At 41.9% G+C, this 67,658-nt stretch overlaps 3 protein-coding genes, 1 non-coding gene and 1 pseudogene across 4 annotated transcripts; 2 read left to right on the top strand and 3 right to left on the bottom strand.

The window, feature by feature from the left end:
• LOC103111761 (small ribosomal subunit protein eS26-like) overlaps positions 1-1,322 on the bottom strand; it is a 10,497-nt pseudogene extending 9,175 nt beyond the window's left edge.
• A 6,006-nt stretch (positions 1,323-7,328) lies between these two features.
• Positions 7,329-41,143, top strand: LOC103111743 (vomeronasal type-2 receptor 1-like). The gene is made up of 6 exons (XM_007521080.2): positions 7,329-7,567; positions 12,012-12,303; positions 17,600-18,472; positions 25,903-26,130; positions 27,920-28,043; positions 40,141-41,143. The coding sequence occupies exons 1-6, from the start codon at positions 7,329-7,331 to the stop codon at positions 41,121-41,123; spliced, it is 2,739 nt and encodes a 912-aa protein (XP_007521142.2). The 3' UTR covers positions 41,124-41,143.
• LOC132540629 (small nucleolar RNA SNORA19) lies at positions 32,219-32,348 on the bottom strand. Its single transcript, XR_009551819.1, has one exon. It is a non-coding gene; the product is annotated as a small nucleolar RNA SNORA19 (small nucleolar RNA).
• Positions 41,144-46,114: 4,971 nt separating the features above from the next.
• DAZAP2 (DAZ associated protein 2) lies at positions 46,115-46,697 on the bottom strand. Its single transcript, XM_060197615.1, is given in 2 exon segments — positions 46,115-46,419; positions 46,422-46,697. Coding segments are annotated over 2 exon segments (501 nt in total). The 5' UTR covers positions 46,618-46,697.
• Positions 46,698-54,027: 7,330 nt separating this feature from the next.
• LOC103111741 (vomeronasal type-2 receptor 1-like) lies at positions 54,028-66,965 on the top strand. The gene is made up of 4 exons (XM_060197086.1): positions 54,028-54,266; positions 61,306-61,597; positions 64,723-65,595; positions 66,909-66,965. The coding sequence occupies exons 1-4, from the start codon at positions 54,028-54,030 to the stop codon at positions 66,963-66,965; spliced, it is 1,461 nt and encodes a 486-aa protein (XP_060053069.1).
• The last annotated feature ends 693 nt before the right edge of the window (positions 66,966-67,658 follow it).

Genomic DNA, 67,658 nt, shown 5'->3' with positions numbered 1-67,658 from the left:
ACAGCAAATGACATCAACAACAACAATAATAACCACAACAAGGTTACAACCACAAGGACAACAAAAGGGGGAAATAAATAAATATAAAAAAATAAAAAATAAATAAATACAGAAGTAACTTTTACCAGCTGGAGACGTACATTAGCAAACAACATATATGCACAAAGTGAAAATAGTTTGCACACATATAACTAGGATCTGTGTTCATTTTTTTCTTTCTTTTTTCTGTTCTTCTCCTCATCCCTCCTCTTGCTCTTCCTCCTCCCTTTCCTCCTCCCCCCCCTCTCCCTCCTTCTCCTCCTCCTTCCTTCTTTCTGTTGCTAGGGCTTCACCACTCCAAGACAACTTTTTCAGAGACAGAGGGAAACAGAGAAAGAGACCATAGCACTGAAACTTCCTCCAATGTGGTGGGGTCCTTCCTGGGCTTGTACTGGGTTGTACTTACGGTAAAGCAGGAACACTATCTAGGTGAGCTATTGTTGGCTCTCATTTCATGACTATTTAAAAGGACATGGAAAAATAGGAAAACAAAAGTTAATTGACTACTTACTGTACACCCATTTTTGGATTGGTCACTTGGGTTTTCTATTAAAAAATGCATCATAGGGCCAAGTGATGGTGCATCTGGTTGAATGCACACATTATAATGCACAAGGACCTGGGTTCAAGCCCCCAGTCCTCACCTGCAGGGGGAAAGCTTTGCAGTGATGAAGCAGTACTGCAGGTGTCTGTCTCTCTTCCTCTCTCTCTCTCCACCTTCTCTCTCATTTTTTGACTGTCTCTGTCCAATAAATATATTTAAAAAATATATCATGACTTTTTGGCAACCCAATATGTTTAACTATATGGTACAATTTTTGACCTTTTGTTTTTATTTACATTTAATTTTTTAAAAAAAAAATTAAAAAAGGATAGAGGGTAGTGTACCCATTCTTTTGATACAATGAAGGACTGGAAAGGAGAGGACACAGAGAAATGTGAAAACTTAGTAATGTCTGGCAGCCTGTCATTCTTGAATCTCCTATGATCCTGCAATGCTGGAACATTCTGGATGCACTAAGAAATGTTCACCTGCCAATGGATATGAACTCTAGATGTTTCCTAGAAACCACATAACAGCCTTTAACCCTTCTTTTAACCATGTCCCATCACTGTTTCCATCACACTTAGGGGTGCAGGTGTTTTCCTTGGCTTTCAGGCACATACAAGTCTGGGCAGAAGGTGTTATTATCTGTGGAGAATATCTGACTACAACAACAGCAGTTCACAGGCTCATACCTTGGAGTCTGGGAGCAAACAGCCCCAATCACATGCACCGTCATTCACTTAGAGGGGGGTGTTCTTGAAGTCAGAGTCCTGCAGTAATGATAATTAGGTTCAGAGTATTGAAGGAAAATCTTTTCTTGCCTTGAAAGCTTTTTTTCTGCTGCTTTCTCTGACAGCATGGAATGAAACCATCAGTGAGCTCAAGTCTGAACAGCTTGCCCCCAAACTAGAACTTGCCGACTTGTTAGGGGCATAGACTCTACATACCCCTGTTGGCACTGAAAGGTTGGCAGTGCAGAGGTGGACAGTGCTGGCAATATGCTTGTGGTCTAGGACATTCCCCAAGACTTGCTCCATGTCCTTTCTCTCTGCAACTAGTGCCTGAGAGAAAACCTGGGTGTTGGGTATTGGCATCTGCCTTCAGCCCTCTCCAGCCATGTGAATGCATCTTCCCTCCTCCCCACCCCCCATTTTTTACAAGAACACTGCTCAGTTCTGGTTTATGATGATGTGGGCATTGAACCTGGGACTTTGGAACCTCAGGCATGATAGCCTATTTGCATAACCATTATGCTATCTATCCTTACCCTGAATGCATGTTTCTCATGTGTCTACTGACCAAAGAGAACCAGCCCTGGAAGATGCTATGAAGGCAAGAGGATGGCTTGAGACTCCATCCAGTGCACCCACTCTGCTTAAGAGCATTGACACTGGCTTTTTTTTTTTTTTTTTTTTGGTTTGTTTTTGTTCTTTTTTTTCTCTGCTTCATCTCTGATGAATTCTACTACATTTGGTTGATGTTACTATTATAGTCCTGGTAAAATATGTGACATATTGGAAATTACAGAAATGTTAGACACCAGATATTCCATCAGCACTGAATTTAGTCCCTGACCTAGATAACTCACATATGAATCAATTTAAAAATGGAAGTTTGTTATTATTAATGTAACATACAAATAATCAATTGTAAGGATTTTCTGTAGTCCCTAGCACAACTTTTACTTGTAGGATTGAGACAAATCAGTTTTTAAAAAATTCTATTAGTGGTGGTCTGGGAGGTGGCACAGTGGATAAAGCATTGGATTCTCAACCATGACATTCTGAGTTCAATCCCTGGCAGCACATGCACCAGAGTGATGGCTGGTTCTTTCTCTCCTCCTATCTTTCTCATGAATAAATAAATAAATAAATAAATAAATTCTAAAAAAATTCTGTTAGTGACAGTGATATGATTCTGCACCATTCCCACCACCAGAGTTCTGTCTGTGTCCCTATTCCCTCCACTGGAAACTTCAGTTCTCCCAGGGTTACAGATGTAGGTTAACTATTATTTCTGTAAAACACACATACACCAACTTAAAAAAAAATCTTTTTATTATATTTTTATTTTTCCCTTTTGTTGCCCTTGTTTTTATTGTTGTTATTGATGTCATTGTTGGATAGGACAGAGAGAAATGGAGAGAGGAGGGGAAGACAGAGAGGGGGAGAGAAAGATAGACACCTGCAGACTTGCTTCACTGCTTGTGAAGTGACTTCCCTGCAGGTGGAGATCCAGGGGCTCAAACCAGGATCCCTTGCGCTGGTCCTTGTGCTTTGTGCCACATGAGCTTAACCGTAGCGCTACCGCTCGACTCCTCCAACTTTTTTTGTTGTTGTTGTTGTAGTAGTTATTATTGTTGTTGCTACTGATGTCATCGTTGTTGCATAGGACAGAGAGAAATGGAGAGAGGAGAGGTAGACAGAGAAGGGGAGAGAAAGATAGACACCTGCAGACCTGCTTCACTACTTGAGAAGTGATTCCCCTGCAGGTGGGGATCCGGGGACTTGAACTGGGATCCTTGAGCCTGTCGTTGCACTTCTGTGCCATGTGCACTTAACCAACTGTGCTACCGCCCAACTCCCACACACCAACTTTTTTCTATGGTCCTGCTTTCTTTTCTTTTTTTAAAATTTAATTTATTTATAAAATAAAAATATCAACAAGGCCATAGGATAAGAGGCGTATAATTCCAAACAATTTCCACTACCTCCCTTGAAAGCTTTCCTATTCTTTATCCCTCTGGGAGCATGGACCCAATCACTATGGGGTGCAGAAGGTGGAAGGTCTGGCTTTTGTAAATGTTTCTCCATTGTACATGGGCATTGGCAGGTCGATCCATACTCCCGTCCTGTCTCTCTCTTTCCCTAGTGCGGCAGGGATCTGGAAAGGTGAGGTTCCAAGACACATTGGTGAGGTTGTCTGCCCAGGGAAGTCGGGTTGGTGTAATGATAACATCTGCTCTAAAAACATTAAGATAAAACAGCAGAACAAATTGTTAAATAATAAGGAACCTAAATGCAAGAATATAGCAGATGAGATTTGGGATCTGCATTTTGGAAAAAGCTAGTAGGTATATTTTAGGTATATTCTTTTTTAAAAAAATTATTTATTCCCTTTTGTTGCCCTTGTTGTTTTATTGTTGTAGTTGTTATTGATGTCGTCGTTGTTGGATAGGACAGAGAGAAATAGAGAAAGGAGGGGAAAACAGAGAGGGGGAGAGAAAGATAGAGACCTGCAGACCTACTTCACCACTTGTGAAGCGACTCCCCTGCATGTGGGGAGCTGGGGGCTCAAACCGGGATTCTTACACCAGTCCTTGCACTTTGTGCCACATGCGCTTAACCTGCTGTGCTACCGCCCGACTCCCTTTTAGGTATATTCTAAGGAGTTCATGGATTTACCAGTTTTTACCTGACCCTGACAGCTAACATGCAGGTGGTCCAAAGGTATTGTCTGGGGAGATGGTGTCAGAGTTGAAAACAGGACTAGAAAGCTGGATCAGGGAAGAGAATAGCTCTAAATCCTGGAATTTCCACACAGACATGATGGACTTAGACCTCTAACAAATCCCTCTTTCCACTGCCACTGGTCATCTCCATCAGGAACAATATAGTGGAGCTCTTTGTGGGCCCCTACAGGACCTTGCCCTCAAGGTGTATCAACAATGGTAAGGATAGCACCATTCTCTGAAGGGAGGTAGGGCCAACATACTCTACCACTCTAGGAAGATGGGTCTGGTGATGGATGCAGCCTAGAATATTCCTAGTTATGATCACAGAATGTGAGCTGAGACCTACAGGGATGCAGAGGTTACACAAGCTCCTGCGCTGAATATAGGCCCCCGATCAAATCGATGGGGTTTACAGTCAACAATATTTCTATACTTATCTTCCTTTCTAAGTCACACCTACACCTTACTACTTCTGAATGTCCTTCCTTTTCCCCCTCTTCTTTATCTTGGTCCTGATGGAATTGGAGTTCAGAGCCTTATGGTCATCTTTACCGTTTCTTCCCCTCTGGGAGTATGGGCCAAAATTCTTTATGGGATGCAGAAGGTGGGAGTTCTGGCTTTTGAAATTGTTTCTCTACTGGACATGGGCATTGGCAGGGTTGATCCATATCCCAACCCGGTTTCTATTTTTCCCTGCTGGGATAGGGATCTAGAGAGGTGGGGCTCTAGGATTCACTGGTGAAGTCGTCTGCCCAGGGAAGTCAGGGTGGAATCAGTAGCATCTGCAACATGGTGGCTGAAGGATGGTAAGATATAAACCAGGACCAAATGTCTAATAAACAGGAACCAAGGAGTAGGAATAGAACAGACGAGATTAGGGGTCTTAGGGTGGAGAGAAGCTAGGAAGTCTATTTTAGGTATGATCCTAGGACCCATGACTTTAGTAATTTTTGCTTGAGCTTGATAGCTAACATAGAAGTGGACTGAAAGTATTGTCGGGGAAGATGGTGTCAGAGTTGAGACTTCCTAGGGCTAGGAAGCTGGATTAGGGCAGAGAATAGTTACCAACCTCAAAAAAATACATAAACACAATTAACTGTTAACCCCATCTATCTGACCTAGGGCCAATATATATATGCATATTTAGCGCAGAAGCTTATGTAACTTCTGAGTCCCTGTCAGTCTGAGCTCACAGTTTGTGGCCACAGCTGGGAGCATTCTAGGCTGCAGTCATTTCACAACCAGTTACCAATGAGTGAGACAATTCAGTTTTGTGATAAACATCTTTGAGTAGGGTAGCTGTTAGCAACAAGAGAGGTAATTATCTAGATACTACTGCCTCCTGATGAGTGAGAAATAAGTTACAGAGAGTTCTAGGAGAAGCCAGGATTAAACCTGTGCAGCTCCTGAGGGGGCCTTAATGGTGGGGTGAGGAGACAAGGGAGAGGTGAACAAGGGGTCTTTTACCCAGAGTGCCAGTGTGTTTGGATGAAGTCAAATCCAGAGAATACCTGGGGAGAGGGTATCTTGGGAATGATAATCTTGAAAGTCTGAGATGGAGCTTCCACACTGTGGAGAACTGACTAGACATTGAAGAGCTTGAGATGGAAGCATGGGGGTCAGTGTCCCCTGTGAGGTGGTGATGGGAGACTCTTTTTGGGATTTCTCAATGATTAGATGCAGACTGACCATTAGTGTGTACGGAAATCCTTTAGTGGGAGTGAGGGCAAGTAGGTCATTTATGTGGAAGGGTGGTAGGACCTGGTGAATGGCAGTGCCATGGGCATCAGTGTGGTCAGTATCTGTGTTGGGGGTGTCCGAGCTGATTGTGCGTGTGTTGGGGTGAGTTGTAAAAAAGGGGAGACTTTAATAGTAGTTTTTTTCTATTTAAATATTGTAGATATGGTGAAGAAGACTGACAAGTTGTTGGACATGTGGTGTGCTGACCCTATTAGGGGGAGATAAGGAATTATACACAGATGACAACAACATTTTTATAAACCATCCTTTCATCCAATAAAGTGAATCTAAAAAGGAGTATTGTAGAACATGTGGGGAAATATAGAAATGTATACAGTAGAAAACAATCACCCATAAGCTACCACCAAGAATCAAAATACTGCTATATCTTTCTGAGTTGGAAACAAACACAAAAGTTTTACTCTGTTGTTAAAATAGTGGGATGAGCCAGACACATATCTCAGGATCAGAGCACAGGGCTTGTATGCCTAAGCCCCAGAGGTCCCAGGTTCAATTGTCATAAAGGACAATTGCTCAGTGTTCTGAACCTCTCTCTCTGGAGTAGGTATGATCTCTCTTTCTCGATCTCTTCGGTCATATAAGTAGTTAACAAATAGTGGGAAAAGAGTGTTTTCCCACTGAGAAATGTTATGCATGTACAAACTATTGTATTTACTGTTGAATGTAAAACATTAATCCCCCCAATAAAGAAATTTTTAAAAAAGAGTGTTTTCCATCTTCTTTTTTGTTTAGTTTCATCTGGTCCTTTTTACTTTCCTCCTCCTCCTCTCTCTCCTCTTCCTTTTCTAAACCCAGAACACTGCCTTTAGGGTACTATGAGCTGTTTCCTTGTGAGTAAACTCAATTTTCTTTTCTTTTCTTTTTTTTTTTTTTTTGCTACCAGGCTTATCACTGGGGCTAGGTGCCTACTCTATGATTCTACCACTAGTTCTGGTGGCTGTTTTCCCCTCCTCTTTTATTTGAAAGAGACAGAAAATGAAAGAGAAGGGAAGCAAGAGAAAGACAGAGAGCACCCATAGCACTGCTCTACTGCTCCTCCTAAAGTGTCCCACCTATAGGTGAGGGACCAGGGGCCTTGTCCCAGGTCCTTGAGTATGGTACATGCCTTTTTTTTTTTTTTTTTTTTTTTTTTTTAAGAAGAAGCAGGAAGTCCTTCCTTATCAGGACAGAAGCACCTTCCATAAGGGAAACTTTAGTGAGAATGAACATCTCTACTTAATGAAATAATTCTATTTGAGATGCACCACATCCACTGTTATGTCATTAGATTTTGTTGTTGAGCATAGAAGAGAGTTTATGAGGCTCTTTAAAAATATTCAGCACTTAGATCCACAAATTACAAGTGAGGCTGTGTGACTGACTGAGGCGTGACAATTATGTAGCAAGTAGTGGCAGGCCCAGTCCACTGGGGTGGGGCCTGCAGGCCTCAAGATAGCATTCTAGCTAGGAGCATCATCACAACCTTCACCAGTGTTCATATTCTCCCCCAACTCCCCCCCCCCCCCAAGAAAAAAACACCTTATTAAAATGGCCGGCAGAAAGAAAGTCTTGTTTCTAGGATTGCTTGCCTTTTTATGGGTTGGACTGGACACTGAAAGCAAAGAAGAGGAAGAAGAGACTTGTAGGTTGCTGGGCAAGTTTGATTTGAATGGGTATGTAGATGCCAAGAACCATACACTTGTTATTGGAGGGATGTTTCCTGTTCACTCCAGGATCATCCCAGCAAACAAGTCTATTTTGGAACCAGTTTCAGCAAAATGTGAAGGGTAAGTCTTTATCTCCTTCTCCTCCTTCCCAAAGCCCTCCTCCTTCCCCTACTGTTTCTTCTTATTTCATCATTTGTAGGTGGGGGAAGTGAAGGAGTATTGGGCATGTGGTCAAAGTCTGAAACTAGAACCAGAGACTAACACTAGATACTTACTTGACTCAGGAAAAGTACTGTATCTGAGTTTCAGTTTTTCCAAGTTCGACATCCTGGATTACTCAGAAACAAGAGAAGCTGGGTCTCAAGAGTATCTTTTCCCCATTCTGTACCTTAGAAAGAAAAAGGACAGGCTCCGTATGATATAGAACAGGGTTCCTTGGGTGGGAACCATGCTGACCTGCAGCAAAATCAGACTTATTCAATGTTGAAGTTCTGTGTATTGTTACTAAACCAAATATTTAGTGTGTTGGAACAGCACCACTGGTGTAGTGATATCATGCAAGGTCCCAAATTCATAATGTATTTGGGGTACGGGAGGTTGAGGGTAGAATGCATACCTCCATTGCTTGAGATCTTGGTTCCAACCCCAGAACACTCCAAAAATACAGCGTAGAAACACTGACTTATTACTTAGTTGAGATTCATGGCAGTTTCCTTCATCTTTTGACCCTATCCCGCCTCAACCCAAAATGTCATACCAAGAATGAAATCTGTGAGTAATAAAGAAATTTAGATTGATGAATCAATATTTGTATGAATGGAAACACTCACTAGATTATTTCTGGGTATGAAACACACACACACACACACACACACACACACACACACATTTTGTTTATACAGAGAAGATAGGAAAGTAACTATTAACTACTCTACTACCATCACATCACATTTTGGTCATTTTACATTATATTGTGAGCACTCTCATGGTACTATATGATATATAAGATTATAAATGCCTACTATAAAAATTCAGTAATTTCTATATCATGCAATCTTTACTTACTACAACTTTCCTCCCTTTGATTGTGTTTCATTTGGTTAACTATCAGTTAAAGTGTACAGAGAAGGAATACTCACCTATTGATTTGAAAATGTTATACAGAGCAGAGAAAGTCAGTGACATGGAGGAGGAAGAGAGTGTCTAAATTCTTATTTTTGATTGGTTTAAAAGTGAGGATTCAGAGGCATTTTCTGGCAGGGGTGGGGGGAGAGAATGTACATTGTACCACAATGCTATGATGATCATAATGCAAACCAAATAAAAGAACAATCACTCCAGATTCCCAGTCTTTTATAATTGTCTTGTGAAAATAACCAATTTCTCTGCTGACACCTACCCACCCAATGTTCATATAATTTATGTGAAGTTTTAGATATATTATGGAAATAGCTTTACATATGATAACATATGTAAATATGTGTATAATACACATATTATAGTGAATATTATTGGGCTGTTGGAAAAGTCATAATGCATCTTTGTATAGAAAAACATTTATGGAAATGTGGGAAATTTACTTGCAATAAGAAGATAAAAGGTGTTTTGTAGTGATGTATGGTTGTATAAAACACTTTCATTACCTAAACTATGTTAAAAAATACAAAAGAAAAAACATGTCATGGCTTTTCTGACAACCCAATATATACAAGCTACTATGTACTTTCTCTAATTAGAGTTTCTCAGTGATAGGAGTTGTTCCCCTGAAGTCAATGTACCATAATTTATTATCCCTGAGCAGGTAAGCCTTTTGTAGATTATCAGCATGACAAATAATTTTGTAATGAACATCCTTTTCCTTTGGGAAGAACAGTTCTTAAGATAAATTCTCAGGGGTAGAATTATTGCATAACCATTATGTTATCTCCTCATCCTAGGAGTAGAATTATTGATTCACAACAAATAGACATTTTTCTAGTTCTTGAAATGTACTGCTAGCTTCCTTTAAAAATATACTGCTATATTTATTTCAGGAATGGGTATGTTGATTGATATTGCCAGCAGTGCAAATTTGGATACCAACTATTTTACGATGATAAAGTCCTTCACGTTCTAGAACTTTCTGGTTGTTCTACCTCCTCTTCCCAGCAACACACCCATTCTCACTCTCTCCTCCAAATTTGCTGAACTTTTCATGTCTGGAATGTTAACTGTCCTCTTATCAGCACGCCTTCACACATGCTCTTTCTCTTCCTGAGGCATGTGTCCTTGTTTCCTTGTCCTCCTGGAAGCCCCAGGCTGGTTGAGTTCCTCTGCATTGTGTCTCTGGCCCCTATGTCTACTCCTACCACTCATCCATCAGTTTGTGCTTGGATTCCTTGGATGTTTTTCTGTTTCCTCACCTAGATGCTGCAGTGCCAAACTCGGTCCCTGTTGTACTGATAGTGTCCAGTTCAGTACTGACATGCCAAATAGGAGACAAAGTTAAACTAGACAAAATATGAGTTGGAGAAACGTGGAAAGAAAAATCTCATCTGCCAACAGTGTCAGACAGCTAATTTAAATTTTTGAAATTGAATATACTTAAATACTCTAGTCACAACCCCCCCCCCCAAAAAAAAAAAAACCCAAAAAAACCCCGAAGAGAAGACTAGGGAGACAGTAAATGGTTATTCAGAAAGACTTTCTTTTCTGTTTTCTCTTTTCTTTTCTGTCTTTCTTTCTTTTTTTATTTTTATTTTTTTTTGCCTCTGTGGTAATCATGGGCCTTGGTGTCTGCACCAGGAATCCACTGCTCCTGGAGGCCATTTTTCCCATTTTGTTGCCCTTGTTGTTGTGCTTATTGTAGTTGTTATTGTTGTCATAGCTGTTGTTGGAAAGGACAGAGAGAAATTGAGAGAAGAGGGAAAGACAGAGAGGAGGAGAGAAAGATAGACACCTGAAGATCTGCTTCACTGCTTGTGAAGCTATTCCCCTGCAGGTGGGGAGCTGAGAGCTCGAACTGGGATTTTTACACCCATCTTTGCGCTTTGCACCAAGTGCGTTTAACCAGCTGTGCAACCGCCCAGCTCCCCTTCAGAAAGACTTTCATGCCTGATGCACCAAAGGTTCCAGGTCCAATGCCCAGCACCACCACAAGCCAGAGCTGAGCAATGCTCTGGTAAAACAAAACAAAACAAACAAGCAAGCAAACAAACAAAAACCAAACTCACAAAAACAAAACCTGAAGAGAAAAAAAATAGGTCTTTGCTTTCAAATAAGTTATGGTTAAAACTGTGAAGGAAGAGACAGGATTGGAAATAGTTTTTTTTTTTTTTTTTTTTTTTTAAGAAACACTTTAGAAATATGACAAGAAGCAGAGATGAACTACAAAGGAATATCTTCCCTTTTCAAGGACAGGAAATGGAAAGAACAAGATCTCTTGATTAGGATTTTATGTGAGAATGATAGGAATAGAACATTTTCTGTTAAAACAACTCTCAACTCCATCAAATCCTGGCAGAAAAATTATCTACCTACAATCAGTGGATTGTACTGATTGTAGGCATCAGTCTTATGTACTGATTTCATGTAGTTCTATCATACATATTTTATTTAAAGGTTTATTTTAATTTAATATTTATTTGATAGGACAGATAGAAATGGAGAGGGGAATGGGAAATAGAGAGGGAGAGAGAAACAGAGACGCCTGTGGCACTGCCCTATCAATTGTGAAGTTTCCGCTTTGCAGGTGTTGGGGGCTTGAATCTGGGTTCTTGCACATGGTAACGTGTGCACTCAACAAGGTGCACAACCACTCACCCCCCTCTACCATACATACATTCATAATAATTATTACTATAGTTGATGTTTTTAGGAAAATAAAAGGAACCTATAGAAAGATGAAAATGAAGAAAGGTGACTCACTTAGCACAGGGAATTCCAAAGTCTAGGGAAAATGTCCTGAGGGTTATTAGGTTCTCTAAGTGATGAGAGGACTTGAGAAAATGAGGGTTTTTTTTTTTTGGGGGGGGAGTCATATCCTCTGAAAGATACACAGTACAGACAAATGTTTAAAAGAGGCCCCGCATCCCAAATAATTGAGCCATGAGTGTGACTCATACTTGAAAACTTCAAGTTTGTAATGTTATTTGTGAAACTTTATTTATTTATCCATCTATTTCAACCAGGGTTATTGCTGGGATTCGGAACCTACAGGACAACTTCACCATTCATGACTACCATTTTTCTTCTTCTTATAATTTTTTTTGATAGAGGTGACAGACAGAAAGAGGGAGAAGAGAGAAATCTTCATCACTATTCTACTGATTTTGAAGTATTCACACTGCAGATGGGGATAAAGGCTTGCACCAGGGTCCTTGGGCATGATAATGTGTGGACTTTACTGGGTGAGCTACCATCAGGCTCCTTATGAAATATTAATGTGTCCATACAAGTGAGGTGCCTGCTGCTGATTTTGGAAAAAACACTCTCAGCACCTAACTCCACAGTCCCCCCTCCTCCCCCGACCAAGATGCATCTACTGACAGAAACAATTTCCTTACAGAAACAATTTCCTTTTCAGATTTAACTTTCGGGGTTTCCGCTGGTTGAAAACCATGATCCACACACTCAAGGAGATTAACGAGAGGAAGGATATTTTGCCCAACGTCACTTTGGGCTACCAGATCTTTGACAACTGTTTCTCCATCCCCAAGACAATGGAAGCAGCGCTGGTTTTCCTGACAGGGCAAGAAGAAAACAAGCCCCATTTCAGAAACAGCACGGGGGCGTATCTGGCAGGAGTTGTGGGAGCAGGAGGATCATCCCTGTCCATTGCTGCCTCGAGACTTCTAGGGTTGTATTATCTCCCTCAGGTATCTGAGAATATCGTGCTGTTATCTAACTGTTTAAGAACCACAAACCTGTGGGCTTTGCAGCAAATAGTAAGGTGCTTGGGGAAGTGGGGGTCAACTACAGAGGTGGACTGAGCTGGTGGGTGGGCTGCCCTGAATTTCTCAGGCCAGGCCACTCAGTGAGTAGGTGTGTGAGTGGATGTCTACCTAGTGGTGATTTCACACTCTTCCACCTCCCCTGGGATTCTGCTGTAATTGCTGGCTTCAGGCTGTGTTCAGGGGATTGGTGTGTTGACATCTCCCTAGGTGTGCTGTGCAGCTCTGTGTGAAGCACTGAGAGGTGTCTGAGGACCACTTGGTGGTGGTTTTTGATAGATGTTCTCTGGAGGCATTTTGATTCTTGCTGATATTTGTGCTTATTATTCATGACCTTTTCTGTCCATACACTAACCTACAGAATGGGCCTAGAAATTTCACAAGCTAGTTAGAATATGGGGATGCTGGGCAAGGGTAGATAGTATAATGGTTATGCAAAGAGACTCTCATGCCTGAGGCTTCAAAGTCCCAGGTTCAATTCCCTGAACCACCATAAGCCAGAGCTGAGCAGTGCTCTGGTAAAAAAAAAAAAAAAAGAATTTGGGGATGCTAACCAGGCTATTTTATTTATTCATCTAACCACTATAAATTTATTTTCATCCTTATTGAGAGAAAAAGACCAGAGCAGCACACCATCATTTCCTTCCTCCCTCCCTCCCTCCCTTCCTTCCTTCCTTCCTTCCTTCCTTCCTTCCTTCCTTCCTTCCTTCCTCCATTCCTTTCTCCTTCTCCTTCTCCTCCTCTTCCTTCTTTTTCTTTCTGCGTCCAGGCTTATGACTGGGGCTCAGTGCCCGCACTACAAATACACTGCTCCCAGTAGCCATTTTTTTCTATCTATTTTTGTTTCACAGATCAGAGAGAAATTGAGAGGGGAGGAGAGATAGAGAGGGATAGAGAAAGATAGATACCTGCAGACCTGCTTCCCCACTCATGAAGCATTCACCCCGCAGGTGGAGAGTAGGGGTTGGACCATGAGTCCTTGTGCATGGTGATATGTGTACTTAACCAGGTGTACTGCTGCCCGGCCCCCCAACATTATCATTTTCTATGGTGCTGAGATTGAGGGCAGGGTCTTATGCATGCAAGGCATACATTCTAATGCTGAGTCACCTCCCTGGCCCTGTGTAAGGTATTTTCAATTCAAGACAGTGGCACTTTTCAACATGAGGATAGATATCAGAAAGAATGGGTTATTATGACATACAAGTAAAGTTCTAAAGTTCTTTCATTTTAAAAGTTTTATTTTTTAATGGAGATGGAGAACAGGAGAGAATCAAAGCGTCATTCTGGCATGTGCTAGTATTGGGAATTGAACTTGGGACCTCAGTTTGTGAGTACAATATTTTATCCTTTGTACCACCTCCTGTGCCACTCTATAATGATTTTAAAAAATATATTTATTTATTCCCTTTTTGTTGCCCTTGTTGTTTTATTGTTGTTGTTGGATAGGACAGAGAAAAATGGAGAGAGGAGGGAAAGACAGAGCGGGGGAGAGAAAGATAGACACCTGCAGACCTGCTCCACTGCTTGTGAAGCGACTCTCTGCAGGTGGGGAGCCAGGGCTCGAACTGGGATCTTTATGCTGGTCCTTGCGCTTTGTGCCACCTCTGCCTAACCCGCTGTGCTACAGCCCGACTCCCTCTATAATGATTTTTAAAAAATATTTATTCATTCCCTTTTGTTGCCCTTGTTGTTTTATTGTTGTAGTTATTATTGTTATTATTGATATCATTGTTGTTGGATAGGACAGAGAGAAATAGAGAGAGGAGGGGAAGAAAGAGTGGGGGAGAGAAAGACACTTGCAGAACTGCTTCACTGCTTGTGAAGCGACTTCCCTACAGTTGGCGAGTTGGGGGCTCGAACCGGGATCCTTATGCCGGTCCTTGTACTTTGTGCCACCTGCACTTAACCTGCTGTGCTACTGCCCGACTCCCTCTATAATGATTTCTAATGATAGCCACTAAACTTTCAATAGTGAGGACTTGTTAATGTGGATGATGATTATTTGTATGAGTGAAGTAATGGAAAGGCTTGAAATAATTGTAAGAAGTTGTATTTGCATAGATCATATTTTGAAGCTGCAAATACAAGTGCAGGAGCAACAGGGAAATACTGAGACACAGGACCGTGGGGAGGGACTGGGATGCACAGCCAGGACCTTAGGCATGAGACCTCAGACAAGCAGCAGGGATACATGATAATAGTCAGAATTGGAAATCAGGTATCTCTGCTTCCTGAAGCAGATCTCTTACATATGTTTCTTTTCTCCAAAGAGGAATATAAACATTAGCCATTGGTATAAGAGTAAAACACAGAACAGAGAGCAGAGAAAATGCTCTTGTGTTCCTTATGAAGAAGTTGACAGATATGTAACTATAGTACAACCCAGGAGGGCATGTGTGTGTGTGTGTGTGTGTGTGTGTGTGATTTATTGTTAGCTGGATTGGGATTGGGATATTTAGATTAGAAAGTGATAAATGTTCCTTCATTATGTATGTTTCTGGGACCTCAGGCATGCAAGCTGGTGCTCTAATAGACTGAGATATCTTCTCTGCACACCCCCTTTTAATGTAATTCTGGGGATTGAACCCAGGACCTTATACACAGAAGGAATATACACTACTAGTGAGTCAATTTTATGGCTCAGTTATTTGTGTGTGTGTGTGTGTGTGTGTGTGTATGTGTACATGTGTGTGTGAAAGAGAGAGAGGGAGAGAGAGAGAAAGACAAAGAGAGAGAAAGAGAGACGGAGAGACTAAAGCACTGAGATGAAGATACCAAAGCACTTTTCTACCATGCAGGAAATTCCACTTTCTTTTTTGACTTTTCTGTGCGGTGCTGGTGACTTTACCACTGAGTCACCTCCCAAGCCCCAGAAAATATATTCATAAGTTATGAATGGAAAAATAAATACAGTCTTGATAAATGAGGAGAAAAGAAATACAACCTACTTCTTCACTTTTTTAGACACATGCCTATAAGAGTTGGACCTCTGGGAACTTAGTAGGTTAGACTGACTTAAACTTGAGCTGAGGTGGAGAGATATTTCTAAACACCTTTCTCAGTTCTAGCTCTGGATCTAGTTCTGTCATGGTACGGAGGATCAAGGGAAGAGAAGAGGAAACAAAGAGGAGAAATAGTGGCAGTAAAGATCTGAGTAGAAGAAGGAAGGAAAGAAGCAAGAGAGAGAGTAATGGGGAGAAGTGGGTTAGTTCAGTAGACAGTTGAGTCTACTTGCTCCCTGATGTATGCAGATGAAGAGTCAGAGGGAAGAGAATGGAGGGTCCAGCTCACACCCCAGTATCAGGAGAATGACTTCTGTTTGCGTTGTGATCCCATCTATGAAAGATGGTGCACTGAATATCATCTTTTTTCCTTTGATTTTATTTATTTATTTATTTATCTATCTATTTATCAAAGATAGCTATGACATCAAAGCATCACTCTAGCACGTAGGATTTTGGGCATTAAAATTGGGACATCATACTTCCAAGTCCAGCATCCTACTTAGACACTACTGCCTCCTAGGTACTACTGCCTGAATATCACCATTTTAACAACTAGTGCCTCCAACTGCCTAGTCAAGACTGAGGTCCTTGTGTCCAGTAAAAATAACTAGAGGGCCCGGAAAAAGTAGCTCATTTAGACAATTTGTTTGTTTTGCCATGCTTTTGACCCAGGTGTAAGACTGGTATCCATTCTATTGGAGGAAGCTCTTGTGTTGTGATATTTCCCCTAGCCTCTCTCTGTCTCTCTGATAAGGTTGATCTGGAGGGATTAAATCCCCAGTTATGACAGAAACAGAAAAACCAAAACAAACAAAGAAAAAATTCGGAGTGGTCTAACATGAGATATAGCTATAACTTTCTTTTTTAAAAAAATCTTAATATTTATTTATTTATTTACTTTAAAAATTTTATTTATGAAAAGGAAACACTGACAAAACCGTAGGATAATAGAGGTACAACTCCACACAACTCCCACCACCAGAACTCTGCATCCCTTCCCCTCCCCCTGATAGCTTTCTTGTTCTTTAACCCTCTGGAAGTATGGACCCAAGGTCATAGTGGGATGCAGAAGGTGGAAGATCTGGCTTCTGTAGTTGCTTCCCCATGGAATGTGGGTGTTGACAGGTCAATCCATACTCCCAGCCTGTCTCTCTTTCTCTCCCCAGTGGAGAAGGGCTCCGGGGAAGCTGAGCTCCAAGACACATTGGTGGGGTTGTCTGTCCAGGGAAGTCTGGTCGGTGTCGTGCTAGCATCTGGCACCTGGTGGTTGAAAAGAGAGTTAACATATTAAGCCAAACAAGTTGTTGAACAATCATGGACCTAAAGGCTGGAATAGTGCAAATGAAGAGTTGGTGGGTCCTCCATTTTGTAGATAGCTAGTAGGCATATTTTAGTTATATTCCAAAGGGCCTGTGGCTATACTAGTTTTTTCCCCCTGAACCTGAAATCTGATATGCAGGTGGATCCAAGTTATTGTCTGGGGAGATGATGTCATGGATGGAAAAAGGACCAGAAAGCTGCATCAGGGAAGAGAGTAGCTCCCTAATATGGGAACCGCGTATAAATATTGTAAACCCCATAGATCTGATGTGATCTGGGGCCCATATTCAGCTTAGGAGCCTATGTGACCTCTGCATCCCTGTAGATCTGAGCTCACATTCTGTGGTCATAAGTAGGAACATTCCAAGCTGCCCCAATATCAGGACTCATCTTCCTCAGGTGTAACATAGAGTATGTTGTCCATCCTCTGAAGGGACAACATCCTCTCTACCATTGTTGAATCAAGTTGAGGGCAAGGTCCTATGAGGGCCCACAAAGGGGTTAATTGTGTTGTTCCTGATAGACATGGCCAGTAACAACGGAGAGAGGGATTTATTAGAGGTCTAGGCCCATCATGTTGTATTTACTTTTTGTTGCCCTTGTTGTTTTTGTTGTTGTTGTTGTAGTAATTATTGTTATTGATGTTGTTGTTGTTGGATAGGACAGAGAGAAATGGAGAGAGGAGAGGAAGACAGAGAGGATGAGAGAAAGATAGGCACGTGCAGACCTGCTTCACTGCTTGTGAATCAATTCCTCTGTGGGGAACCAGGGGCTTGAACCGGGATCCTTATGCTGGTCCTTGCTTTTTTGCCAAGTGTGCTTAACCTGCTGCACTACTGCCTGACTCCCTAGCTATAACTTTCTAATAACAACATGTGCCTTTTCAATTCTAGGTGGGTTATGTGTCTACCAGCACAATTCTTAGTGAAAAATATCTGTTTCCATCTTACCTCCGCATGGTACCCAATGATGATATCCAGATGACGGCTATACTAAACTTGATCATTCACTTTGGTTGGGTCTGGGTAGGTACTATTTCCAGTGATGATGACTATGGGATGGATGGAATGACCACTTTCAGTGAGATGCTGAAGGAGATGAGCTACTGTGTCGCATTCTCTGAAATTATTCCCAGAGTCTATTCCAGTGAGAAAATGCAAAAAGTGATTGACACTATAAAGGAATCCACAGCCCGAGTCATTGTGCTCTATGCCTCTGATCTTGACCTTGGGCCCTTGGTGATGGCAATAGTTCACCACAATATCACGGGCAGGACATGGATTGCCAGTGAATCCTGGATCACGTCAGCTGTCCTGGCAAAGCCTGAATACTTCCCATATTTTGGTGGCACTATTGGATTTGCAGTGCCAAGAGCTGATATCCCAGGACTGAAAGAATTTCTTTATGATATTCATCCTAGCAAGGACCCAACTGACGTCCTGACCATTGAATTCTGGCAAACTGCTTTTAACTGCACTTGGCCCAACAGCAGTGTGCCCTACAATACTGACCACAGAGTGGATGTGATTGGGCAAGGGGACAGATTGCAGGCCATGTCTGATGAGTTCTGTACAGGGCAGGAGAAGCTGGAAGAGCTTCAGAATACCTACCTGGACGTGTCTCAGCTGAGAATCACAAACAACGTGAGACAGGCCGTGTATGCTCTGGCTTATGCCTTGGATCGTCTGAGCAGATGTGAGGAAGGGCGTGGGCCGTATATCCCAGGCAACACCTGTGCATATATACCTGACTTTGAACCTTGGCAGGTAAGTATTATAATTGTTGATTTGCCTTACTTAACGATATAGTTTGAGTTGCAAAGAATGCCTGCTTTGACCACCATTGATTTACTTTTGTACTTTCTAGGCATACATTTATAATATTTATGAGAGTATGGCAGCACCTCTTTTTATGTTTGAGGCCCCGGGGATTGGCACAGTCAGTACAATCGAGTGACTTTCATGACTCCATTTTCTTTCTTTTTAAAAAAAAATTTATTTATAAAAAGGAAACACTGATTAAACCATAGGATAAGAAGGGTACAACTTCACACAATTCCTTCCCACCACCAGAACTCTGTATCCCATCCCCTGCCCTGATAGCTTTCCTATTCTTTAACCCTCTGGGAGTATGGACCCAAGGTCATTATGGGATGCAGAAGGTGGAAGGTCTGGTTTCTGTAATTGCTTCCCTGCTGAACATGGGTGTTGACAGGTCGATCCATACTCCCAGCATGGCTCCATTTTCTATTGTTCATTTAAAAAACTTTTAAAAAATTTTAATTTATTTATGAAAAGGAAACACTGCCAAAACCATAGGATAAGGGGTATAACTCCACACAATTCCCACCACCAGAACTTTGTATCCCATCCCCTCCCCTGATAGCTTTCTTATTCTTTAACCCTCTGGGAGTATGGATCCAAGGTCATTGTGGGATGCAGAAGGTGGAAGGTCTGGCTTCTGTAATTGCTTCCCCACTGAACATTGGCGTTGATCCATCTATACTCCCAGCTTGCCTCTCTCTTTCCCTAGTGGGTTGGGGTTCTGGGGTATCGGAGCTCCAGAACACATTGGTGGGGTTGTCTGTCCAGGGAAGTCTGGTTGGCGTCATGCTAGCACCTGGAACCTGGTGGCTGAAAAGAGAGTTAACATATAAAGCCAAACAAGTTGTTGGCTAATCATGAACCTAAAGGCTGGAGTAGTGCAGATTAAGAGTTGGGTGGGGGTGGGGAGGACCTCCACTTTGTAGATAGCTAGTAGGCATATTTTAGTTATATTCCAAAGGGCCTGTGGCTATACTAGTTTTTTCCCCCTGAGCCTGAAATCTGATATGCAGGTGGATCCAAGTTATTGTCTGGGGAGATGATGTCATGGTTGTAAAAAGGACCAGAAAGCTGGATCAGGGAAGAGAGTAGCTCCCTAATATGGGAAAGGTATATAAATATTGTTGATGTAAACCCCATAGATCTGATGTGATCTGGGGCCTATATTCAGCTTAGGAACCTTTGTGACCTCTGCATCTCTGTAGATCTGAGCTCACATTCTGTGGTCTTAAGTAGGAACATTCCAAGCTGCCCCAATATTAGGACCCATCTTCCCTGGGTGTAGCATGGAGTGTATTGTTCAGCCTCCCTTAGGAGGATGGAACATTCTCTACCATTGTTGAGGGCAAGGTCCTATGAGGGCCCACACAGGGGTCTTTCTTGTTGTTCCTGATAGATATGACTGCTTACAATGGAGAGAGGGATAGGGATTTATTCGAGGTTTACACCCATTATTTCTGTTTGGGAATTTCAAGACTCCTGGAATAGGGACCCAGCTGATGAGGTATTGTTCATTTTTTTTTTTTTTCCTCCAGGTTTATTGCTGGGCTTGGTGCCTGCACCATGAATCTACCGCTCCTGGAGGCCATTTCCCCCCTTTTTGTTGCCCATTTTGTTGTAGCCTCATTGTGGTCATTATTATTACCACTGTTGATGTTGTTTGTTGTTGGACAGGACCAAGAGAAATGGAGAGAGGAGGGGAAGACAGAGAGGGGGAGAGAAAGATAGACACCTGCAGACCTGCTTCACCGCCTGTGAAGAGACTCCCCTGCAGGTGGGGAGCCGAGGGTTATTGTTCATTTTTTAGGGAGAGTGAGAGTGAAAGAAGACCGACATAGAGAAGAGACTTCATAGCACAACTCCACTTAGAATAATGCTCCCTTGGAACCATGCATGATGCCAACATAGAGCCATACATGGTGATGCCAGCTGCAATCCAGAGTCTCCTGCACAGAAGGGCATACATACTATAGGATGAGATATCCCCTAGACTCTAAGTTTCTTTTTAAATTTTTTAAAAGTATTTTTTAAATATTTATTTTATTTATTTATTCCCTTTTGTTGCCCTTGTTGTTTTTCATTGTTGTTGTAGTTATTATTGTTGTCATCGTTGTTGGATAGGACAGAGAGAAATGGAGAGAGGAGGGGAAGACAGAGAGGAGAGAAAGATAGACACCAGCAGTCCTGCTTCACTTGTGAAGCAACTCCCTGCGGGTGGGGAGCCAGGGCTGGAACCGGGATTATTACGCTGGTCCTTGTGCTTTGCGCCACCTGCACTTCACCCGCTGCACTACAGGCCAACTCCCTCTTTTTAAAATAAAATAAAATAAAATAAAAATATATGTATATATTTGCCTCCAGGGGTATTGCTGGGGCTCAGTGCCTGTACCATGAATCCACTGCTCCTGAAGGCCAATTTTCCCCCCTTTGTTGTCCTTGTTGTGGTTATTATTGTTATTGTTGATGCCGTTCGTTGTTGGATAGGACAGAGAGAAATGGAGAGAGAAGGGGAAGACAGAGAGCAGAAGAAGAGAAAGATAGACACCTACAGACCTACTTCACCGCCTGTGAAGCGACTTCCCTGCGGGTGGGGAGGGGGGGCTGGAACCAGCATCCTTACGCAGGTCCTTGAGCTTTTGCGCCACCTGCGTTTAACCCACTGCGTTACTGCCCAACCCACTGTGCTACTTCCTGACCCCCTATTACATACATACATATATATATATATATACATATACATATATATATATATACTTTAATAATACAAAGAAACAAGGAAAGAGCGAGAGGGAAACGGAGGGAGAGAGACACCTACAGCACTGCTCTACCACTCATGAAGCTTCCTCCTGCAGATGGGAATACAGGTTTTTTAAAAAAAAATTTCCCTTTTGTTGCCCTTGTTGTTTATCGTTGTTGCTGTTGTTATTATTGTTGTTGTTATTGCTCTCATTGTTGTTGGGTAGGACAGAGAGAAATGGAGAGAGGAGGGCAAGACAGAGGGGCAGAGAAAGATATGCACCTGCAGACCTGCTTCACTGCCTGTGAAGCAAACCACCTGTAGGTGGGGATCCTCATGCCGGTCCTTGTGCTTTGCGCCACCTGCGCCACTGCCCAGCTCCCTTAAAATATTATTTTTATTTATTGGATAAACATAGCCAGAATCGAGAAGGAAGGAGGTGATAGAGAGGGAGAGAGAAAGAGACAGAGGGACACCTGAAGCCATGCTTCACCACTTGCAAAGCTTTGCCCCTGCAGGTGGGGATCAGATCTCAAACTTGGGTCCTTGTGCATTTGTAGCATGTGAACACCACCAGGAGTGCCACCACCCAACCCTGACTCTTAAGTTTCAGTTTGTTAGTTGAGTTGTTATTATTTCTAGGTTTGTTGTGAAGGATAGAACCCCTCCTCATTCAGAAACAGTAGTGAAATGAGATAGGTCTTTCTTTTTTTTCCTTGACATAAATAAAGTTTGGAGATGAACATTCAGGGACTGAGAAAGCAGTTTAGGGACCCAGGTCCCTTTTACATCATCAACATGTGTGTTCAGCCCATAATCTCAAGTGGATGCTGGGGTCCAGCCCTCATGCACACTTTAACGGGCAGGAAGGGTAAAGACAAGTGACTATCCCTCCATTTAAGGGTGACATAGAATTCTGCTTACTCCAGAATTTATTAAAGCAGAACCAGGTCAGACCTGCCTTCAAGGGAAACTGATGGAGCATGAAGTCTTACTTCAAGGTGGGAGAGGTCTTGCTAGTCCCTGGAGGCCAAAAGATGATGAGGCCTGGAAGCCAGCTTAGGGGCTGACTCTCACATTTAGTGACCTCAGGTCTGATGTCCTAGCAGTTCTGGTAGGAAGGCTTGATGTGAGCAAGATGCAGTCTCCATGCAGTGCTCTGTGCTTCCCTCTCACCTGATAGGGTCAGCATCCCTACTTCTGTGACCCCGGCCTTGACCTCAGTACTGGCCACACCATTCAATTGTGTGCCACACCTATTAGATGTATGGTGGCAGGAAGCAGCAGTTTTCCATTTTCATTTTTAAACTGATCCCACATTGCACATAAACTAATTTCATGAGTGCTTTTGTGTCTTCTAATTCTTTCCCAGGTTTTCACAACCTTAATACTTTTATCAGCACTGGCCAGTTGTCTTCAGAATATTTTTCATTTTGAATTTGTCTATGTTTTTCTATTACACTGCGGTCACACATTTTGGTACACGATGACACTAAGTTTCAGTGTTGGTTCTATTGTTTTTAATCAGTGATAAAGATGTTATCATGTTTTCCACTGAAGTTTCAGTGTGTCACTTCGTAATTAGTAATTATCACGTGGGACAATTTTTTGAGGCTTTGAAAATGTGCAGTTTCTCATTGTGATTTTTTGCCCACGATTTTAACACTTTCTTTTTCTCCTTCACTTACTTCAATCCAAAGTGACACAGTGCCCCACACTCTGCAGAGCGGAATCCACTAGCAGGCTGGGTCAGAACCTGTGTGCGCTGATCCCTGTGCGCCACGCTGGCCTTGCAGGTTCTCTTCCAGGCTGGGCGCTTGCTGCCCAGCACTCACGGCCGAGGCTCAGCATTTCCACCCAGGCGGGAGCTGAGGCCCGGGAGGGGGAGACAGCGTGCAGGCGGGTCAAGTCACTTGGGTGGTTGCTGCTGCAGGGGGGAGGCCCTAAGCCACGCACAAGTGTTGAGGAGCGGCCCTCGCCCTGCGCCCCTGCAGAGAGCCGGCTGCGCACAGCGCTCTGACCCGGAGCCCGGGAGCCCCTTTCCAGCCGCCGCAGGGAACCCTGGGAAGTTTGCGACAAAGGCGCCAGGTGGCGCCATTTTCCGCGCTTTACGTCAGCGCTCCAGTGTCCATGGCGGCCCAGATAGGCAGCCCCGCGAGTGCCGGAGAGGCCTCCTCTCTGCAGGCTGTGACAGTGCGGGGTTCCCTTGCTCTTACACCATGGGTAACAGCGTGTGGCAGGTCCCTAGGGGTTAGGGACCCCTCACCCTCCCACACATAGACTGGAGGTGACTGTCGCGCTTTATGGCCTTTTTGCTCCAGAGGGTTTGGGGGCAGGAGACCCTCGACTCTGGCAGCCCCGGCTGTGCTTTTGTGCTGCAGAGAATCTTTGGGGCTGGGTGATGGCGCCCCTGGTTAAGCGCATATGTTACAGGTGTAGTAAGCCGGCTTGAGCCCCGGCCTCACCTGCAGGGGAAAGCTTTGTGAGTGGTGGAGCAGGGCTGCAGGCGTCCCTCTGTCTCTCTCCCTGTCTCCCCCTTGCCTTTCTAGTTCTGGCTCTCTCTATCCAATAAATAATGTAAAGATTAACTTAAAAAAGTGAGCATAACTCTAGTCCCTTTCTTTCTTTCTTTCTTTCTTTCTTTCTTTCTTTCTTTCTTTCTTTCTTTATTTCTTTCTTTCTTTCTTTCTTTCTTTCCATCTCTCTCTCTCTCTCTCTCTCTCTTTCTTTTTTCTTGCCTCCAGGGTTATTGCTGGGACTCACTGCCTGCCCTAGGAATACACTGCTCCTGGAGGCCATTTCCCCCATTTTTGTTGCCCTTGCTGTGATTTTTATTGTTGACACTGCTGTTGTTGTTTCTGGATAGGACCAAGAGAAATCGAGAAAGGAGAGGAAGACAGAGAGGGGCAGAGAAAGACACTTACAGACCTGCTTCATGGCCCATGAAGCCGGGGGCTCGAACTGGGATCTTTACACCGGCCCTTGCGTTTCGCGCCATGTGGACTTAACCTGTTGAGCTACCGCCCGGCCATCTCTCGTTGTCTTTTGTTATGTATCTCTCTTATTAAAATAAAATCTGCTACACTCATTATCATCCATTGTTGTTCTCTTGGTTTTGCCTGTTAGGCAAACCTATGTACCACATTATCCCCAGGATTATATTCTCTTCATCATTAGTATTTTTCAGGCAAATTCCTATGAAGTTAAAAAACAAACTCAACCAACCAACCAAACAAAAAAACCCAAACCAGCCCAGATTGCCACTTCTGGGAATAACCTGCAGTTTTCCCAAGGCAATTGATTAGCCCTTTTTCATTTATACTTGTCAAAACGCTCTTGTAACACAAAGATAGAGTATAGTGAATTTTATTATTGATTCCTGCCTTGTTACCTCCTGCCTGATTGTGAGTTTTCCAAGGCCAGAGAGTGATTCTCTACATCTCTTCCTTTTTTTTTTTTTGTCTCCAGGGTTATTGCTGGGGGCTCTGTGCCTACACCATGAACCCACTGCTCCTGGAGGCTATTTTCCCCTCCCCCCTTTTTTGTCTTTGTTTAATGTTGTTGTGGTTATTATTATTATTGTTATTGATGTCATTGTTATTGGGTAGGACAGAGAGAACTGGAGAGAGGAGGGTGAGACAGAGAGGGGAGAGAAAGATAGACACCTGCAGACCTGCTTCACCCCGAAGCACATCCCCCCCACCCCGCAAGTGGGGAGCTGAGGCCTCCAACCAAGGCCTTTATGCTGGTCTTTGCGGTTCATGCCATGTGTGCTGACCTGCTGCACTACCGCTGACCCCCACATCTCTACTTCTGATCTCTCAGGAAGGAGTGGTGGTGGTAGGGCAGGCTGCACTCTGCAAATGAAAGAAACCAAAGAGGGAAGACAAAACATCTTTTTCTCTACCTAAGGAGTATTATAAAATATTAGGTATTGCTATACCATAGTGTAAATAAGTCATCATTGTCCAGTAGACATATAAGAGCCAAGCAAATATATTAGACTATTTCTAGGAACCAATTAAAGAAAAGAAAATAGGTGAAATTAAATTTAGTAATTTATCCAGGCAACTTTAATATTGTTGTAATCATAAATATATACAAAATTACAAATGAGATAGTCCAGTTTTTTTTCTTATTATGCCTTTGAGATCTATTGTGTTTTATATTTTCAGCCCATCCTAATTTGACCAGTGACCTTTCATTTTTCACTTCTATTAGAGTACAAGTAGAAAAGAGGAAAAACAGTCTAATGATAATGAGACTGAAATTATGTTTTTGATAAACTCTCTTTCCTAGTCAAACACATTTTTTAAAAATTTATTTCCCCTTTTTGTTGCCCTTGTTGTTTTTCATTGGTGTTGTAGTTGTTGTTGATGTTGTTATTAGATAGGACAGAGAGAAATGGAGAGAGGAGGGGAAGAGAGAGAGCGGGGGAGAGAAAGACAGACACCTACAGACCTGCTTCACCAACTGTGAAGGGACTCCCCTGCAGGTGGGGAGCTGGGGGCTCGAACTGGGATCCTTAAGCCGGTCCTTGCACTTTGTACCACGTGCGCTTAACCCGCAGCGCTACCATCCGACTCCCAATCAAACACATTTTTATGAGTTACTTTCATCCCCTTTTCTTTGCTAGTTAATGTACTATATGAAGACACTTAAGTTTACAACCCAAAATGGAAGGAAAATAGAAATTAATGACAATGGAGATGTGACTGGATACTATGATATTCTAAATTGGCAATTAAATGATGACGGAGAGATTGCCTTTGTGAAGGTTGGAGAATACACATTCACAAACTCTATGCATGAGTTATTGATGAAAAAAAATGCACGGATATTTTGGAACACTGAATCATCAGAGGTGAGTCTTATTTATTTATTTATATACACAGAGAATGGCATCTTCATAGTATGTTGGGTGCTATGGAGTATCAGACACCTCTACAAGCGATAATTCCAGGTCAGTTTTCCCCCAAACAGTATACATACATATATTTTTCTGCATACAGATTAAGATCTTTTATTTTCAGAATTTTTCTTTTTGCATTAGGATTTTTTTAAAGTTAGTTGTTATTTTGCTTTTGTTCTTGAAGTACTTCAGTCAAACTTTAACCTCCTTTACCTCCCATTTTATACAATGAAGTATTTTTTGCCATTTTTCTACCCTTACCCTCCCCCCAACTTTATTCAGTGCCATGATTACATTTTCATTCAAATGTATTATTTTGTGAGCATCTTTTGACTTTTTAATTTCTGAATTGTTTTATTGTTTTTCCTTAGTTTCTTTTCTGAGTAAAATGAAGCTTTTTTTCATTGTTTCCAGTTTTATATTTGTTTATTTTTTGATTTTTGTATATCTGGGTAAAGATATTTTTTAGATTTCTAAGCACTTTCCTGAAGAGAAATAATTTTAGTAGTAGAATATTTATGTTAAGTGATGTGCTATACTATTTTGCTTCATAGTTTTATGTGTGTGTGTAAGAAATTTTAATCTGCTTTTGATTCTTATTTCTTTCTTTCTTAATAGTAGCTTAAATTTAGGCATAGCCTAGTTCTGGGTCATTTTATGGATAAGAATGGAAAATTTTTATCAGTTAAAAAATGTGTGAGTCTCCCTTTTTTTGTGTACTTTGAGCATGCAGTTTTACCACTTCCAGGCCTCTTTAACACACACACACACGTAGACACACATCAGCATACCCACACATCGACACATACTCAATAAGCACATAGCATACACACAGACATACACACACACACACACACACACACACACACAAATACAGAAATTGTTGCATACTTAGACACAAGCACACTCACATGCAGACACATAAACACAAGTGCACATGCCATATACATACATACACACATGCACATACACATGTACACACATTCCTCTTTTTCTGTGCCCATCCACAAGCAGCTCTTGAATACACTTGGCAGGAAATAAAATGTATCAGAATTTGCCAAATAGAAACACAGTTTGTTATGTACTTTATGCCTATGGCCTGGAGCCTCTGAGTCCTATAAGTAACCTCTTGGTACATGTAGCTATAAAAATTTAAATGAAATACAGTAAAATAAATGTATTTCTGTATGCACATAAGCTACCTTGGCAATGGTGGGAAAACAGGGGTCATACATAGAGCACTTCTGTCCTTGCAGAGACAGTGACTCCAGGTGTAGAGTCAAATTGTCTGCCATGGCAAAGGGCATCCCATAAGGGGCCTGGACATTTTTGCTTTGTGTTTCTCATGCTAGTCACACAGCAGGCTCTCAGTATCATGCTTTGCATGAACAAAAGAGCAAATGTTGTTCCTATTGCTTCTGCACACCAAATTTCTAGAATGTTCTAAAAAATAACAGCAAAGTAATGAAGCTTCATTAACTCAGAGCACTATGCTTTTCCCATCTTTTCTAAAATTGGTGATGCTTGTATAATGAAACTGGTTCAGATATAGTCAATACACATTTACTGAACAGCTGCAATTAGTCTACCTCTGTGTTAAGCACAATAGAAAGGCCACCAACTCTCCTACTTTCAGATGTCAGAAAACTTCTCTGAAATCCCACGTGGTAACTCTTTGATTCCTAAGTGTTGGAGATGAAGACTGTTAACTAACATGTGCTGGCTGTACATTCCTTTCTAGCTCCCCCACTCTGTGTGTACTGAGGTGTGTCAGCCTGGGACCCGGAAAGGGACTCGTCAAGGGGAGCCCATTTGCTGCTTTGACTGTTTTCCATGTGCTGAAGGATATGTGTCAGAGGAACCAGGTAGAGAAGCCCATTTGCTTTCAGTTAGAAGAAATATGTTTCAACAAAGAGAACCATGGCACCTTCTTTATAAATCAGTTTGAATAATCTTTATAATCCAAAAATCATTATAATCCATTTTTTTTTACATTTCTTTGTTGGGGAATTAATGTTTTACATTTGATAGTAAATACAATAGTTTGTACATACATAACATTTCCCAGTTTTCCATATAACAGTACAACCCCAACTAGGTCCTCTGTCATCCTTTTTAGACCTGTATTCTCCCAAGAAATCATTATAATCCATTAAACTATTGGATGTTCTATGCAGTGCAAAAATAACATAATATTAGATGAAAACTGCTACATTTGGGAAAAGACCAGTAATGATGTGTTCATAAGAGGAAAATGTGCAATGTGTAAAATGGATAAATGAGTTCATTAAAAAGAGGTTAAAATTACTGATATCCTGAAATGTCAGTAGATTAAACACTCGTTGTGTTCATAATGAATAAAGTAAATGACAGCCCTGAGTTTTACTCTGCTATCCCTGATCTGGAAATATAAGATCTGGAGTGCTATATAGGTTTAAGGTTGGCTTAAAAGGCTCGCTACACAAGCTTTACAGGTCAGATGGATTCTGTAACTACTACTTCATGAGATCTCCACTACAACCTCTGGGATTCTGCTTTGTGTGATCAGCATTTTAACCTGGATTCACGTACTTAACTTGTGTTCAAAATGCTGGTACAGGTTTAATTTTGCCATTACCGCCAGCCACTAATAACACAGTGTATGTTTGTCTTCTGCCAAAAGGCCTTCATGTCCCGTCCCGCGGGACCTTCAACGTGGGTTAACCTAGGAGAGGGAGTGAGGACAAGGACATGAGGGAGAGGACAGAGGACAAGAGACACGAGAGAAATGAGACAAGTCAAGATTCTGATCAAGTCTGTTTATTACCACCAAAGGTGCTGTTTTTAAGGCCAGGGCAAGGGGGGAGTTAGCAGTTGGGGACTGTTGATTGAAGTGGTGTGTTGCCATGGTGATCAGCCATTATCTGGAAGGTCCTGGGTGATTCATGGGGAAGTGGAGTTGGAAGTCTGTGAACAAAGACTCTAAGGAGTAGAGAAGCAGGAACTTATCTTTTAAGCAAGGCTGTCTGTGAACAAAGACTCTGTGGTTATGCCAATAGCAACCTTGAGGGCACATGTGGCTCCCCACACCTTCATAACAATTACTTAAAAGAGAATTAAAAAATGTAAAAAACTTATTTTGAATGGCTAGATTGCCTGTGGTCCTGTCAAGAGATCCATGGAGAGAAACCGCTTTGAGAAGTCAGAAGAGGGGGGTACACCTGGTTGAGTGCATATGTTATAATACGCAAGGACTGAGGTTTGAGCTCCTGCCGGAGGAATGCTTTTGAGAGTGGTAAAGCAGTGCTGCAGGTGTCTCTCTGTCTCTCTCCCTCTCTATCATTCTATCTCTATCTTCCCTCTCAATTTCTGGCTGTCACTATCCATTAAATAAAGATAGTAATAATAAAAACAAAAAAAAAAAGTCAGAAGAGGTTGCAGGGAATTTCAATCTTCACCCATGTTTTTCAGAGACCATTAAGGAGATTGACTACAAAAATCAAATAGTTTTTCTTATTACCCAGTATTCTCCATAGAACTTCCATGTAGTATGTGATCCAAGACTTTTCTTAGCCTTGTTGGTTTCCTTTCCCTTCCTCCTCTTATCCTTAGCCCTTTTCCATCTGTTCTCTCAGTTCTGCAGCTGGATAGTAGGGAGGGGGAAGATCTAAGTGAGCAAGGGCTAAATTCTCACAAGTGGATGGAATCTGTGCCAGAGGGAAAACTGAAAGCTCTTATTTTGTGACCTGGGAGGTGGCTCATTGGATAAAGCATTGGGCTCTTAAGCATGAGGTCCTGAGTTTGATTGCTGGTCTTGTATGTGCTAGAATGATACTTTGGTTTTTCTCTTCAGATCTCCTCATCTTTCTCTTATAAATAAATACTTAAATTTTTTTATTAGTGACTTAACATTGACTTACAAATCATAAGATAATAGGTATAATTTCACACCGCTCTCACCACCAGAGTTCCGTATTCCCATTCCCTCCATTGTAAACTATGGTAACTCTCCCAAGGTTGCAAATATGGGCTAACTATGATTTCTATAACTATCTGTCTATATTTGTATGTATTTGTCCATTTTTTTCTGTGGCCCCATCTTCTCTTCCTAAGCCACACATATACCTGTTACTACTTCTGAATGCCCTTCCTTTTTTTCTTCTCTTTGGGTCTTCTCGTGGAGTTGTAGTTCAGAGTTCTCTGGTCATTTTCCCCTAAGATTTATCCCCTGCTGGGAGTATGGACAAGGGTTTTTTTGGGGGATGCGGAAGGTGGGAATTCTGGCTTCTGTTATTGCTTGTCCACTGGAAATGGGCGTTGGGAGGTCAATCCATACCCCCCAGCCTGTTTCTTTCCCTAGTAGGGTAGAGCTCTGGGGAGGTAAGGTTGTGGGACACATTGGTGAGGTTGTTTTCCCAGATAGGTCAAGATGGAATCATGATAGCATCTGCAACTTAGTGGCTGAAAGGTGCTAAGATATAACGTGAGACAAAATGATTAATGAACAAGAATCAAAAAGTTGGAATAAAGCAGATGGGATTAGGGCTCTTAGGGTGGAAAGAAGCAAGGAAGTCTATTTTAGGTATGTTCCTAGGGGGCCTATGACTTTCATAGTTTTTTAAAAAAGATTTTAAAAAAATTTATAAAATGGAGATATTGACAAGACAATAGGATAAGAGGGGTACAGTTTCACATAGTTTTTTTCAGCCACCAGGTTCCAGATGCCAGCATGATGCCGACCAGACTTCCCTGAACAGACATCCCCACCAATGTGTCCTGGAGCTCTGCTTCCCCAGAGCCCCAACCTACTAAGAAAAAGGAGAGACAGGTTGGGAGTATGGATCGACCTGTCAACACCCATATTCAGCAGGGAAGCAATTACAGAAGCCAGACCTTCCACCTTCTGCATCCCACAATGACCCTGGGTCCATACTCCCAGAGGGTTAAAGAACAGGAAAGCTATCAGGGGAGGGGATGGGATACAGAGTTCTGGTGGTGGGAATTGTGTGGAGTTGTACCCCTCTTATCCTATGGTTTTGTTAATGTCTCCTTTTTTAAGTAAATAAAAAAATTAAAAAAAAAAGAATTAACCAAAGGGGGAAAAAAAAAGCAAGCAAACTATTTCTAACACTTGTGAGAACTCTGGTGGTTCTCTTTGGGAGGGTGGGGATACAGAACTTTGGTGGTGGGTGTGGGGTGGGACTATACACTGTAATCTTCTAATCTTGTAACAAACTATTAATTGCAAATAAAAGTTATTTAAAAAAACCATCTACTTATGCCTCCCACTCTCCTCCTTGTTTACTTTTGGTAACCATTGTAGTTTTCACCATGACTAAGAGTTTGTTTAGTTTTGATAGTTTGTTTGCTACAGTTATTCATATTCCTTACATATGTAAAACCATTTGATAATTGTTGTTTTCCTTCCTATCTTTAGCACTTAGTAGCATAACCAGATCAAATCTTTCCCACTACTCCCCTCCCCCCCAGTGTAATTTCACCTTCTTAGTGATAGAATAGTAGTCTTTTGAGTATATATCTAGTTTCTTTCTTTTTTTAATTTGTCTCCAGGGTTATTGCTGTGGCTCGGTGCCTGCACTACAAATCCACTGCTCTTGGAGGCCATTTTTTTTCTACTTTGTTGCCCTTGTTAGTGTCGCCATTGATGTTATTGTTGGATAGGACAGAGCGAAGTCAGGAGAGAAGGGGAGACACAGAGAGGAAGAGAAAAATAGACACCTGCATACCGGCTTCACTGCTTGTGAAGTGACGCTCCTGCAGGTGGGGAGGCGGGGACCTCAAACCAGAATCCTTGAACCTGTTGTTGCTGTTCGCACCATGTGTGTTTAACCCACTGTGCTACCACACGACCCCCTCCCCCCACAGTTTCTTTATCTAGTCATCTGTTGATGGCCGTTAAACCCAGCCCATGTTTTGACTATTGTGAACAATACTGCTGTTGATATAGGGGTGCAGTTCACCTTTTGCACTAGTGTGTTAATATCCTTCTGAATGTCTAGGAGTGGTATTTTAGTGTCATATGATTTTCCACTTTTTTGTTAACTGTCTGAAAGAGACTGGTAACATAACTACTTGGCTATACTGTTAATTAACCTTCATCTGTTTATATAGCACATAAAGAAATAAACTGCTCACACAAACAGAAGTAAGTGGATCAATGAAATGTGCACTTTTGTTTTTTAAAAATATTTATTTATTTCCTTTTGCTGACCTTATTTTATTATTGTAGTTATTCTTGTCATCATTGTTGGATAGGACAGAGAGAGGAGGGGAAGACAGAGAGGGGGAGAGAAAGATAGACACCTGCAGACCTGCTTCATCGCTTGTGAAGGGACTCCCCTGCAGGTGGGGAGCTGGGGGCTCGAACCGGGATCCTTATGGCGGCCCTTGCACTTTGCGCCATATGCGCTTAACCTGCTGCACTACCGCCCTTTTGTTTTTTAAGGCTCATTAGAATGTTAATTCATGTGGATTATTCATTAAAACATTGTGTTCATTTACTTATTAGATAGAGACAGAGAAACTGAGGTTGAAGGGGGAGATGGAGAGAGAGAGAGAGGGAAAGAGAGAGGGAGAGATACTAGCAGCACTGCTTTATCACTTATGAAGCTTCCTCTCTGTAGGTGGTACTAGGGCTTGAACCCAGGTCCTTGAACATTATAAAGTATGTGCTTAAGTGAGTGCACCACAGCCCATGACTCATGACCATCTTCATGCAGTTTAAATGTGGGAATTCAAATGGCCATCTTTGAAAGCTTTTTCAACAGGGGTGTTTTATTTTTGCTTCTTTTCAGATAATTCAGAGGTTTTTGCTCCATTGTGAATCCTATTTTATATATTGGTTTCTCAGTTTCCGTTTTCCCAAACCAAGTATCAGACAATATTAATTCAATCCCAAGCCAGCATGAGACAGGTACAAAGCTGCCAAATCTTAAGTCATTCTTACCGACAGGCATCTCTGCAGTCTCCATGTGCTGGTGTATGGGTTCTTTCAGGCCTGTAACTGTGCTAGGCTCCCAGTTTGACTTATCAATATTATTATTATTATTTAAAGATTTTATTTAGTTATGAGAAAGATAGGATGAGAGACAAAGAACCAGACATCACTCTGGCACATGTGCTGCCGGGGATAGAACTTGGGACCTCATGCTTGAGAGTCCAAAGCTTTATCACTGTGCCACCTCCCGGACCACATCAATATTATTATCTTTCTTTAATTTTTTTAATAATTTATTTCTTTATTGGGGAATTAATGTTTTACATTCAACAGTAAATACAATAGTTTGTACATGCATAACATTCCCCAGATTCCCATTTAACAATACAACCCCCACTATGTCATTCATCATCTTTCATGGACCTGTATTCTCCCCACCCACCCACCCACCCCAGAGTCTTTTACTTTGGTGCAACACGCCAATTCCATTTCAGGTTCTACTTGTGTTTTCTTTTCTAATCTTGTTTTTCAACTTCGGCCTGAGAGTGAGATCATCCCATATTCATCCTTCTGTTTCTGACTTATTTCACTCAACATGATTTTTTCAAGGTCCATCCAAGATCGGCTGAAAACGGTGAAGTCACCATTTTTTACAGCTGTGTAGTATTCCATTGTGTATATATACCACAACTTGCTCAGCAACTCATCTGTTGTTGGACACCTGGGTGGCTTCCAGGTTTTGGCTATTACAAATTGTGCTGCCAAGAACATATGTGTACACAGATCTTTTTGGATGGATGTGTTGGGTTCCTTAGGATATATCCCCAGGAGAGGAATTGCAGGGTCATAGTGTAGGTCCATTTCTAGCCTTCTGAGAGTTCTCCAGACTGTTCTCCACAGAGGTTGGACCAATTGACATTCCCACCAGCAGTGCAGGAGGGTTCCTTTGACCCCACACCCTCTCCAGCATTTGCTGCTGTTACCTTTTCTGATGTATGACATTCTCACAGGAGTGAAGCGATATCTCTTGTTGTCTTGATTTGCATTTCTCTGACAATCAGAGACTTGGAGCATTTTTTCATGTGTTTCTCAGCCTTTTGGATCTCTTCTGTGGTGAATATTCTGTCCATGTCCTCCCCCCATTTTTGGATGGGGTTATTTGTTGTCTTGTTGTTGAGTCTGGCAAGCTCTTTATATATGTTGGTTATTAAACTCTTATCTGATGTATGGCATGTAAAGATCTTTTCCAATTCTGTGAGGGGTCTCTTGGTTTGGGTAGTGGTTTCTTTTGCTGTGAAGAAGCTTTTTAATTTGATGTAGTCCCATAGGTTTATACTTGCCTTAGTCTTCTTTGTAATTGGATTCGTTTCATTGAAAATGTCTTTAAAATTTATGCGGAAAAAAGTTCTGCCAATATTTTCCTCTAAGTATTTGATAATTTCTGGTCTAACATCCAAGTCCTTGATCCACTTGGAATTTACTTTTGTATTTGGTGAAATACAGTGGTTCAGTTTCATTCTTCTGCATGTTTCAACCCATTGTTTCCAACACCATTTGTTGAAGAGACTCTGCTTTCCCCATGTAATAGTCTGGGCCCCTTTGTCAAAGATTAGATATCCATAGGTGTGGGGCCTCATTTCTGGGCTCTCAATTCTATTCCACTGGTCAGTGTGTCTGTTCATCTCCAGTACCAAGCAGTTTTGATGACAATGGCCCTAAAATACAGTTTGAGATCTGGGAGTGTGATGCCTCCGGTTCTGTTCTTTTTTCTCAAGATTGTTTTGGCAATTCTAGGTCTTTTCTGGTTCCAGATAAACATTTGTAGCATTTTTTCTATTCTCCTACAAAATGTGCTTGGGATCTTGATGGGGATAGCATTAAATCTGTAGATGGCTCTGGGTAATATATTCATTTTGATGATGTTAATTCTTCCAACCCATGAACATGGACTATCTTTCCACTTCTTTGTGTCTTTTTCAATTTCTTTGAGTAGTGACTCATAATTTTCAGTATACAAGTCTTTCACTTCTTTGGTTAGGTTTACTCCTAGATATTTTATTGTTTTTGTTGCTATAGTAAAAGGAATTGATTTCTGGATTTCAATTTCATCTAACTTAGTGTTTGCATAGAGGAATGCCACTGACTTTTGAATGTTAATTTTATAGCCTGACACCTTACTGTTTTTCCTGATGATTTCCAAAAGCTTCTTGCTGGATTCCTTAGGTTTTTCCATGTATACTATCATGTCATCTGCAAATAAGGAGAGTTTGACTTCTTCTCTTCCAATCTGTATGCCTTTAATTCCTTGCTCCTGCCTGATGGCTATGGCAAGAACTTCCAACACTGTGTTGAATAGTAATGGTGATAGTGGGCAGCCCTGTCTAGTACCTGATCTGAGGGGAAATGCTTCCAGTTTTTCACCATTGAGTATGATGTTGGCTGTAGGTTTGCTATATATAGACTCCACTATCTTCAGGAATTTTCCATCTATTCCCGTTTTTTGTAGTGTTTTGATCATAAAGGGATGTTGTATTTTGTCAAAGGCTTTCTCTGCATCTATTGATATGACCATGTGGTTTTTGGTCTTGCTTTTGTTGATGTGGTGGATCACATTGATTGATTTACGTATATTAAACCAACCTTGCATGCCTGGGATAAACCCCACTTGGTCATGATGAACAATCTTTTTGATATACTGCTGTATCCGGTTGGCTAGAATTTTGTTCAATATTTTTGCATCTATGTTCATCAGAGATATTGGTCTGTAGTTTTCTTTTTTGGTTGTGTCCCTGTCTGCTTTTGGTATCAGGGTGATGTTGGCTTCATAGAAGCTGGCAGGGAGTATTCCAGTGTCTTCAATCTTCTGGAAGACTTTTAAAAGTAGAGGTATTAGTTCTTCTTTGAAGGTTTTGTAGAATTCATTTGTAAAACCATCTGGTCCAGGACTTTTATTTTTGGGAAGATTTTTGATAACTGTTTCAATTTCATTAGCTGTGATGGGCCTGTTCATGTTATCCGCTTCCTCTTGACTTAGTTTTGGAAGTTGGTAGGTATCTAGGAAATCATCCATTTCTTCCTGGTTTGATAGCTTGGTGGCATATAGTTGTACATAGAAGCCTTGCATGATATGTTGAATTTCTGCGGTGTCTGTTGTGATATCTCCTCTTTCATTTACTATCCGATTTATTTGGGTCTTCTCCCTTTTTTGTTTTGTGAGTCTGGCTAAAGGTTTGTCGATTTTGTTTACTCTTTCGAAGAACCAACATTTACTTTCATTGATCTTTTGTATGGTTTTCCTATTCTCAATGTTATTTATTTCTGCCCTAACTTTAGTGATTTCTGTCCTTCTGGTTGCTTTAGGATTCCTTTGTTGTTCTTCTTCTAGGTCTTTAAGATGTGCAATCAGGCTTTTTATTTGTGCTTTTTCTTGTTTCCTAATGTGTGCTTGTATAGCTATGAACTTCCCTCTTAGAACTGCTTTAGCTGTGTCCCAAATATTTTGATAGCTTGTGTCTTCATTTTCATTGAACTCTCGAAACATTTTGATTTCTTCCTTGATTTCCTCTTTGACCCAGAGGTTGTTAAGAAGTGTACTGTTGAGCTTCCACATTTTGGGACTGTTACTAATCTTTTGTTGATTGTTAAGTGTTAGTTTAATTCCACTGTGGTCTGAGAAGATGCTTGGGATGATTTCAATGCTCTTGAATTGGCTGATGCTGTCTTTGTAGCCTAACATATGGTCTATCCTTGAGAATGACCCATATGGATTTGAGTAAAATGTGTATTCCAGTTTCTTGGGATGAATGACTCTGAAAATGTCCAATAGTTCTAGTTTATCTATCTCTTCATTTAGCTCCCTTATGTCTTTACTGATTTTCTTCCTGGATGATCTGTCAAGTTGAGAGAGTGGGGTGTTGAAGTCCCCTACTATGACTGTGTTACTGTTAGTATATTGCTGTAGCTCTTTCAGTAGAAGTTTGATGTATTTAGATGGCTTCTCATTGGGTGCATAGATGTTAATAATTGTTAAGTACTCTTGATTGACTGATCCTCTGAGCATTAAGTAGTGTCCATTCCTATCTCTTTAAATCTTATCTATTTTAAAGTCTATCATGTCAGATATGAGAATAGCTGTTCCTGCCCTTTTTTGTGGGCCATTGGCTTGTATGATAGTTTTCCATCTTTTCACTTTAAGTCTGTGTTTGTCTTGTTGAGTTAGGTGGGTTTCCTGTAGACAACATATTGTTGGGTTGAGTTTTCTGATCCATCTTCCTACTTTGTGTCTTTTAATAGGTGAATTCAGCCCATTGACACTTATTGATATCAAAGATTGAAGATATTTTAACGCCATTCTTGTAAAGTTTTAGAGTGTTTTGATATATGTCCTATTTGTGGTGGTCTGGTTGTTTATAGGAGACCTTTCAGAACTTCTTTCAGGGCAGGCTTGGTGATGGTTGCTTCCTTCAACTGTTGCTTGTCTGAGAAGGTTTTGATGCTTCCATCTAGTCTGAATGACAGTCTAGCAGGATATAGTATTCTTGGCCGAAAGCCTTTCTCATTGAGCACTCGATAGATATCTTGCCATTCTCTTCTGGTCTGTAGTGTTTGTATGGAGAAGTCTGCTGCTAATCTTATGGGTTTTCCTTTGTAGGTGACTCTTTGTTTTTCTCTTGCAGCCTTGAGGATCCTTTCTTTATCCTTATTCCTTTCCATTCTAAGTATGACATGTCTTGGTGTCTTTAGGTCTGGGTTAATTCTGTTTGGGACCCTCTGGGCTTCTTGAATCTTTATGAATTTGATTTTGTCTAGACTAGAGAAATTTTCAGCTATTATGGCCTGGAGAATGCTTTCTTTCTCTCCTTCTCTTTCTTCCTTTGGTAAGCCAATAATGCGTATACTGTTTCTTTTGAAGTCATCCCATAGGACTCTGTTGTTGTTTTCAGCATCTCTTAATCTCTTTTTGAGATCTCTTACTTCTTCTTTAGTTGTCTCTAATTCATCCTCAGTCTTGCTAATTCTGTCTTCAGCCTCATAGATTCTATTCTCTCTGCCCTCTACTGCTTTCTGGAGTTCATGTATTTTGTTGCCCTGCTCTGATACTGTTTTAGCTTGTTCAGCTAGTTGCCTTCTTAGCTCAGCGATTTCAGCTTTCAGCTCTCTAATAACCATTAGATAATTAGAATTTTCTTCCATATTCTCATTTGTTGTTCTTGCATTTCTGATTACAATTTTTTCAAATTCTTTACTGACTCCTGTTATTATTTCCTTAGCTAATGTTTGGATGTTGAACTTATTGTTTTGTGCTTCACCCTCTGGAGGACTTTTAGCTGGACTCTTGTCCTGGTTGGATTCTCCAATATTTTTTCTTGTTGTTTTAACCATTTTATATATTATGTTGTGAGTTCCCTTTATCAGTACTTTTCAAATTATTGATCACTATTGCCTGGATTGACTTGTGTCTAAGTAAGTTAATTAAAGGGTTTACAGTGGTGGAAGTTAACAGTTGTTTCAATCCCTGAGTTGGAGCTCAGTGGTTTAAAAGCCTCTTTTGGCAAGCGCTAGAAGAAGAAAGCCTCTTTTTTTTTCTTCCCTGTAGGCTATGTGAGCCTGAGGGCTTTTAAACTATCAATAGGCTTCTTAGCTTAATCATTGACTCCTGACCAAGAGATAAAGCAGGGTGTGGCAGAGATAATCCAGTGGTTATGCAAAGAGACTTTCACAGCCCCTCAGCTATGCCACTGAGGTATAGGTCTTCTCCTGAGTTTCCCGGTTAGATCTCTGTCCCCTGGTGTCCCTCCCTGCCACTGCTCCAGATTCTGAGGGTAGTAGCAATGGAGACTCAGAGTTGCACTTGGTGAGTCTCTGGGGAGTCCTCTCCTCCCTTAAGCTGTCCCCTTGTTGGTGGAGCAGACTGGAGGTGGTGTCTCAACTGATAAACTGCTGAACTGTTAGCAGCCACTTAATCTCTCCTTAGGCCCCTCTCTCCTCTCTGTCACCAGCCACACGTGTTTGTACTCACTGGTGATTTAGTGGCTTCCTGTGGTCATTCTAGTCCTGTCTTCTTTCGGTCCCGGGTGGTCTCCTTTGGTATTCCTAGTTCATCTGGGAAAGGAGAGGAGAGGAGAGAAAGCGATCTGCTGCTCGTAGCTCCGCCTCCGGAAGTCTATCTTTCTTTAATTTATTTATTTTCCCTTTTGTTGCCCTTTTTAATTGTTGTTGTAGTTATTATTGTTGTACTTATTGATGTCATCATTGTTAGCTAGGACAGAGAGAAATGGGGAGTGGAGGGGAAGACAGAGAGGGGGAGAGAAAGACAGACACCTGCAGACCTGCTTTACTGCTTGTGAAGTGACTCCCCTGCAGGTGGGGAGCCAGGGGCTCGAACCGGGGTCCTTAAGCCGGCCTTTTGCTTTGGGCCATGTGTGCTTAACCCACTGCACTACCGCCTGACTCCAAATATTATTATTTTAAAAAATTTATTTGTTTACCTGAGGGGGGGCAGGGCAGACAATCACTCTGGCATATGCAATGTCAGGGACTGAATTTAGGACCTCATGCTTAACAGACCAGCTACTAGCCATTGTGCCATCTCTTGGTCACAACATCCTGGCTATTGGTCTGGGATATTGTTCCAGTTTTTCAATTTGCACAGACTGAAGGACTGTAAATGTTTGCATTTTATAGACAGGCATTTCACTGAGTTATGTAGGCACTGGATAGCTTTGGTGAGTCACAGCTGAGGGTGATAAATGGATCTCCCTGTTGTCAATGTTCTTTTTTTTTTTTTTTAAAGTTTTTAAAAACAATATTTATTCCCTCTTGTTGCCCTTGTTGTTTTATTGTTGTATTTATTATTGTTGTCATTGTTGTTGGATAGGACAGGGAGAAATGGAGAGAGGAAGGGAAGACAGAGAGGGGGAGAGAAAGATAGACACCTGCAGACCTGCTTCACCACCTGTGAAACGACTCCCCTACAGGTGTGGAGGTGGGGGCTCAAACTCAATGTTTATTTCTGTGTTCACTAGGTCAGAAAGAGTGTACAGAATGTGGTGAAGACTATTGGTCAAATGCACAAAAGAACAAGTGTGTGCTCAAGGAGGTGGAATTCCTTGCTTATGACGAGGCCCTGGGATTCACCCTTGTTACCCTGTCCATCTTTGGGGCACTGATGGTCATGGCCGTGACGCTTGTGTACGTGACACACAGACACACTCCTCTTGTCAGTGCCAGTGACCTGCTGCTGAGCTTCCTCATCCAGGCTTCCCTTGTCATCACGCTGCTGTCCTCCATGCTTTTCATCGGCAAGCCGCACAACTGGTCGTGCATGGCCCGCCAGATGGCTCTGGCACTGGGCTTTGCTCTCTGCCTGTCTTGCATTCTTGGAAAGACCACCACACTGTTTTTAGCCTACAGAATTTCCAAATCCAAAACCAGACTTCTATCCATGCGCCCTCTTTATCGCAAAACCATGGTGCTCACCTCAGTTCTTGTGGAGATTGGCATCTGTACAGCTTACCTGGTGTGGGAACCCCCCAGGGTGTACAAGAATATGGACAACCAGAATGTCAGGATCTTTCTGGAATGTGATGAAGGGTCTGTAGAATTCCTGTGCACCATGTTTGGGCTTGATGTCTTCCTGGCCTTGCTGTGCTTTCTCACATCCTTTGTTGCCCGGCAGCTGCCAGATAATTACTATGAAGGAAAGTGCATCACCTTTGGAATGCTGGTCTTTTTCATTGTCTGGATCTCCTTTGTTCCTGCTTACTTGAGCACTAAGGGCAAGTTCAAAGTGGCAGTGGAGATCTTTGCCATCTTGGCATCGAGCTATGGATTACTGGGCTGTCTGTTTCTTCCCAAGTGCTTCATCATACTGCTGAGACCCCAGAGGAACACGGCAGAGACAGTGGGTGGAAGAGTCCCTGCAGTAGACAGGAGCATCCAGCTGACTTCTGCCTCTGTGAGCAGTGAGCTGAACAACACAACGGTGTCAACTGTTCTGAATGACTAGGGCTGTGAGGCTCATGTGTCCTGGGATGATGCCTTGATGATGACACAGCTCCTCAGTCCCCTTTGGGCTGGTGTTGCAGGAGCTGCTGCTGATCTGGGACAGCACTGAGGGCTGGTGGTGTAGTCTTAGTGTAGTGTTTCAAATCTCATACTGTGAAACCCCCTTTAGCATGAATTAGAATGCAGTCTCTACTGAAGTTATAAACACCTTCATGTAAAGCTTTGCTGATATTTCTACTTTCCGTATACTTTGATATGCTGAGTATATAGCACAGCATGTGATAGTTTCCAGTAATATAAAAATAATAGTTCAAGCATTTGGTTTTTGATGACATTTCTTTTTTCTTTTTTTGCCTCCAGGGTTATCGCTGGGGTTCGGGTGCCTGCACTTTAAATCCACTACTCCTGGAGGCTATTTTTTCCCTTTTGCTGTCCTTGTTGTTTATTGTTGTTATTATTATCATTGTTGTTATTGCTGTCATTGTTGGATAGGACAGAGAAATGGAGAGAGGAGGGGAAGACAGAGAGGGGGAGAGAAAGATAAGACACCTGCAGACCTGCTTCACCGCTTGTGAAGCGATCCCCCTGCAAGTGGGGAGCTGGGGGCTTGAACTGGGTGGGATCCTTATGCCAGTTTCTTGTACTTTGAGCCATGTGCGCTTAATTTGTTGCGCTACTGCCCGGCTCTCTGATGACTTATTTCTTTTTTATTTTATTTTTATTATTTATTTTCCCTTTTGTTGCCCTTGTTTTTTTATTGTTGTTGGATAGGACAGAGAAATGGAGAGAGGAGGGGAGGTCATAGAGGGGCAGAGAAAGACACCTGCAGACCTGCTTCACTGCCTATGAAGCGACTCCCCTGCAGGTGGGGAGTCGGGGGCTCGAACCAGATATTTATGCCAGTCCCTGCGCTTTGCGCCACATGCGTTTAACCTGTGTGCTACCGCCTGACTCCTGATGACTTCTTTCTTTTTTTTTGTTTTTTTTAAATATTTATTTAATTTATTTATTCCCTTTTGTTGCCCTTGTTGTTTTTTATTGTTGTAGTTATTATTGTTGTTGGATAGGACAGAGAGAAATGGAGAGAGGGAGGGGAAGACAGAGAGGAGGAGAGAAAGATAGACACCTGCAGACCTGCTTCACCGCCTGTGAAGCGACTCCCCTGCAGGTGGGGAGCCGGGGTTCGAACCGGGATCCTTATGCCGGTCCTTGTGCTTTGCGCCACCTGCGCTTAGCCCGCTGCACTACAGCCCGACTCCCGACTTATTTCTTATGCAATGTTATCTGATTTGGGAGTGTAACATAAATTAAATTTCTTGTGGAAACAAACAAACAAGGAGCATTTCATTCTACATCTCATACAAGCATCTCTGAAATAGTTGCCTTTTTTTTTTTTCCTGCCTGACCTAGAAATTACAGTCTACACTTTTTTTTGGGAGCAGAACACTGGATAAGTGAATTTATATTTCAAAGTACTCTGCAGTGTACACAGAAGAGAGAAGCAGTTGAAACATGAACAAAATCATATTCTTCTAAATCCATATGTGAGTAGAGGAGTTTATCCCAGAGGGAGTCATGCTTTCCTGTTCTAGATTTTCCTGGAGAATATGTGGTGAAGTATTTGAGTTTCAATAGTAGAAAACTAGAAGAAATTAAGATGTTAGTAAGCAGTGTTTGAATTCATTTCACAATTAATGATAATTTGATGTTTAAAAAGACAAATGTTTACCTATAGTAGATAGGAAGTGAAAGAATTTTTTAGGGGAAATTAAATGATAGATACTGTTCCCTTCATTTATCCAGAGTTAACAAGAATTTTATAACAATATTTTTGGTTTTCTCCCAGACAAGAAACTTTAAAGATGTTGTGAAACTATCACTGGGGTTGAGGGTTACAAAACTCTGGTGGTCATATGGTATGGAACTATATCCTATATCTTAAAGTTTGTAAGTCATTATTAAATCACTAAAAAATAAGAAGTTGCATTTGAATTAAATGTGTAAATAACCAGAGTTTGTAGAAGTACTGGTGCACTAAATACCAATGTGTTTGCTTGACTTTATGTGTCTAACAGGAGCAGAAATTTATGTTCTTTTCAAGATAATTTAACATGTTTTTGATTATCAATGAATAATACTGTGCAGAGATTTATATGGTTTTGCTAGTTATGTATTTTCTGTCTCCTCATTTGTGATCTTGGTTGTGGAGTACACATCCTTGGTGCTCACTTGGTATTCAAAATATCACAATTCACTGTTATGTGAACTGGGAAGCTGGTGTATTAGGACTTTGTCACTAAGAAATAGAAGGAATTAAGCACAGGTGGCACAAAGTGCAAGGAGCAGCCTAAGTATCCCAGTTTGAGCCTGGGCTCCCCACCTGCAGGGGAGTTGCTTCATAGGCGGTGAAGCAGGTCTGTAGGTGTCTATCTTTCTCTCCCCCCTCTGTCTTCCCCTCCTCTCTCCGTTTCTCTCGTATCCAACAATGACTGCAACAATAATAACTACAATAGTAAAAAACAACAAGGGCAACAAAAGGGAATAGATAAATAAATATTAAAAAAAAACCAAAATGAATCACACATCAGTTATTTGTGTTCATTTTCCAAGTTCTTCTGCAGTGCTGACATCAGATTGTATTTTAGTCCTTGGCTGTGAGTTTATTGGGCCTTCTTCATACAGGGACTTGCCCTGTAATAGGTGCCCCACTAAAGGGACCTTATCACTCATGGTAGAATCTCAGACCACTGGACTCTGGAGAACCAGTCTTCATTTAGTCTATGGACAAAATCCATTAAGGACTCAACCACACAGGAAGGGCAACATGGCACATTGATGGAATAGAGCTTCTATTTGAATGGTCCACACCAAAACAACTACTTGTTTCTCCTGTTACTACTTTTTAATTGGGGAGAGGTGTTAGTAGTTTATTGTATAGTCTTTAATGTTGGTCTGCTTCTAATTCTGCTTCTAAGACTCCTTCTATTTTGATCATCATCATTAGGTTTGCTTGCATTGCTTAATGCTGTGGTCTATTTACATAATCATTGTTTTGTTTGAGACCTGCACTGGTTTAATCCCTATTGGTTCACGCTCTTTTTCCTTCTCCCCACCCCCTATCCTATGTACTTCCTCTTCTTGACACTTCCGCCTCAGGAGATATAAAGGACAGGATTTTCTTTCTTTCTTTCTTTTTAAAAATGTTTTAATTATCTTTATTTATTTGTTTGATAGAGACAGAAATTGAGAGGGAAGGGGGAGATAGAGAGACAGAGAGACACCTGCAGCACTGTTTCACCACTTGTGAAGCTTTCCTTCTGCAGGTGGGGACCAGGGGCTTGAACCTGGGTCCTTGTGCATTTTAATAGGCATGCTCAATCAGGTGCACCACCACCTGGCCCCTGGTGAAAGACTTTCTCACACTTGAAGAAAAAAATTATAATTAACTATTTACCATGTCGACCTGACCTGGGGCTCGTATCTATTCATATTTAGCACAGGATCCTGTATAACCTCTTGAGTCCCTGTCACTCTGTGTCCATAGTCCATGGTCACAGCTGGGAACATTCTAGGCTGCACTCATTTCAGGACCAGATTCCCTTGAGTTGCATGACCCAGATGTTATTATTAATGTATATAAAATAAGTGATTATGCTGGTGTTGGTGTATTGCACCAAAATAAAAGACTCTGGGCTGGGGGTGTGGGGAGGGTTCAGGTCCTGGAACATGATGGCAGAGGAGGACCTAGTGGGGCTTTTGTTGTTATGTGGAAATGTTGTGCATGTACAAACTATTGTGTCTAATGTCAACTGTAAAACATTAATCTCCCAATAAAGAAATTAAAAAAAAATCATGGATTATAAGAGTTTTTTTTTTTGTGGTCTCTCACACAGACAAGCTTTGAGCCATAGGACTGAAACAAATCCATTTCGGTGGTAAACATCTTTGAGCAAGATAGCACTTGGCAACAGGAGAGGTAATTGCTTAGAAACAGCTGGCTTCTGTAATGCAGGGAAAGCAGTTGTAAAGAGCTCTGGGAGAGACCAGGACTAAACCTGTACAGCTCATGGGGCTGAGATGGAGTCTGAGATGGATCCTCCACACTTTAGAGAACTGATTAACCAGAGATTTAGCAGCTTGAGATGGAAGCTTGGATTGTCAAGGCCCCTTGTGAGACAGTGGTGGGACAGTATGTGTGCACAGGGACCATGAGTGTGTATGGGGATCCTTCAGTTGATTCTAGTCACCTAGTTACCTCTAGTTCCATACTTTTTGTCTCCAAGACACAATATCACATTTTTTTTTAAATTGCAGATTAGTAGTCCATGAATCATATCCCATAATTTCTTTAGCCAGTCATCTGTTGATGGACATTTAGGAAGCTTAGACACATTGACCATTTTGAAGAATGCAGGCATGAACATGGGGTGCACATATCACTTCAGTTGGTGTTTGGGTGTCCTTTGTATAAATGCCTAAGTGTAGAATTGCTGGATCAGAAGGTAATTGCATTTTTCTTTGTTAAGATCTCCACATAGCCTTTCAAGGGCACTGCACCACTTTGCACTCCCCCAACATAGGAGAGATGGATCTTGTTTTTTTTTTTTTTTTTTAATTTGGCAACTTTAATTCTTAGGAAGATAAAAGTTCCCTCCAAATGTAATTTGATGTTTTATTACTAAAAGCAAAAACCAGTATGGTATAGTATTACTCTGGAGGAATTAAAGTAAGATCCCTAGGGCTGCTTCAACCACATTCATTTTATGAATGGATACCTCCCCTACCTCAAAATGCTTTAGGGAGGTACTGCTACCATTACATGTTTTTTTTTAATTAAGTTTGAAAAGTGCCTGAAAATTTGGGCACCAGAAAGACACCCCAATAACATGTGTCTAACCTGCAACTTCAGGTTAATATGACTAAAGCAGTTACATTGTAAGAAGTGCTGAAGGTATGTGATGTCTTTCCCGGCACAGAGGTGGTCTTGGCTCTTCACCAGATGGTGTAGCCACCATCTGAGCCACCAATGAAGAAGTTTCTCTTCTGCTGAGTAAGAAGAACATTGGCTCCCTGCATGACTGCAAGCTGAGCGGTATTGGGAGGGCATCCAGGGGGTGGAGGAGCAATGTCAGCAGTGGCCCCAGCTCCAAATCTGGCACCTGCATCATACCCTCCTTCCACCAGCACTGCTGGACTAGGTGGATAGATGGGGCCAAATGGATAATAAGCCATGGGAATTGTGGAACCAAAAGGTCAAACAGTCACAGACTGGGCCATGGGAAGATACAGTGAGCATAAGGAAATGTAGCTGACATGGTGGGGACTGTGGCAGCCTCTGGGTGCACAAAGCTTGGACGATAGAGCTTTGAGTAGGCAGGTGGAGCATCAGTATAGGGTGGAGCCTAAGGAAGATGTAGTGTCTGAGGGTACACTGGGTTCCCAGGAGGCTGCACTGGATAGGTTGGCTGAGTTGGATACTGGCCTTTGCTGTTCATGGTAGCTGTGGGTCTGGCTCAGCTCGGTGTCTCGGATGGTTATTTTTTCCGTCCTCTTCCTGTTGGTAGCCACTTTCATTGGATCTTGGTTTTTAAGCCATTCAGTCACTCTGAATCTTTTCACTGGTGAATTTAAGACATTCACATTTGGGGTGGTTATTGATAAATATGGTGTCTTATAGTCACTCTGGTTTTTGTTTTATATTCTCGTTCATTTTTTCCGTTTGCTTTTGCTTGTTAGTTTACTGGCTGATTATATATATGCCGGCACTCATGTGGGTTGACTCTAAACCCACGTGATTTCCATCACCAGTTCAAGAGACTGCGTGAAAAGAAAGAAACTCGGGGAGGATTCTGGTACGAACACACTCGTTTATTGGGGGGTGGGTTTGGGTTGATATAGAAGGCTAGACAAAGAACAATTTTTACATACGTCAGAATTCACAGGTTTCTTAAAGGTCAGCATGCCCCCTATGGTAGGGGCTGGTATGACAAGAGTTGATACATAAAGATCAATACAAATAGTCTCCTGATGCAGGCATTTAATTGTCCAAAGGCATTTGAGAGAAGAATAGTGGTTGAACCAGTAAGGTGAGATAGAGAAGGAAGAACAAGGCTTTAAAGACATCAAAAGGGCTCCAGGAAATAAGGTCTTGGGGGGCTTTTCACTTGTCTGGTGTTAGGAGTATGTGACAGGATGTGCTCTTCCTTTGTGATCAAAAGGTGAAGTGGAATGTGTGAACTTTGAGTGAGTGTAACCATTTGGCTGACAGTAGGGGAGAGAGGAAATAGGCTCTTTGTAGGCCCTTTGTGGATTTCGGGAGTCTTACAGAGGCAAGCTGAGTCTGATAGACTTTTTCTCTCTTGGCTTATCTCTATGGAGAGAGGCTAACAAGAGAGGTGTCTTTTCAGACCACCATCCGTGAAGATGGGGGAGCTTCCCTAAGCTCTAACAAACTTCCACATAGTCCCACATATATAGTCATTTTTGCCTACTGTACATGTTTCCTACTTGTCTCTGCTATATTTGGTCTTTTGGTTATCATGAGCATTATGTCGAACTTACAATATACACAGCAGCCTTTAAGTGCCTTTTTTTCCACCAATATTTGATTTAATTGCTCTTTCCAACTAGCCTTCCTCTTTCCTGTGTGTTGTGTTTTCTCCTGTGTGTTTCTGGTTCTATTCTACTATTCATCATCTCATTGAAAGTTGGACTCCCTTTACTTCTTCTTCTCATGTGGACTCCTCTCATTAATTCTTTATTAATTCTTTGGGGCTGGTAGTTACAAATTAATTTAGTTTCTGGAATTTGAAAAGATCTTTACTTCTCTCATACATGAAGGACAATTTAGTAGGGTAGAGTATTTGTGGCTGGCTTTTCAGTTCTTTCAATAATTTGAATATTTCATTGAATTTTTTTCTTGTCTCTAGGATTTGTGATGAGAAATTGATGAGAATATGGTGGTTTGTTCCTTTCCCTGGAAACTTGTATGTTGTTTTCCATGTCCTTGCTTTTGGATATTTTCACTAAGGTGTGTCTTGGTTTGTTCTGCTTTAGATTTATGAACTTGGGTGTTTGTCCAACTTCCTGAATGTTATATTTTGAACATTGTCCAGGTGTGGAAAATATTCTGCTATGATTTCTTAGAATATGTTCTCAGTTCCTCTTCCCTTTTCTTCTTACTCAGGGATTCCTATAGCTCTCAAGTTTGACTTTCTGAGAGAGTGTGCTAATTCACCAAGAAGTACTTCATTTTTTCTGAACCTTTCCTACACCACAGAGGCATCTGTCTTGCAGGGGGTGGCAGTGGCTGAGGAGGTGCTCACAGAGACAGCGACATCCACAGCAGCACCAGATGAAAGCAGCTGGGACCAGTAGAGCTGAGCATCCAGCAGGGCACATAGCAGCCCTGGTGAGTTTCTGGCCATGTGCTGTGAAACTGAGCCGGGAGCAGGTTTTTATCCTGATTGTGAGAATTTCTCTACCATCCCTGCCAAGATTCTGGGCTTTTTCCTATGTGTTTAGTTCCTTTGAATTCCAAGCTCCTTTCTGTACTGTATTTTCTTGTATGTATGTTTTAAATCTCAAACTCACTTTTATTGCAGCTGAGCAGGAAGAGATGAGACTAACTTAAAAGTAAAAGGACACCAATATGGGGGAAGTTATCTGGGATAATGTGAGATAATAACCTCTTTTCACCCCATGGGTGTTGTATGCTTTACATTGGTTTGTTCTAGCTCTCCCCCGCCAAGAAAATTGGATCAGTCCAGTTAGTTTCGCGCGCCCGCTTGGCCCCGCCTCTGGGAACCCCGAGAGAGGGTTCCAGAGTTCCAGAGTTCGAGAGTTCCAGAGTTGGAGAGTAAGAGAGAGTGCTTGCGCCGCCGCAAAGAGACAGCAGAGTTCTGTTTGGTGATTAGTTTGTCTTAGTTTATGAATCGTTGTTCCTGAATAAAGAAATACAGCTTCCCTGCCCAGCCATTGTCTCCGTGTCTCTGTTACCCGCCCATGAAGCCAGCCCGGCCAGCTGGAGCTGCCGAATTTTTAACAACAAATGGCGCCCACATGGACCTGACCTGCGCATCTCTCAGATAAGTAAAGACAATCTGGCTACCTATGCACTATGGCCTTCTCTTCTGCTTGTGAAGAGATCTCCAAAGGCCTCTGCTCTTTCTTCATGAGACTGTTTTGCTGTTTCTGGAACATTTATCTCTGGACCACTCTGTGGTTTCCACTCGCTCGGGCGAACTCAGAACAGCCAGTGGGAATAGCCAGCGGGCAGGAGGCGAGGCGCGGAGCTGCTGTTTCCACCTGGTTAAACAGCCAGCCAGCCGGCTGCGCCCAGACAACCCTGCGCACCGCGCCTGCAGCCCCGCAGCCCGCAGGAGGCTGACGCCAGCACGCAGGAGCCCGATGCCACCACGCAGGAGCCCGACGCCAACACACAGGAGCCCGATGCCACCACACAGGAGCCCAACGCCAGCACGCAGGCCAGCCCACAGGAGTCGGCTCTCTACCGCGTGGCGCAGGGCACTGGACGCGTGATCCCTCCACGCTGCTCGGCCACTGCGAGCAGGGCAGCAGACATGGCAGGGCCATGGGGCAGGGCCGCAGTGGCCTATCATGGCCGCCACCCTTGGGCACCTAGGCCCACGCCTTCTACAAAGCTGGCCTGCCTGCCCTCTTGCTATGAATTCTGGAATGATCCCAGACCTCCCGGACCCCCGGGCTCCCTGCCAAAACTGGACATCCTGGCAGAGATCCTCAGCTCCGGTCTGAAGGCAGACAAGCTGGAGTACACAGAGATTTGTACAGAGATTGCAACCTGCAATTCCTAGAAGTGAAGCTGCCCAAGAGACCACCACTGGACAACGCACCCCCCCAACAACTAAGACAGTACAGATTTAAATTCGCGTTTAAAATGACATGTCTTCGTAACAAAGGTTTCTCTCCTTGTGTATTAATGACCATGTTTATGTGTATGTTTAAAGTTTGGTAAACAGTAACTTTAAGGCTAAATTCTCACTAGACAAAGTTAAATGAAAAAGGTTTTCAACGTAATTCTCATAAAGATAAAATTAACTTACATTTAAAGTCTGAGGTAAAAATTAGTTAACAAGCAATATATTTTAACTAAGTTGGTCTAAACAAAAGGTTAAATAGACTTGTTGATATGTAAAACTCTCCATTACCTTCTCTATTAGAAATGGTAGATCGCACAATGGCTATGCTAATTATTCTCATGCCTGAGGTTTCCTTTCCTGCACACAACTAGGGTGTGACTACATCTTGAATGGGTGTAACAAAAGGTTAAAAGACGTTGTTGATATGTAAAAGTCTCAAATTCCTTCTCTATTAGAAATATGCTAATAACAAGTTTTGTTTCATAGTAAGTAAATTGCAGCCAGCTGCCTTTGGGATTCTAGGCCGTTCCCCGCCCCCATGCAAATGCCTGTTGAGGCAAGTAGGCCCCCCAGAGGCAAGAAAGTACGCCCCCCAGAGGCAAGAAATGTTTTTTTTTAAGCTGATAACGTTTTGCCCACAGAGGCAAAAATGGCCCCCTCAGGCCTTCCCTTGGCAGCACACTGGTTCTTGTTACTTGCTTACATGTTTCTCCATGTTTGTGCCAGTTTCTTTTTTTAAAAATGCCTGCACGATATAGGTTTCTGTTCACCCCACACCCTTGATACTGTAGTCATTTAGTTAAAAAGAAAAGGGGGAATTGTTGTATGCTTTACATTGGTTTGTTCTAGCTCTCCCCCGCCAAGAAAATTGGATCAGTCCAGTTAGTTTCACGGGCCCGCTTGGCCCCGCCTCTGGGAACCCCGAGAGAGGGTTCCAGAGTTCCAGAGTTCGAGAGTTCCAGAGTCGGAGAGTAAGAGAGAGTGCTTGCGCCGCCGCAAAGAGACAGCAGAGTTCTGTTTGGTGATTAGTTTGTCTTAGTTTATGAATCGTTGTTCCTGAATAAAGAAATACAGCTTCCCTGCCCAGCCGTTGTCTCCGCATCTCTGTTACCCGCCCATGAAGCCAGCCCGGCCAGCTGGAGCCGCCGAATTTTTAACAACACATGGGTGAAGGAATAAGCACATCATTTTAATTAAAAAATTTTTTTTATTTATAAAAAGGAAACATTGACTAAACCATAGGATAAAAGGAGTACAACTCCACACAATTCCCACCACCAGAACTCTGTATCCCATCCCCTCCCTTGATAGCTTTCCTATTCTTTAACTCTCTGGGAGTATGGACCCACAGTCATTGTGGGATGCAGAAGGTGAAAGGTCTGGTTTCTGTAATTGCTTCCCCACTGAACATGGGGGTTGACAGGTCGATCCATACTCCCAGCCTGTCTCTCTCTTTCCCTAGTAGGGTGGGGTTCTGGGGAATTAGAGCTCCAGGACACATTGGTGGGGTTGTCTGTCCAGGGAAGTCTGGTTGGCATCATGCTAGCATCTGGAACCTGGTGGCTGAAAAAAGAGTTAACATATAAAGCCAAACAAATTGTTGACTAATCATGAACCTAAAGGCTGGAATAGTGCAGATGAAGAGCTTGGGGTGGTGTCTCTGTTCTATAGATAGCTAGTAGCATATTTTAGTAATATTCCAAAGGACCTGTGGCTATACTAGTTTATTTTTTCTTGTGAGCCTGAAATATGATATGCAGGTGGATCCTAGTTATTGTCTGGAGAGATGATGATATGGTTGGAAAAAGGACCAGAAAGCTGGATCTGGGAATAGAGTAGATCCCAAATATGGGAAAGGTGTATAAATATTGTTGACTGTAAACCCCATCAATTTGATCTGATCTGGGGCCCATATTCAACTAAGGAGCCTATGTGACCTCTTCATCCCTGTAGATCTGAGCTCACATTTTGTGGTCATGAGTAGGAACATTCCAAGCTGCCCTAAAATCAGGACCCATGTTCCTCAGGTGTAGCATAGAGTATGTTGTCCAGCCTACCTTTAGAAAATGGAACATTCTTTACTTTTTTTGATCCAAGTTGAGGGCAAGGTCCTATGGGGGCCCACAGAGGGGTCTTTTTTGTTGTTCCTGATATAGATGACTGGTAACAATGGAGAGAGGGATTTATTTGAGGTCTAGGCCCATCATGTCTGTTTGGGGATTTCAGGACTTCCCGAATAGGGCCCCAGCTGATGGGGTGGCCTGATAGTGACTACAGGGTCATTGTTAAAGTATGTCAGTCTCTTGCCCTTATTCAGGTTTTGCAGTCCTTGCTTTGATAAGGATAGCTTGGGAGTGAGTGAGGGAATTATAATAGGAAGTAGGTGAGGAGGGTATCTAAGTCTAAGTAGACACTATTTCATTATGAACTTTGTACTGACTCACTGTAGACTATTATGTACTTATGCTTTCAGGTACATATTTTGCCCTAATTTATGGATACATGTGAACATACCTCTCTCTTGGGACCTGGTCTATATCTAGGTTTTGAGACTTTGTTGGGAAGTGAACCACCTGGAATGGAATTAGAGAATCCTATGAAAGGAAAGGTCTCATCCAAGTAATGAGGCTGAAGGGTTGACATTCCATGCCTGATGTCTCTGGACACAGTCTGAAGTGAAGCATACCAAGGTGGTACTCGTTGTATTGATTAGGTTGGGATCAGCAGATGTGATATCATTTGGTATGACTTGAGAGAAGCATGCAGGAAGGTGAGCCCCACTCTAGAGGTTCCAGGACTGGGGAAATATAGGCTCTAAAGAGGAAGTGGGAGGTTCCTGCTGTCCTAGGGTTTAAGAAGGCAGTAGATAGTTATTGGTATAATCATATTATTTGGCAATTGGGTTAACTTTGAAAAATCCCTTTGTTAGGATTTGCTGTATCTTACACAACATCACCATAATTTATGTCCTTTGATATTATTTGTATATAGTTGTGCCACTGGTTGCTTCTTTTCTCCCTGGTCTAAGTTTTTTTTTTTTTTTTTTGCCTCCAGGGTTATTGCTGGGGCTCAGTGCCTCCACCATTAATCCAATGCTCCTGGAGGCCATTTCCCCCCCCCCCTTTTGTTGCCCTTGTTGTTGTAACCTTGTTGTGGTTATTATTTGTTATTGTTGATGACATTTGTTGTTGGACAGGACAGAGAGAAATGGAGGGAGGAGGGGAAGACACAGAAGGGGAGAGAAAGACAGACACTTGCAGACTTGCTTCACCACCTGTGAAGCAACTCCCCTGCAGGTGGCGGGCTGGGGGCTCGAACAGGGATCCTTAAGCTGGTGCTTGCGCTTTGCACTACGTGCGCTTAACCCGCTGTGCTACCGCCGGACCCCTGGTCTAAGATTTTAAGAGAGTCAGCATATCAAAGACTCAGCCTATGGTCTGTAGGCACACCTTCTTTCCCACTTTCACCAATGGTTCATTTTAAAGAAAAAATGCTTTTCATTTTTGTGTCTCTTATCAGTACTTAAATGATAATGACTTTTAGAAGCAAGTGTTTGTTCTTTCTCTCCCTCCCTCTCTTTTTCTTTGTTTCTTTTCCTCTTTCTCTGTTTCTTTTCCACTATGCCCTTAGTTATTATTGTTGAGCATTAAAGAGATTTTATGAGCTGCCCTTTTTTTTATTATAATCCAATAATTATTTATGATTAATAGGGGTTTACAAGATTGTAAGATTACGTGGTACAGTTCCACGGTGCACTCACTAGCAAAGGTCTGTGGAGCCACCATGAGGCTCTTTTTAAAAGGATAGTTCAGCACTTAGCCCAGATCCACAAACTGCAAGTAAAGGTGAGGCTGTGTGACTGACTGAGGTGTGACAATTATGTAGCAAGTAGTGGCAGGCCCAGTCCACTGGGGTGGGGCCTGCAGGCCCAAGATAGCACTCTAGCTAGGAGCATCATTACAATCTTCAGCACTGTTCACTTCTGCCCAAACACATCCTACTAAAATGGCTGGCCAAAAGAAAGTCTTGTTTCTAGGATTGCTTGCCTTTTTATGGGCTGGAGTGGACACTGAAGGCAAAGAAGATGAAGAAGAGACTTGTAGGTTGCTGGGCAAGTTTGATTTGAATGGGTATGTAGATGCCAAGAACCATACACTTATTATTGGAGGGATGTTTCCTGGTCACTCCAGGATCATCCCAGCAAACAAGTCTATTTTGGAGCCAGTGTCAGCAAAATGTGAAGGGTGAGTCTTATATCTTTTTTGTTTGGGACCCTTGGAAATAACTAAACTTTACGGAACATCAAATGTAGAATTGTGCAAGCTATTTTTTTTTTTTAAAAGTGTTAGTAGACAAAATTTCCCTCAAGTAAAAACTCTTGTTTGTATGGAGGGACTGAGGACAGAGCTCAGCGCAGAGATCATGCCTCTAGGGTTTGAGGTCTTGTCTCCATCCCTGAGACTTCTCATATAATGGTGTGGGAACATGACTGACTTCTGAGCTGAGGCTCATTATTTTATTTCCTCAGATTCTGCTCCTATTTCTCTTGCCCCAAAATGTCATGTTAGGATAATGGGTCCATGACTATCTGATTTTGCTAATCTCTTTTTATTAGTGACTAAATATTTACTTATAGAATTGTGAGATAACAGGTGTATAATTCTGCACTGTTCCCACCAGCATAGTTCTGTGTCCAAATTCCCGTTAATGGAAACTGCAGTAGTTCTCCCAAGGTCATGCATATGGGTTGTCAATTATCTGTAACTATTTATGCTTTTATATATTGCCCATTTCCCCCCCTATGGTCCTGGGTTCTCTATTTTCTAAGCCACCTTCTGCTATTACAACTTCTGAGTGTCCTTTTTTTCCCTCATCACTCTCGGAGTCCTGATAGAATTTTTCAGAGCTTTCTGGTTATCTTCCCCTAACATTTCTTCCTCTCTGCGAGGGTGGAAAAGGTGGTTGTTCTGGCTCCTGTAATTGCTATTCCACTGGAAATGGGGAATTGTAGGTCAATCCATACCCATACCATGTTTGTATCTTTCCATAGTTGGCTAGGACTCTAGAACAGTGAAGCTTTGGGACACATTGGTGAGGACATCTGCCCACACAAGTCAGGATGGCACCAGTATCATCTGCAGCTTGTTGGCTGAGAGGTGGTAAGATACAAAGCAGAACAAAATGTTTAATAAACCTGAACTAAAAAGTAGGAATAGATAAGGTGAAAATAGGGATCTTAGAGTGGAAAGAAGTTAGGAAATCTATTTTTGGTATATCCCTAGGGCCCATGAATTTACTAACTTTTGCTTGAGCTTGGTAGCTAACCAGTGAAAATTGTCTGCAAAAATGGTGGCAGTATCGAGAATAGAGCTACAAAGCTGGATTAGGCAGAGTAGCTCCCAAACTTGAAGAAAGTATATTTTATTTGCTAATGGTTAATTGTAGGAAGAGAAACAATGGCTCAGTTATTTCTAGGTGTGTAGCATCCATACATATCTGTGTAGAAAATACCAGAAAAGGTGGTCGGGTGGTAGTGTAGTGGGTTTAGTGCACATGGCATGTAGTGCAAGGACCAGCACAAGGACCAGTGCAAGAATCCCAGTTTGAGCCTCTGGCTCCTCACCTGCAGGGGAGTCGCTTCACAAGTGGTGAAGCAGGTCTGTAGGTGTCTATCTCTCTCTCCCCCTTTCTGTCTTCCCCTCCTCTCTCCATTTCTCTCTGTCCTATCCAACAACAACGACATCAATATCAACAACAATAATAACCACAACAGCAATGATAATAATAATAATAACAAGGGCAACAAAAGGGGGAAAAAAGGAGATACCAGAAAATAGCTACCCAACTTCTAGTCACCATAACAAAGCAGCTGGTGGTTTCGGGTACACTCAAGTACAGGACTGTGGGGAGAAGGGCATAGGAGGGAGTGGAGAGGACTTTGAGGTCTGGTGCCTGATGGTGGACAAGGTCCTAAGTTGGGGTTGAAAATGTTTTCACAGCTGTCAGATGGAGATGAGAAAATCTGCCCATATATGTCAACAGTTGTGCTATAAGCATCCTCCTTTCAATAAAATGACTAGGAAAAAATAATAACAACAGTAAATAAATGTAAAAAACAAAAAAGCAGCTGGTTTGATTTCCCATATTCTTGCTCAGTTCTTTTTGTAAATGTAATCAAGTGCCCAGGTGGTTGCACATAGGCACAAGTTCCTGTGTTTGAGCCCCCTCCCCCACCTGCAGGGGGATGCTTCACATGCAGAAAAGTAGGTCTACAGGTATATCACTCTCTCTTCTCTCTCTTATCTTTCTCCCCTCCTTTCTCAATTTATCTCTGTCCTACCCAATAAAAAATAGAAGGGAAAATAAAAAGGAAAAGTGGCCAGAGGGAAGTGTGGCGTATAGTGCTGAAGTTATTTTTATAAATGCAATCATAATTTTTGTTAGTTGTGACCATATCTTGGACACAGTTTTACTTGGGAATTTGATATTATGTAGTAAAGATTCCCTGGTGTTGCATGGTGCTTATGATTGAAATTGTAAGCTGGAAAACCCAGCAAGGGGAGCCGGGTAGTAGCACACTGGGTTAAATGCACATACTATGAAGTGCAAACACCCGCACAAGGATCCTGTTTGGAGGCCCCGGCTCCCCATGTAAAGAGGGGTGCAGTGAAGCAGGTCTTCAGGTGTCTCTCTGTCTCTCTCCCTACCTTCCCACCCATCTCAATTTCTCTCTGTCCTATCCAAAAAAAATAAAATAAAAATATGTCCACAGGAGCAGTGGATTCACAGTGCAGGTATTGGCGCGATAACCCTGGAGGAAAAATGGAAAAGAAAAAGAAAAACCCAGCAACTTCCATATCATTCAATGTTTACTTAACACATATTTTTTTCCTTAATCATTTTTACTTTGTTTGCCTATGAGTTGGAGTATATATGGAAGAGGATGGATTTTTTTTTTTATTATTTTGAAAGTATTGTTCACAGAAGAAGAAACTAGTGAAATGAGAGGGACATGGGGTGTTTTAATTCTTGCCTTGGTATTTTAAACAAAGTAAGGATTTTGTGGGGAAGAAATGTGCTTTGTAGCACAGCGCTGTGAAGATCGTAATGAACATCAGCAGATGAAAGAACCGCCTTCTCAGACCCAACCCTTTCAGCAAGATTTTGTGTTCATTAAAAATTTTCCTGTTGGGAGTCGGGCGGTAGGGGGTTAAGCGCACGTGACGCAACTGAGGTTCCCAGTTAGAGCCCCTGACTCCCCACCTGCAGGGAAATCGCTTCACAGGTGGTGAAGCAGGTCTGCAGGTGTCTATCTTTCTCTTCCTCTCTCTGTCTTCCCTTCCTCTCTCCATTTCTCTCTGTCCTATCCAACAATGATGACATCAATAACAACAACCATACTACAACAATAAAACAACAAGGGCAACAAAAAGGAAATAAATAAATATTCAAAAAAATTTTCCTGTCAACACTAATCTATGTAGTGTTTAGGTAATTATATGGAGTATGTTCATTGTAGAGAAGTAGCTTTGCACATAACCTGTTTCACTTATTATTATATACATGCTCCTGTGTACCTTCACAAATGAGAACAGTGCAGTGATAAGAAATGTTCCCCCATGGAGTCAGTGTACCATAGTTTATTATCCATGAGTAATAAGCCTTAGTTATTTATTTAGTTAGTTATTTTATTACCACCACAGTTACTTATCCCTGGGGCTCAGTGCCTGCATAACAAGTCCACTACTTCTGGTGTGCATATTTTTCTTTTATCTTTTATTTTTCCTTTCTTTCTTTTGAAATTTGAATTGGACAGAGAGAAATTGAAAGGTAAAGAGAGATAGGGAGGGAGGGAGGGAGAGAGAGAAAGACTGAAACTTGCATCCCTGCATCATAGCTCGTGAAGCTTCCCCACTGCATGGGGGAGTGGGGTCTCTCACCCTGGTATTTCACATGGGAATGTGAGAGCTCAACTTGGAAGGACACCACTTGGCCCCTGTGAATCTTTTCTAGTTTATCAACTAACAAAGAATCTTGCTATAAACAATTTGGGGGATGACAGCTTTTTCTTTGGAAGGACAACTCTTCAGAACTATCAATTTAAAGCAAATAGATATATTTTCCTTTTTTCTTTTGCCACCAGGGTTATCACTGGGGCTAGGTGCTGGGATATGACTATACCACTTTCATCAGACATTTCCATATTTTTCCCTATTTTTATTTGGCAGGACAGAGAGAATTTGAGAGGGGGAAGGAAGATAGAAAGGAAGAGAGAAACAAAGAGACCTGTAGACTAGCTTCACCACTCATGAAGCGTTAGCCCGCAAGTGGGGAGTAGGGGTTCGAACCCAATACTTGTACATGGTGAGATGTGCATTTAACCAGGTGTGCCACTGCCCAGCCCCTGAAAATAGATATTTTTCTAATCCTTGAAATATATTGCCAGATTAACTTAAGATACATTTCTTTAAAATTTTTAAAAAATGTTTATTCCCTTTTGTTGCCCTTATTGTTTTATTGTTGTTACTGATGTCATCATTGTTGGATAGGACAGAGAGAAATGGAGAGAGAAGGGGAAGACAGAGAGGGGGAGAGAAACATAGACATCTGCAGACCTGCTTCACCACTTGTAAAGTGACTCCCCTGCACATGGGGAACCGGGGGCTCGAACTGGCATCCTTACATAAGCTGGACCTTGTACTTTGCGCCACCTGTGCTTAGCCTGCTGTGCTACCGCCCGACTCCTTTAAAAAGATATTTCTACATATATTTCGAGAGCGGGTGTGTTGGTTGCTATTGCCAGTATGTAAATTGGAGGCCGTCTCTTTTAGGATGATCAAGTCCTTCATGTTCTAGCACATCTGATCTATCTCTTCTCCCTGTGTCACATACAATCCCGATCTTTCCTCCGAACATGCTAATTTTCATGTCTGGAATGTCACCTGCCCCTTGCCATCATGCCTTCACACATGCTCTTCCCCTGTCTGTGGCATGTATACCTGTTTTTCTGTCATCCTGGAAGAACCAGGTGGGTGAGGTGCTCTGCTTTGTCTCTGGCCCCCATGACTACTCCTGTCAATGGCGCATCAGTCTGTGCTTGAAGTCCTTGACTGTTCCTCTGTTTCCTGGCTGAGGTGCTGCAGTGCCCAACTCAATCCCTGTTTTACAGACAGTGTTCACTATGGGTGGAGGTCAGTAACTCCCTCCTATGTAGGAGACAAGGGTAAACAAGACCAGAAATGTCTCTTGAAGAGATAGATGTCTATGGAAGAAAAACAACTTGTCAGTGGACCTTTTTTTTATTTTTTATTAATGATTTCATATTGATTTACAAAATTATAAGATAACAAACAGGTATATAATTCCACACCTTTTCCATTACCAGAATTCTGTGTCCCACATTCCCTCCATTGGGAATTGTATTAGTTCTTAAGATCACAGGTATAGGTTGAGTATTATTTCTACAACTATATGTATATATTTTTGCCCTGCCTTCTCTTCTTTTCTTTAAAAAATTTTTTTATTTATAAAATGGAAATATTGAAAAGACTGTAGGATAAGAGGGGTACATTTTCAAATAATTTTCTTCCTTTCTAAGTCACACCTGGTACTTCAAATTGTCCTTTTTTTTTTTTTTTTACTCACCCTTTTCTTTCTCTGGGTCCTGAAGAAATTGAAGTTCAAAGCCCTCTGGCCATCTTCCCCTAAGATTTACCCCTCTGGGAGTATGAACCAAAATTCTTTTAGGTATACAGAAGGTGAAAGGTCTGGCATCTAGGATTGCTTCTCTGCTTAACATGGGCATTGGCAGGTTGATCCATACCTAAGCCTGTTTCTGTCTTTCCTTAATGGGGTAGAGCTCTGGAGAGGTGAGATTAACAGACCATTTGTGACCAGACATTGTATTTGAAAATATTTTGGAGTGGAGATAGAGTTTAGTATAGTAGCTACAGAAAACCTGAAGAGAAAAAAAAATTGGAGTCCTTATTTTAAATAACTTAAGGTTTAGCAAAATTTGGAAAGGGAGAGATAGAGAGTTGGGAATAGATCTGATATACATTTTTAAAAATAATTTAGAAGTTGGACTGGAGAGAATTGTTTCCATAATTAAAGGCTAGAGAATTCAAAGGGAAAGGCTTCTTGCTTAGGGTTACGCATGAGCATGGTAGGTAGGGTACACTTTTCATTTAAGAATATTTCTCCAAATCATTGCGTCCTGATAGGAAAATTATGTCACTGGAGTCATATTGTACATACATCTTATGTATTGCCTGTATACCCTCATTATCATAAGTCTTTGCATATTTTTTTACTATTATAGTTGATTTTGATAAGAGGACAAAAGAAGTAATAGAAAGGTGATGAGAAAAGGCAGCACAGGAGGTCTGGGTGGTGGTACACTGGGTTAAGAGCACATGGTACAAAGCGTAAGGACCCGCACAAAGATCCTGGTTCAAGCCCCAGGCTCCACACCTGCAGGAGGTCATTCACAAGTCATGAAGCATATCTGCAGGCGTCTTTCTTTCTCTCTATATGTATTCCTTCCCCCTCTAAATTTCTCTGTGTCCTATCCAAAGAATGGAAAAAATGGCTAGCCTCCAGGAGCAGTGGATTTGTAGTCCTGGCACCAAGCTCTAGCAATAACCTTGGAAACGGGGGGATAAAAAGAAGAAGGAAAGGAGACAAATGGCAGTGGATATTCCAATGTCTGTGGCAAGCATTAATGATTATCGGGTTTACTGAATCAAGGAAGAGTGGAGATTATTAGACTCTTTTTTTTTCTTTTGTGGCCAGTGATTTCTAGGGTGATGAGATCAGCTGAAAGATACATAGATTATGGGGATGCTTAAAATGTAGCTTAAACTTTTTTTTCCTGTTAGCTTTATTTATTGGCTAGAGATAGCCAGAAATCAAGAGGGGGGATGATAGGGAGAGAGACATAGAGACACCTGCAGTACAGCTTCACCACTTGCAAAGCTTTCCCCCTGCAGGTGGGGACCGGGGGCTCGTACCCGGATCCTTGCGCATTGTAACGTGTGCTTAACCAGGTGCGCCACCACCTGGCCCCTAAAATGTAGATTTCCAACCCAAGTCAATCAGCCATGAATGTGAACTGTACTCACCCCCTCCAGTCTATAATGTTCTTTGTGAGATATTACTGAGCTCAGACAATAGAGGTATCTTATGATGTTTTGGAAAAAACACTTTCAGCACCAACCCAACACTCCTTCTCCCTCTAAGAGCCACCCTCTGACAGAGACCTTACAACAATTTCTTTCTCAGGTTTAATTTTCGGGGGTTTCGCTGGATGAAAACCATGATCCACACATTCAAGGAGATTAACGAGAGGAAGGATATTTTGCCCAACGTCATTTTGGGCTACCAGATCTTTGACAACTGTTTCTCCGTCCCCAAGACATTGGAAGCGGTGCTGGTTTTCCTGACAGGGCAAGAAGAAAACAAGCCCCATTTCAGAAACAGCACGGGGGCGTATCTGGCAGGAGTTGTGGGAGCAGGAGGATCATCCCTGTCCATTGCTGCTTCGAGACTTCTAGGGTTGTATGATCTGCTTCAGGTATCTGAGAATATCGTGCTCTCTGATAAAGACCCACAAGGTTGTGGGCTTTGTAGCAACTAGTAAGGCGCTCGGGGAAGTGGGGGTCAACTGCAGAGGTGGACTGAGTTGGTGGGTGGGCTGCCCTGAATTTCTCTGCTGAGGCCACTCAGTGAGTAGGTGTGTGAGTAGATGCCTAAACTCTGGCACTGGAGTCAGCTAGGCCCCAGGACTGAGAAGAGAGAACATGAAAGTATTGTGTCCTCTGTGAATAAATTGACAGAGAATGAATGAGTCTATGGAACTATAGCACAGGGTTGATCCATTAATAATACGGGTTGGGAAGGGAGAGGGTAAGGGGGACAGAAATAAAAGTTCATACATGTCAAGTCAGTCAGCTTAAGGATAAGAAATAGCATAAGTCAGAAATATGTGGAAATGAATATCTATCTTTCTTTAAAATTTTTTTTATTAGTGATTAAGAATGATGAACAAGATTATAAGATAAACAGTTCCCACCATCAGAGTTCCGTGTCCCATCCCCTCCATTGGAAACTTCCCTATTTATCCCTCTGGGTGTATGCACCACAATTCTTTTTAAAAATTTTTTAAAAATATTTATTTATTTATTTTCCCTTTTGTTGCCCTTGTTGTTTTTCATTGTTGTAGTTACTGTTGTTATTGATGTTGTCATTGTTGGATAGGATAGAGAGAAATGTAGAGAGGAGGGGAAGACAGAGAGGGGAAGAGAAAGATAGACACCTGCAGACCTGCTTCACCACCTGTGAAGTGACGCCGCTGCAGATGGGGAGCTGGGAGCTCAAACCGGGATCTTTATGCGGGTCCTTGTCCATTGCACCATGTGTGCTTAACCGGCTGCGCTACTGCCCAACTCCCTGGACCACAATTCTTTATGGGATTCAGAAATTGGAAGGTCTGGTCTCTTGTCATTGCTTTTCCACTGGATGTGGATTGTTGGCAGGTCGATCCATATCCCTGACCTCTCCGTATCGTTCCCTAGTGGGGTAGGGCTCTGGAGAGGTGAGGTTCTGGGACACATTGCTCTATCTAATATATGAGAGGAGGGGAGGAGGCTAGAGCATTCTCAGTTCTGGCATGTGCTGTGTGAAGGACTGAATCTGTGGCTTCTGGGTTGTTGTCTGAGTATGTGAGTACCCTCATAGACTGTGCTGTGTGTGTCCCTGACATTTTTTCTCAATGCAGTGCTGTGAATTGCACCCAGGACCTTATGTATGCAAGGCACTATGTTTGAGGACAGCTGTCTCTTTGACCAAAATATATATTTACATTACTATAATGATTATTTTATTTATTTAAAAGTATTTATTTATTTATTTTGCCTCCAGGGTGATTGCTGGTGCTCGGTGCCTGCACTATGAATCCACTGCTCCTGGAGGCTATTTTTTTTTCTTTTGTTGCCCTTATTGGGGATACTTGGTGACCAGGACAGCAACCTGGCACATGCTCTGGCAGGGAATGGATCTGTGATTTCATGTTTCTAACTTCAAGGCTCTTCCACATCAAGTTTGACTGACTGACTGATCAATTGATTATTTGTAAGAGATACATGCAGAGACAAGGGAGACATAGACTAAAGCAGTCTTTGTTATTTTTTAAGGATGATTTATTTATTTATTTTTAAAGATTTATTAACTTTTTCAGTCTTCTTAAAATTTTTAATATTTATTTATTTTCCCGTTTGTTGCCCTTGTTGTTTTTATTGTTGTAGTTATTGTTGCTGTTGTTGTTATCGTTGTTGGATGGGACAGAGAGAAATGGAGAGAGGAGGGGAAGACATAGGGGGGAGAGAAAGACAGACACCTGCAGACCCGCTTCACCGCTTGTGAAGCAACTCCCCTGCAGGTGGGGAGCTGGGGGCTGGAAACCTGGATCCTTATGCTGGTCCTGGCGGTTTACGCCATGTGCGCTTAACCCACTGCACTACAGTCTGACTACCCTTTTTTAGTCTTATTTATTTATTTACTACTAGATAGAGATGGAGAGAAATTGAATGGAGAGGGAGAGATAGAGAAAGCGACAGAGAGACACTTGCAGCCCTGCTTCACCACTAGTGAAGGTTTCCCCCTGCAGCTGGATATGAAAGGCTTAAACTCAGGTCCTTGCTTAACCAATGTGTGTGCTTAACCAGTTGTGGCACTGGCTTACTCCAGACTGAAGCACTTTTCCATCATTCATGAAGTTCAACTTTATTATTATTATTTTTTGTTCTTACTGCTCTTTGATGTGGGCTTTTTGGCTTTTGCATTGTCCAAGCATGTGTTATACCACAGAGTCACCTCCCTGCCTCAGAAAATACTTTCTTGGTTTCTCACTTCATGTAGGTATGTGTGGAGAATGTATGTATGTATGGAGAATACATAGGAACAGCCTTGGTAAAATGAGAAAGAACACACACACACACACACACTCGCATGCACACACGCATGCACACACACAGTTACTTCTTCATTTAGACACATATCTATAACAGTAGAGATTTTAGAACGTCAGTGAATGGGATGACTTAGAGCTGAGACTGAAGTGGAGACAGAGTCCTATGTCCTTTCTCATTCCCAGGTCTGGAGCTAATCCCCATGTCATAGCAGAGAGAAAACATAGACGAGAAGAGGAAGAGAGATAGAAAGTTTTGTGGTAAAGGGCTCAATAGAAGAAGCAAGGAAGGAAGGGAGATAGATAGATAGATAGATAGATAGATAGATAGATAGATAGATAGATAGATAGAGAAATACACACAGATGAATGACAGAGACATGAGAGAGAATGGACCAGCTAAATAGGCTGTGAGTTGACTGGCTTTCTGGTCTGTATAGGTGAGAAGTGCAATTCATACACCTGTCTCTGTGCTGTGACCCCATCTTTGAAGTGTGGAGGCACTGAATGTCATCATCTTAATAACAAGCTCCTCCAATTTCTTTTGAGTGTATGGGGTAAGGGTGGTTAATGGGCCCTCAGATGTTTGTCCAACAGCACCCTATATGGGGGTCTTCAAGCAGAAAAGGAGTCTATGTAGCATGATGTGAGAATATAATGAAGCGTATTCAAGGGTGTTATGATGTCCAGTTTGGCCACAGCTGCTATAACTGCACACATCTTTTCAATTGTAGGTGGGCTATGCCTCTACTTACCCAATGCTTGGTGACAAATACCAGTTTCCAACTTTCATCCACACCGTGCCTAATGACTTAGCCCACTGTATGGGTATTGTATATTTGCTTTCTCACTTTGGTTGGCCCTGGATTGGCATTATTACCAGTGGTGATGATTATGGAAATTTTGCAGTTGATACTTTAAAATTTTATTTCCAAGGGAGTCTCTTATGTCCAGCATTCTCTGAAGTCATTCCCAAAATCTTTTCCAAGGAGAAAATCCAGAAAGTGATTGACACTATAGAGAAATCCACAGCCCGAGTCATTGTGCTCTATGCCTCTGATCTTGACCTTGGGCCCTTGGTGATGGCAATAGTTCACCACAATATCACGGGCAGGACATGGATTGCCAGCGAGGCCTGGATCACCTCAGCTGCCCTGGCAAAGCCTGAATACTTCCCATATTTTGGTGGCACTATTGGATTCGCAGTGCCAAGGGCTGATATCCCAGGACTGAAAGAATTTCTTTATGATATTCATCCTAGCAAGGACCCAACTGACGTCCTGACCATTGAATTCTGGCAAACTGCTTTTAACTGCACTTGGCCCAACAGCAGTGCGCCCTACAATACTGACCACAGAGTGGATGTGATTGGGCAAGGGGATAGATTGCAGGGCATGTCTGATGAGTTCTGTACAGGGCAGGAGAAGCTGGAAGAGCTTCAGAATACCTACCTGGACGTGTCTCAGCTGAGAATCACAAACAACGTGAGACAGGCCGTGTATGCTCTGGCTTATGCCTTGGATCGTCTGAGCAGATGTGAGGAAGGGCATGGGCCGTATATCCCAGGCAACACCTGTGCATATATACCTGACTTTGAACCTTGGCAGGTATGTGCTGATATTTGTTGATTTGTTTTACTTGATGACAGAGTTGGAAACAAAAAGAATGCCTGCTTGGCCACCATTGAACCTTGGGAGGTTCATAGGTCTTGGTCTGTCTTACTTTGAGACATGGTTTGACAGGCAAAGAACGCATACTTTGTAAAGCGTTGGTTTACTTTTGTACTGAGTAGAGATACTTTTATAGCATGGACACCTAGAAGAACCACTTGTTTTTTAAAACTTGATGTGGATCCTTCAGTATCCCACTTCTTTCTTTCTCTCTCTCTTTTTTATTTTTTACTTTTTAAAAAAAAATTAGTTATTTAATATTTATTTACAGAAATTGGAATTCACTGGGGTATAATTCCACCATTCCCACCACCAGAGTTCTCTGTCCCGGTTCCCTCCATTGGAAGCTGCAATGTTCTTCCAAGGTCACAGATATGAGCTGACTGTTTTTGTTTTATGACTATCTATAATTACATTCATTTGATTTTTTCCCCTATGGTTCTGCCTTCTCTTCCTTTTAAGTCACATGTATACCTATTACTACTTCTTAATGTCCTTGATTTTTTTTTTCTCCTACTGGTTCTTATTTTATTTTTATTTTTTATTTTTTATTCCCTGTCCCCTCCTGGGCCTGGTTGTTTCTCTAGAGACCTTTCCCTCTTTACATAGATAGAAAGTGCTTTTATTTATTTATTTATTTTTAATTTTTTTTATTGGAAATTAATGTTTTACATTCAACAGTAAATACAATAGTTTGTACATGCATAACATTCCCCAGTTTTCCACATAACAATACAACCCCCACTAGGTCCTCTGTCATCCTTCTTGGTTCTGTATTCTTCCCACACACCCCAGTGTCTTTTACTTTGGTGAAATACACCAATTCCAGTTCAGGTTCTACTTGTGTTTTCTTTTCTTATCTTGTTTTTCAACTTCTGCCTGAGAGTGAGATCATCCCATATTCATTCTTCTGTTCCTGACTTATTTCATTAACACGAATTTTTCAAGGTCCATCCAAGATTGGCTGAAAACAGTGAAGCCACCATTTTTTTATAGCTGAGTATTAGTCCTTTGTATATATATACACCACAATTTGATCAGCCACTTATCTGTTGTTGGACACCTGGGTTGCTTCCAGGTTTTGGCTATTACAAATTGTGTTGCCAAGAACATATGTGTACATAGATCTTTTTGGATGGTCGTGTTGGGTTCATTAGGATATATCTCCAAGAGAGGAATTGCAGGATCATAGGATCATAGGGTAGGTCCATTTCTAGCCTTCTGAGAGTTCTCCAAACTGTTCTCCACAGAGGTTGTACCAATTACATTCCTCCCAGCAGTGTAGGATGGTTCCTTTCAACCCATAAGCTCTCTAGCATCCTTTTCTGATGTATGACATTCTCACAGGAGTGAAGTGGTATTATCTCCTTGGTGTCTTTATTTGCATTTCTCTGACAATCAAAGACTTGGAGCATTTATTCATGTGTTTCTCGGCCTTTTGGATCTCTTGTATGGTGAATATTTTGTCCATGTCCTCTCCCCATTTTTGGATGGGGTTATTTGTTGTCTTGTTGTTGAGATTTGCAAGTTCTTTATATATTTTGATTATTAAACTCTTGTCTGATGTATGGCATATAAAGATCTTCTCCCATTCTGTGAGGGGTCTCTTGGTTTGGGTAGTGGTTTCTTTAGCTATGCAGAAGCCTTTCAACTTTATGTAGTCCCATAGGTTTTTACTTGCCTTAGTCTTTGTAATTGGATTCCTTTCATTGAAGATGTCTTTAAAATTGATGCGGAAAAGAGTTCTGCCAATATTTTCCTCTAAGTATTTGATAGTTTGTGGTCTAACATCCAAGTCCTTAATCCACTTGGAATTTACTTTTGTATTTGGTGAAATGTAGTGGTTCAGTTTCATTCTTCTGCATGTTTCAACCCATTGTTTCCAACACCATTTGTTGAAGAGACTCTGCTTTCCCCATTGAATAGTCTGGGCACCTTTGTCAAAGATTAGATATACGTAGGTATGGGGCCTTAGTTCTGGGCTCTCAATTCTATTCCAC

The sequence above is a fragment of the Erinaceus europaeus genome, chromosome 9, assembly GCF_950295315.1.
Source record: "Erinaceus europaeus chromosome 9, mEriEur2.1, whole genome shotgun sequence".
Classification (NCBI taxonomy): domain Eukaryota; kingdom Metazoa; phylum Chordata; class Mammalia; order Eulipotyphla; family Erinaceidae; genus Erinaceus; species Erinaceus europaeus.
This window is presented reverse-complemented; position numbering and strand designations above follow the sequence as displayed.

Bases quoted from the DNA above. Each gene is read 5' to 3' on its own strand.
- LOC103111741 (XM_060197086.1), top strand. From the start codon at position 54,028: ATGGCTGGCCAAAAGAAAGTCTTGTTTCTAGGATTGCTTGCCTTTTTA. The intron at 54,267-61,305 runs GTGAGTCTTATA...TTTCTTTCTCAG, and splicing joins GTGTCAGCAAAATGTGAAGG to GTTTAATTTTCGGGGGTTTC. The intron at 65,596-66,908 runs GTATGTGCTGAT...TGTTCTCCACAG, and splicing joins CTGACTTTGAACCTTGGCAG to AGGTTGTACCAATTACATTC.
- LOC103111743 (XM_007521080.2), top strand. From the start codon at position 7,329: ATGGCCGGCAGAAAGAAAGTCTTGTTTCTAGGATTGCTTGCCTTTTTA. The intron at 18,473-25,902 runs GTAAGTATTATA...TTTCTTTGCTAG, and splicing joins CTGACTTTGAACCTTGGCAG to TTAATGTACTATATGAAGAC. The intron at 28,044-40,140 runs GTAGAGAAGCCC...TGTGTTCACTAG, and splicing joins ATATGTGTCAGAGGAACCAG to GTCAGAAAGAGTGTACAGAA.